Source organism: Squalius cephalus (assembly GCF_949319135.1).
Source record: "Squalius cephalus genome assembly, chromosome: 12".
Classification (NCBI taxonomy): Eukaryota; Metazoa; Chordata; class Actinopteri; order Cypriniformes; family Leuciscidae; genus Squalius; species Squalius cephalus.
The window spans coordinates 10,209,751-10,279,261 of NC_137133.1; the positions used below are offsets into that span (position 1 = coordinate 10,209,751).

At 36.9% G+C, this 69,511-nt stretch overlaps 1 long non-coding RNA gene across 1 annotated transcript; it reads right to left on the minus strand.

Annotated features, from left to right (window-relative positions):
• Window positions 1-48,270: 48,270 nt before the first annotated feature.
• LOC307168422 lies at window positions 48,271-60,577 on the minus strand. Its single transcript, XR_013822938.1, has 3 exons — window positions 60,449-60,577; window positions 52,495-52,634; window positions 48,271-50,837 (listed from the first exon to the last, which is right to left on the minus strand). It is a non-coding gene; the product is annotated as an uncharacterized lncRNA (long non-coding RNA).
• Window positions 60,578-69,511: the final 8,934 nt, after the last annotated feature.

The following is a 69,511-nucleotide window of genomic DNA, read 5'->3' on the forward strand; positions in this document are numbered from 1 at the left end:
TGAAGGTGAGATTCTGTAATGTGAGGGGAGTTCCAGGTGATATGTGACATCGTTGAGCTGCCTCTGCACCTTGAAGGGACCCATATAGCGGGGACTCAGCTTACGGCAAGGCAGACGGAGACGGATGTCACAGGTGGACAGCCACACCAACTGTCCAGGGTGATATTGGGGTGTGTTCCCTTGTTTGATGTCTGCCTGTTCCTTGTGTCTCCGCACTGCCTGCTGGAGATGGACATTGGCTGAGTCTCACACCTGCTGGAACCAGTAGTTGACAGCTGGAACCTCCGATGGTTCGCCGGACCAGGGTAAGAGAGGTGGTTGGTTGGCTCAACACGCACTGGAACGGAGTAAGGCCGGTTGTAGCCTGGCGAAGGGAGTTCTGGGCAAAACTAAAAACTCCTTGAGAGAAAGAACACATTATCTTGATGTTTTGAGAGGACTCTCCTGTTTATAGTTAGAGCCTAGCCAAATCCAACCTTGGAAAAGCTGTGTGTCGGTGTGTGTGTTAGTCTTCTTGGTTACAGGTTAAGGAACCACTGGCCTTATTGGAGATTGACTGAGTTGTTGTTCTGGACATGCTGGTGCCCAGCAACCCAAATCTGCGACCTGGAAGGTCACGACGTGCCTAACTTCAGGGTCCAAGCGTCAGCTGCATAATCGATGGAGATATGCTTCCGTTTATCTGTATATGTGTGGAAAATTACTATTTTTATCTATTTCTTAGCCAATCGGAAACTGCAACCTGAAGCAAGGACGTAGCTTAGACCTTGTTGAAGGGTATAATTGCTGTGATCTTTGTAACTGTAAGCGGGGCGGCCTAGGAACTCTTGTGTGAGTCTTGAAGCTGACTTCTGCTGATGAAACTGCAAACTATCTTCAGTAAAACTTTTCTTCAATTTATTATAATTCTGACTCCGGGTCTTCTTTCAAACATCTGGTCCTTGGGTCCTAAACTGTTACCCCCTAACAGAAGATGGGAGGTCTTCCTCGGTCATAAAATCGATGCCCAGGTGGGACCAGGGACGGTTGGGTATGGGTAATGGTGTGAGTTTACCTTCTGGGAGTCGACAGGGAGTGTTGCTGATAGCACAGACTGAGCATCCTCTGACTTATCGGGAGATATCCTGGGCCATAGAGGGCCACCAGTAGCATTGGCTGAGGAGCGAGAGGGTTCGCTACCTGGGTGTCCAGAGCGCGGAGAGGTGTGAGCTGAGTCAATGAGGGACAGACGATAGGTCAATGGTATAAAGATATGTCCCTCAGGACCTCCCGGTGGAGCAGGTTCGGTCAAAGTGGCTTGACGGATTTGGTCATCGAGTGCCCATTGGTTGGGGCTGACAATCATGGCTGGAGGGAGAATGGGTTCAGGTGTTGCGGGCTCAGGATCCGGATGATGAAGACGAGACAGTACGTCTGCCTTACAATTCTTGCTTCCAGGTCGGTAGGTGACTACAAAGTCAAATCTCGTGAAAAATAGAGCCCATCTGGCTTGACGAGGGTTGAGTCGTTTGGGGTTTGGATGGTGGAGGACTGGAGCGGAGACAAATGCTATCTTAAGGTCTTCGAAGGAGAGGAGGGCAAGAGGTGTCCAGGACAGAGACTTGGGCCGGTTTTTCAGGAGAGAGGTGAGAGGTGAACTGATTAAGCTGTAATTTTTGATGAAACAACGGTAAAAATTGGTGAGTTCTGGATGGAATCCACCTTCCTCTGGTCCATTTGGATGCCATGTTGGTTGATGATGTACCCCAGGAAGTGGACAGAGGAAGTGTGCAACTTACATTTCTCTAATTTGAGGTGGATTTGGTGATCCTGAAGACGCTGGAGAACTCGTTTTACATGTTGATGATGTTACGACAGGGTTTTGGATAAATCAGAATAGTTTTCACAAATTCACGTTTTTGCAAAACGTACACTTTGAAATCCGTTTTCAAAAGCTTGCGTTTATAGGCCCCCAAAACACAATTGCTGTGTAAATGAAAGGCCAAAACACATAAAAAGTCTTTTGGACCTCATATCTTTACATAAGCAGAATGTCACAGGACACTTTTGATATCCATAGAGCCATGTATGACTGTTCTCGCCTTGAAACTACATAACTCACTAGAGCAATTAGACTGCAGGAGAACTTAAATCATCTATTGAGCAAATTCAATTCATTTCCCTTTGTCATTTTCACTGCCTCACTGATTAAAACCATTCCTCATTAGCCATATGCTAAATGAGCTTTAATTAAAGACGACAAAGGGGTGACTGCTGTCTCTGAAAGCGACACAGAGTAGCTTGCCCTCCACAACGCCTCTCTCTTTTTCTGATTCCCTCTCTCTCTCTCTCTCTCTCTCTCTCTCTCTCTCTCTCTCTCTCTCATCTTATCCTTTAAAGTTTTTTTTTCTCCGGAAACAGCTTAAGGAATCTGGCATACAAAAGCAAAGAGTGAAACAGGCAGGTGAATGCAAGAGAGGGAAAGTTTTCTTACTCAGGATGAAATTGAATGCGGCAAGGGTTCAATATGTTTATTGTCATGGCAAATAAAATTTCTGAATTCCAATTTCACCTTGTGCTTACATGAAAGAGAAGGAGGGAGAGTTGGGGAGAAACAGAGAGAGATAGAGAGAAAGAGAAGGAAGGAGTGAGTGAAATCTTGAATAGGGATCTCTTTGCAGAGTTATTCCCCACTGATGTGTGATGAATGACTCTGTGGCAGATGTGAAATAGGCTCCATTAAAATGCCTCATTTCAGCAGTAGAGTGTGGCGACTGTCTAAACATCACCTGAGATATCAACACATCTCTCCTGCACTGTTAGACGCAACGCATGAGGAGAACACAAACAAACAAACAGTTATGAAATCACAAGCTCATTGGACTTGATTGATTTATGAAGGAGACGATGATGGGGAGTTTGTTTTAGAACCTTGACATAGGCATGGCATGAGTTTGAGACAGGGCTATCTGCTTTGCTGACTAGTGATAGAATGGAGGAATTCTCTGTAAACCTATCTTTTTTGTAGTATATGACTCAGTAGCTATGTTTAAATGCATACAGATTATCTAAAATTGGACTAATTGCTCAATCGAACTGAAAAGCCTTCATGTAAACACCTCAATCGATGTGATTGAAATTGTTCCAAATAGAATTTCGGATTGGAAGGGACCTGAAATATTCAAAAATACCTTGCACACACGCACAGTGCTGTGATGCTTAGCCTATGTTTAGGCTACATGTATAAACGCTTAATGTGTTTTTAAATATTTTTTACATTTAAAAAATATATATTTTTAGACTTCTTATATATCATGACGTATAGATAGGCATACTGGTCAGTGGAGGATACTGAATATTTAATAGATATTTTCTTAAAAAAACAAGCAAATTCTGCCGAATGTCAGCTTTCTTTTTGGATGTGAATTGGATTGCAAAGTTTAGGATTCATATAATCAGAACTTCTATTATCTGAAATCGAATTGAATTCATTCGTATCTACAAAAATGTGTGCATATAAACTAATTCTCTTGGGGGTGTCGTGGTATGTACGTGGTGTACGGAATAGGCTATACATTCAAATATACTGTGTTGATGACAAATGCGAGCACCGATGTCTGTATTAAAGAAAAAATGATTGATAAACACGTATTTGGAATGGAATTAAATAACAAGTAGTACTTTGGGTGTCTTGTTCATTATCATTAACGTTCAGTTACGATTGAATTAATTTTGGAATATGGCTAAAAAGTATAATTAAGAAATGTTATGTGTTTTTATATAAATAGCATAACAATGTAGGTCTAATAAAAAAAGGTTAGACTGATTCATTACACAGATCTTTAGGAACCACCAGTGTGCTGTAACTCAGCCAGTCATATTCTGTAATAAACACAAGCAGACAAGCACTCGCTCATTAATGATGAATATCCAGCATGTCCTGTGTGAGCCTAGTCTAGTGTGAGCCTGTTCAGTAAGCAATTTAGAGAGCGCAGGCACTCTGGAATGCTGGGTATAATTACCAGCATTGCCAAGAGACGTGCAGCTTGGGATGAGCCAGTTGCCATCAGATTCATAAACACAAAACACCCGCCCAATCTTCTGCACACATTCACAAAAACATCAACCAGATGCTTCAGAACACAGACACATACAGTCCCACGAGAGAATATCATATAGATTACAGCTTCCTCATTAATAAACTGCTCTACCCTTTAAGTAAGAGCTATGAACCCCGTTTACATGACACCGATTTCAGCAAAAAAACAGAAAACATTTTATGGGTTTTATGCATTTACACGACAACGGCATTCAGTCTGTTCAGTCTATAGGTGCATAATGTTTCTTTTCAGAGTGACATTGCCTGGAATGTAGGCTATAATACAGCGTTTTTAGTTGTTTTTGCAGGATTGTTTTGACAACATTGTCGTCTGTACGTGAAAAATGCATATGAAAAACGTTTCCATTTTTAGTACGTTGTTGTTGTGTAAATGTAGGCTACCCTAAGTGTCCAAACATTCAAAGATGGAAGCAACTGTCATTCTCCAGGTTATATAGGCCTCATCGAGACAGACGACCGATCTCACGGCAATTCGTAAGAAATTTTACGAGGTGGCTAAATCGTGTGAATTCATACGACCTCACTCACTCGTACGAATTAGTAAGATTTGTGCTAAATCGTACAAATTTTACGAGTTGCCCAATTCGTATGAATTCGTACAAAACTACGAATGACCTACCCCTGACCTATCCATCACATGGGTTTAGAGACAAATCGTACAAATTCGTACGAGTGAGGTCGCACGAATTCGTACGAATTAGCCACCTTTTAATCACTTGTACGAATTCGTACGAATTGGTCGCGAGATAGCGTTGGACACATGTAAGACATGTTCAGTTTAAAAATTTCTCTGGAAGGGTTTTTTTTTCAAACGAAAGCATTGCTCCAGGACATGATCGGAGGCAGAGCAGTGTCATTTGATCCCGCAGCCTTTTGGTGCATGATCAACGGCTTTTGATGCCTGCCGAGACACTTGTGTCCGACTCTCCATTCAGCACAAAAAAAAAAGGTTCTTAACCTTCATCAAAAGGAATAATTGTCAAACTAGCATTCTGTAATTTAACCCAGAGCAGCACCACGCAGGGGACAATGCTCTGATTAAATACATTATTCATGATACACTCATATCAGAGAAAGAGAGAGAGAGAGAGAGAGAGAGAGAGAGAGAGAGAGAGAGAGAGAGAGAGAGAGAGAGAGAGAGAGCGAGCATTGTCAAGGTCAGTGAACGTCCTATGCCTGTTGCTTTGAGGCTCATTGTTAAAGGCTCTTGAAACAAACCTCTGCACTGACTGGGTGGAGTGAGCACTTCTATAAGACAATGAGAACAGGTGTTGAGGTATTCACATGGGACAATATGCATTTAGACAGCTCTCTGACTAAGGGCAAGAATTACATCATCAACAGTCATTGCACAGGTGCGATCATTTTGAGTAATGCTTGAAGACATTTTGATTAGTTGGCTGATGGATTCACATAACTAAACTCATTTTGGCACTGTGAGCTATTCCAGCACGTTTAGGTAAGACTGGGTGATTTTAATTTTCCTATTTACCCCAGAAAGAGAGAGTAAAATATATTGAATAAATATACAATCAGGAGGTGATGCAGCGACAGACACAAATTGGTCTCAACTCAATGTAAAACGTTTTACATAGAAAACTTCAGTCCCATTCCTGGTGGGCCAAACACACAAGAACAAGCTAATCAGACAGGTGGGTTAAATCGGGATTGATATTAAAATCTGTAGGGCTTCCACAACTGGAGTTAGAGAGAATGTAGCTTACACTGTGACTGTTACGAAACTAACTATACAGGAAATAAACAGTATCACAAAAGTATCAAAGTTTTCACACTATATTAAGCAGCAGCACAACTATTTTCAATTATAATGATACTACGAAATGTTTCTGCACCACATATGCATTTAAGAGACTGGAGAAATGGCTGCTGAAACCATCAGCTTTGCCATCACAGGAATATATTACAATATATTTTAAAATTGTTGCAATTGTAATTGTGATAATATTATAATAATAATGAAATAATAATATTTCATAATACTACTGTTTTTGACTATCGATCACAAATCAGACTTGGTGAACATAAGAATCTTCTTTCAAAAACATCCAAACTATCCTAAACATTTGAATGTTAGATATAATGGTAATATAATGATTATATCAAATATTTATGAATTAAAATATTTATATTATTTATTAGTTTGAATAATTATTATAATAAATCCACCCCTGTGACATCAACATGCCTGTATAGTTTAAGAAACACATGTCAAAAGAGCCTCTGTGACTGATGACCTCTAGTCTAATGAGGATAATAAGAACATTCAGAAGCGTTGACCTTGCTCTAAACAAGACACTGCTTATATATAGATCATAGACCTTATATAAGCTCATCATGTATGTAAATGTGTAACAAATCAAAGAAAGCTTTTGTTTAATGATCGTGGCTGTTCTTTATCAGTTACATAAGCATGTCTCCAAGGATAGCAAGGTATGTGCAGAGTCTATATGGTTTCTCATAGCATTCTAGCCCTTTAAACTCTTTATGTGTCTGCTCAGTTACAGAGAGGTGCTGATTAGTTCTTTTATTTATTTTCCTTAAAACGATGCTGCTGCATAAATTATGCTATTTTTGTTTTGATGTTTATAGTGGGCTCTTTTATCTTTGTCAGATGGATGACTCAAAGAGGGAGAGGGAGAGAAGGAATAAGTGTGTCCCTGGGGGAGAAGGGATGTTTTTCCTTCCTTCCTCTTTCTGCCCCTCAATTACATTTTTCTTCGCTTCCCTGTTTTACTCCTTTCTTGCTCACTCCGAGGCTCGTATCACAACACACGTTAAAGCGGTGGATATTTATTTTCCCATCCAAAATAACAGGTTACAGGTCACACAGCCCCTATAAACAATGTGGTTCTAGCAGAAAGGTATGTCAGAGAAGAGTATGTCGTTTTGATTTGTGTAGCGTATATAAAATACAGCGAGCTGCGCTATGAACATATTGAATAACACAATATTTTGCAATATTTGCCTTTCTAAAGCAACATTAAATAATGGAGCATATTAATCACAGATTCTTCGAAAAAAGATATGATTAAATGGACAGTTCTTCCAAAAATGAAAATTCATTAAGAAAGAGGGTTTGGAACAACTTGAGGGTGAGTAATGATAACAGAATTTTCATTTTTGGGTGAACTATCCCTTTAAGGCTTGATGCAAGTCAAGATAACAGCTCCTCCTTTTCAGTAAATCTGACTTTTTGGCAAATTTTTGTAATATAAATTCGTTTTCACAAGTTTTTTCAAAATTTTACAATTTATTGCATTAATAAATTTTTAAAAGTAATTCTCAATGTAGTTTGACAAGCTACACCAAGTGTTGATAGAGGTGGCGGTAATGCACACTAAAATGTTGTTTGCCAACCAACATTAAAAGTCAGAAGAAGAAGTGTTGATAGATTAAATGTATTGATAGGTTTGTAGACCTTACCTTGTGGGGAAGTGATGGAATACAGGCAAAGTTGAGGGATACCTGAGGTCCTCGTAGCACCTGTTAGCGGTTTGGCTAGCTGTTTTAAGGTAGGCACATACTTTTCAGAGTGTTTTCACCTGAAGGATGTCATATAACGCCTAGATCAGTGGATCTCAATCTAACAAATATGAACATCTGGAAAACATTCTTAATGAAAATCAAAGAATCGTATAAGTATGCATAGGATAGCAAGATAAATAAGCCTACTAACTTTCAGGAAGGGAGTAGAATGCTAAACATATATTTTGAACATTTAAAATGAAAAATGTACTTTACCTTTGAACCTTTGTTCTGTGTTTTAAGGTAGACTAACATATTGGCAGTGATTTGCCGCCTTTACATTATTATTATTGAATCCTGGGGTGTCTGATGGTAGACAAATTGTGTTTTCTTAAATGCTTTATTCAGTATTTGTGTTGGTGCTGTTTAGTTGTGCTCTTCCAGCCTATGAAATTGCTTTATTGGCAACTATTTCAAATGGTTGGTATATTACCAAGTTGGTGTGCTAATACACTGCTTCAGCCTGGCACTACAGTGTTAAACAAGCCTTGCTTGTGTTTTATGTTGGTATCCTCTCATCTTGCCCTGTGTTCTCCAAGCTTTGTTATTATCTAATGTTTGCCTGCTTCTTGCTCTCTTTTATCGGATTTTATCTCTTCTTCGGGCATTGCCAGCTCCCTCTTTCTCAGTGTGTTTCCCATGTGATGTGTGGTAAAGGCTCTAGTATGTAGTGTAAATGTCAGGGACTGAAGGATACTGAAGAGACACCGAAAGGAACAGTGAGGGGGAGCGAATGACATTTTGGATGCGTCCCACGAGAGAACTCTGACGGACAGGAACATGTTCACTCAGCAACATTACGCAACACACACAGCCAATAAATAAATAAATATTTGAGCAACAGAGGAAATAAGGTAAAAGAAGGTAGGGAAGAAATAGCTTAAAAGAAAACATCGAAAGTTAAGAGAGATAATAAGACTGAGAGATAAGAGAAAACTTATCAGGAATGTGTTCAAATGGAATAGAGGGAGACAGAAAAAACAGAATAAACAGAGGAATACAGGAAATAGATAAAAAGGAGATGTTGAGAGAGAGAACAGACTGTTCAGAGGGATGGTTACTTATCTGATGGCAGACTTTCCCCCGGCCTGTGACTTCTTACAAAGCAAACAATTTTGTTTCAGTGGAGATTCATTGCTTTTAACTGTAGTGGTGCATTGATTTGATTCTGTTTTAAATTAGCATTTAAGTAGATTTTGATGATAATTTGATCATTTTGATAGTTAGAGTTCTAGGTTCATGTTCTTATAATCCAAATTATGGACATTTAAGTGGATAAACTCTTTCCCTGTTTCTATTCACTTCTATGTCGATTTAAGTAGTCTGAGGTGTTATTTAAGGTTGCAACTCATGCTCTTGCCCATATATATTGTATGAAAAGGTGTATGAATGTTGTGTACAAGATAGATGTTGTATGTAAATATGTAATGCATCAAACTTCTTACCAGCCAAGAGGGAGATCAATAATGTATTACAGTAAGCCATCTGGATGCACTGGTGTGTTAATGATAAACCTGATATTAGTCATATTTCACTTTGTCAGGAAAAAAATGCATTTGGCAGATTTATGTATTTTGCATAAAAAAGGATCTGCATAAAAAAGGATCAGTTCATGGGTTTATGTAGAAGATGGATGTCTCATATATACAGTAGCCTATAGTGTTTTGAGGTTAATGAGTCAGGTCTTTAAGTGGTGTCTGTACACTCTAAAAAGTTCTGGGTTGTTTAAACCCATGTTTGGGTCAGAAATAGACAGCACCCAACTGTAGGTTTAAATTTTGAAATATATATATTTTTTTAAACCCAACTGCATGTTGGGTTTGTCCATATTTGACCCAAACATGGGTTGAAACAACCCAGCATTTTTTGCAGAGTGTATGCTGTGATAAACTATATCTCTCACACACATGCACACTAAAAATGTTTTTTTCTTTTTTTTGTGTGCAAGAGGGTCTTCGTTTGACATGAAGGATTCCCCTTTATGCATGAAGTCTCTTCAAAGCTGTCAGAGAACAGGGTCAGTCTACATATGTGACCTTCGACACCAGCCCTCACCCTCATGAACCCCTCAGAGATGTGTGTGTGTGTGTGTGTGTGTGTGTGTGTGTGTGTGTGTGTGTGTGTGTGTGTGTGTGTGTGTGTTTGTGTGTGTGTGTGTGGGATCTTACTATTTGGAAAAGTGTGAAAAGATGTTCCTGTCTTTTTTCCCCTCTCTCAACTCTCTGATGTTGTTTGTCCAAATTCTTCTCCATTCCTACATCTCTCCACTGCCATATCCCAAGGTACAAAGACTTGCATATACCATTTCAGAATTAATTTTGATTTTAGCACATGTGTTGAGGAGCTATAATTTGAACCCAGAACAGCATGCATTAGTCATGAATCTGGATTACTTTTATCTGATAATTTTATAGAAACAAAATGGCTTGTGCGACATTGAGAGAAGCTCTTATCAGGTTATTTATAAAGCGCAACTACACAACAGGAAACAGATCAAGGGAGATCTGGTAGTTAGGTCCGCTAAAAGCTTTTTCCCATCTAGTGAACAACCATCTCTCTCTCTCTGTCCCATGTGGGGCCACTTTCAACCTCCTATTGGCTGCATCATCTCCTGCCCGCATGCAATCTCCTTCAAAAAATGCCATATCCAGAAATTAAACCATCAGCTCTGGTCCTTATGACGTACTTCCCTGTGTCTCATGGGTATCTAGTCTGGTTCAGATCTATGTCGCAAATATGATTGCTCACATGGTGATGTCAAAGTTGTAGATTGTGGTGTTCTGGAATGAGGATGGTTTGTAGAGGGGTCTATCTGTTTCAAGCATTGTTGTTTAATTGCCGTCTGTTTTCTATCATTGTGAGAGGTTGGAAAAGGTAAGTGTGTTGGTTAAAAAAAAATTTTTTTATGCAAAAAAACAGTTTAAAGTTCTAGGTTACTTTTAATCACTGGAGGCAAAAAAGATAAAATAATGGAATTTTTAGTTGCTACTGATAATTTATTTTAAAATAATTTATATATACATTTATAACCAATATATTGGCCAATGTTAGATATTCATCATATTAATATATATATTTTAAAAATGGGTACAGCTGAGGATGTTTCTAATCCCAAAATCATATATTTGTATGTTTTTAATACTATTAATATTATTATTAATAATATTATTTATTTGTATGTATAAATGATCAACTTAAATACACTCACCTAAAGGATTATTAGGAACACCATACTAAAACTGTGTTTGACCCCCTTTCGCCTTCAGAACTGCCTTAATTCTAAGTGGCATTGATTCAACAAGGTGCTGAAAGCATTCTTTAGAAATGTTGGCCCATATTGATAGGATAGCATCTTGCAGTTGATGGAGATTTGTGGGATGCACATCCAGGGCACGAAGCTCCCGTTCCACCACATCCCAAAGATGCTCTATTGGGTTAAGATCTGGTGACTGTGGGGGCCATTTTAGTACAGTTAACTCATTGTCATGTTCAAGAAACCAATTTGAAATGATTCGAGCTTTGTGACATGGTGCATTATCCTGCTGGAAGTAGCCATTAGAGGATGGGTACATGGTGGTCATAAAGGGATGGACATGGTCAGAAACAATGCTCAGGTAGGCCGTGGCATTTAAACCATGCCCAATTGGCACTAAGGGGCCTAAAGTGTGCCAAGAAAACATCCCCCACACCATTACACCACCACCACCAGCCTGCACAGTGGTAACAAGGCATGATGGATCCATGTTCTCATTCTGTTTACGCCAAATTCTGACTCTACCATCTGAATGTCTCAACAGAAATCGAGACTCATCAGACCAGGCAACATTTTTCCAGTCTTCAACTGTCCAATTTTGGTGAGCTTGTGCAAATTGTAGCCTCTTTTTGCTATTTGTAGTGGAGATGAGTGGTACCCGGTGGGGTCTTTTGCTGTTGTAGCCCATCCGCCTCAAGGTTGTGCGTGTTGTGGCTTCACAAATGCTTTGCTGCATACCTCGGTTGTAACGAGTGGTTATTTCAGTCAAAGTTGCTCTTCTATCAGCTTGAATCAGTCGGTCCATTCTCCTCTGACCTCTAGCATCAACAAGGCATTTTCGCCCACAGGACTGCCGCATACTGGATGTTTTCCCCTTTTCACACCATTCTTTGTAAACCCTAGAAATGGTTGTGTGTGAAAATCCCAGTAACTGAGCAGATTGTGAAATACTCAGACCGGCCCGTCTGGCACCAACAACCATGCCACGCTCAAAATTGCTTAAATCACCTTTCTTTCCCATTCTGACATTCAGTTTGGAGTTCAGGAGATTGTCTTGACCAGGACCACACCCCTAAATGCATTGTAGCAACTGCCATGTGATTGGTTGATTAGATAATTGCATTAATGAGAAATTGAACAGGTGTTCCTAATAATCCTTTAGGTGAGTGTATATTTACCTTTTTACTTATTAGATCTTAGGGCGTTGCAATAAAAGCTTAATGTTTTTTTCTAGCTTACGGTTTTCTTATGACACTCATTGATGAGAATGGTAAATGATCATGCCATTGTTACTGGTCAATTTGAAGAGCAAATAGTGAGATACAGTAGCAGATGGTGGTTTATTTACCGCAGGGGAGACATGGCACATTTGTCATTTGCTCCCTTAGTATTTAATCAAGAATCTTGATCTATGCTCAGCTAACTTTTTTGCTCTGATAGGACTGAATCCAGACAGCTCATTAACAGAGCCGCCTTCTTAATATGCTAAACCACCTACTTTGGGCTCTCGGCTTCCTCTCCCTGATTATCCGCACTCCCATTGAGAGATCTACAACCGCTCTCATGCTGATCAAGGGCTTATTGTGTGCCTTGATGTTGCAACCTTTCATATGAAGGTTATGTAACAGTGCAGATGTGCGTGTTTGTGTATATGTGTGTCTCAAAACTCAAAAACAGAAGGACATCTTTTTAGTGACAGAACTTACTTTGAAGATTAGGAACTGTGATGTTACGGATGCAGATTAGATATGCGCTGATTGGATAATGAGAGAGAAGTGGCAGCAGATTTATTCTTAGCATATTGTGCACCTGTGTTGTTTCAAACTCAGTGTCTGACATAAGTAGAAGTCGGAGGTAATTGTGAAGAAGACAATGTGAGTGGGCTCTTACAACATAGTTATTTAATGTTGTTTAGGCTGTCGAAACTGATTTTGTGAGTATAAGCCCATACACTCAGCCATACATTGTGAGCAAATCTTTTGCTCTCCATCCCAACACACCAAATTAGTTTAAACAAAACATAAATCTTTGCAATGCGCATTAAAAAAATGTAATGTTCTATTAGCATTCTGACATATGTGCATCCATTTTCCACTCAGCGGCTGATACATTTCAGCTCCAAAGTAGAGACGTAATGCATTTTGTGAAAATGCATCTGTGCTTTATTTTACAAAACAATTGTAGTATAATGGAAGTGAGATCGTGAAATCTATTCAGTTTATTTCAACAATCTAAACTCCTGTTTAGATTGAAGTTAGCTTGTTTGAGTGCATTAGGTGGAGTTCAGCAAATCTCCTCACAGATAAACAAATACAACAATGTTGAGAGTTATCAGTGAATTCATCTGCACAAGATTTCAATTTATATAGAGTTGAAACAGAAAGATGGACATGCATTCAAGCAGTAACATAGACACACAAATTCTTACTTGATACCCAGAGCGCATACACATCCAGACTGCCAGCCATAATGAGTCATCTAACCTGGCCATTATTGCTCAGTTTTACCTCTATCTTGTTGCTAAGCAATGGTTCCTTCTAAATCCAGGGTTTTGGACCTTGACATTCTCACATTTCCCTCTGTCTGGAGGATTTGGAAAACTACTCACACATACACAGAAATGCAAATGGCGAAGAATGAAGAATAAAATAGAATTTTGTTATTTGAAAAGGCCAATTTTATATTCTGCTAGACTGAACAAAAAGTAGATTAGCATATTGTAAGCCCTCAAATGTATCTTTTCTGAATGTCTCAAGAGTAGATGTCACATTTCTGCATTCATTAGCTTATTCATAGACACAGGAGCTGAACCCTTTTAAAGGATCATATATTAACCATAAGAGTCTGCAGTGTTCTTCTTATTAGTGAAATATTTGGTTACACTTTATTTCGATTGTCCACTACAGACAATCTACTAACCATGAATAACTTTGCAAGTACATGTCAACTAACTATCACTAGAGTATTAGTAGACTGTTAGGTTAGGGGTATGTTAAGTGTGTTTTAAAGAATTTAACACTTTTATTAACAAGGACACCTTGTGACAATTACATTAACCCTCGTGCCACTGGCCTCGCTCCGTTCCCCCAGCTCTTTACCCCCATAATAAAACAGTTATTTTAAATTGTAATACATTTTCACTACTGTTTTTCAAATTTAGCCTTGGATGGAATAAGTGACCTCTTTCCAAAAAACTTTTGACCAGTAAATGTATAGAACATTGTAAATATGCATATGCATTATATAAAACTGTACTTGTTACGTTTGCTTGCATGTATGAGGCAACATGCTGAGACATCATGCCAGTCAACCACAGCATGGCGCAAAGTCAGGGTCAGAGTTCAGAGGCTTTCCCACATCGCAGGCAGAGTGTGTGTTTCTGCTTGCTGTCACGTCGTCAACATGCGCATGACCCCTGACCTTCACAACCTTGTGCCTCATTCACACCATAAACTTTGGTGAAAGGATCAGCAGAAGCAAAGTTATAAACAAGATCCAGAAGGTAAACTAGATCTAAGAAGTCTGAATGCTTTTATATTTCAAGTTAATTGCTTTTTTGACAAGGAGCTCGCTGTATTTTTTCAGTCTTATGTACACTTCATGCTCAACAGTTTATTCAATATGATTTTAAGAAATCCTTGACACTTGTATACTTAGTGTTTTGCAAGGTTTCATAACTCCATTATGGATGGAGATTAAATAAACACATGGTGTAAGAGGACTCATTACTCTGAGTCTGTTCTCTTTATAAAGTAGCTCAGCATACTGGATTATATTATTGCTAATTAGCCACTAATCACAAGTAGCAAGGCTGAGTGATTTCAGAGCTCATCATCCTCTTCATAAGTGTTTGTGTCCTGCCCCCTCTCATTCAGAACCATTCTAAAGACCCCGGAGTGTTCCGCAATTTTACATGATTCACTGCAAAATGGTTTTGAGCAAAGGTTTGGTGCCAAAGCTTTAGCGTTTTATGTGTCTGCATGAGTCATTCTAATTGATGTGAGGCAGAGTGAAAGTAGCCATGTCTGAGGGTAGGCAGGGTGGCATTTAAGCTCTTGATGATTTTATAAAATCGCTGTTACTAAGGCAACTGAAGGTAGACCTCTCTGTTAAATGCATTCACTTTAGTGCAAATGTTTGACTTCGAATGATAGTTCACCCAAGAATGGCAATTCTAATTTTATTAGGTCTAGCGTTTACCTGTTTGACTTCAGTGGAATTCAAAAGGTAAAGTGTGTATATATATAAAGTGGTGGCCAAAATTATTAGAACGGTAAGATTTTTTTATGTTTTAAAAGAAGTCTCTTCTGATCACCAGGGCTTAATTTATTTTATCCAAAAAACAGCAAAAACAGTAATATTGTGATATTTTTCTGTTTTCTATTTGAATATATTTTAAAATGTAATTTATTCCTGTGATCAATACTCCAGTCTTCAGTGTCACATGATCCTTCAGAAATCATTGTAATATGCTGATTTGCTGCTCAAGAAACATTATTATCAATGTTGAAAGCAGTTGTGTACAATTTCTTTTCAGGATTCTTTGATGAATAGAAAGTTAAAAAGAACAGCATTTATCTCAAATAGAAAGCTTTTGCAACATAATAAATGTCTATACTGTCACTTTAGATCAATTTAATGCAGCCTTGCTGAATAAAATTATTGATTTATTTAATTTATTTAAAAAACAACAAAAAAACAACAACAATTTGGCCCTTGTCAAAGTCACTTAGATCTTTATTCCTTCCCATTTCTCCTGCATCCAACACATTGTTTGCTTCACCTGTGACTGATCATAATAGTTTGGCATACATTTCCATTCCACAAAAGGTTATTTTACAGTGAAAAAAGGTACTTCAGATTTTTAAAATGTTCTTCGCACAAAGAAAAAAAGTGGTTCTTTTAAGAACTGTTCACTGAAAGATTCTTTGAGGAAACCAAAATGGCTCTTCTATGCCATTTCTGCAAAACCCCTCTTTTGGAACCGCAATTTCTAAGAGTTTAAGTGAATAGAAAAGAGTGACCGGTGCAACAAGAGTGAAGTTAAGTGGAAGTATCCCATTAATTTTATGAGAAAATCTAATATTTAATTGCACAATTTTGTGAAATTCTTTTAGTGTCGTACATTTTCATTCCTCTAATGTTCATTTTATCTACTAGCACCTCGACTCTCGCTCTCTGTGTCCATTTTGATGTCAATTTCAGTGCAATATCAAGGGGCTCGGATCTATCAGTGGAGGAATCTCAGAGATGTGATTACTCCACTCTTACACATTTCCCCGCAGGCTATCAATGGCTGCTTCTCCATGATCTTTGCTTTTGTCTTCTTCAAAGAACTGGGAAGGGTGGGTGCAGGAGGGCAGACAGTTGGAGAGACATGGAACATTATGTGATGTTTCGCACCTTGGAGTGTCTAGTACTTAATCTTCTAGCTCTTGTCAGCAATCCAAACCCCAGGGCAAAGATCTTTTATAATAAAGAAATCTTTATTAAAGGGGGGGTGAAATTCTATTTCATGCATACTGAGTTTTTTTACACTGTTAAAGAGTTGGATTCCCATGCTAAACATTGACAAAGTTTCAAAAATTAAATTGTACGTTTGAAGGAGTATTTCTGTGCCAAAAATTGTCCTTCCGGTTTGTCACAAGTTTCGGAAAGTTTTTTTCGAGTATGGGTATGTGTGACGTCAGATGTAACGGAATTTCCTTATATGGGTCCTAAGGGCACTTCTCCGGTAAGATTGCGGGCGCACGCGCACTCGTAGACCAGAGCAAGAGAGCGAAAGCAGTTCGCCATCAAAGCGCCCTGCCCGGCTTTTGGGAAGCCAATGTCACCAAAGAAGTGTGTTTTTGGTTGCCAGGGCAAGACAACCCTGCACAGATTCCCAAAGAACCCGGCGTTAAGGCACCAGTGGATGGAGTTTGTTTTTCCTGAGCATAAACGGAGTTGTGTAGACTGTTTGTTCCCTGCATTTCGACGATGATTGTTTTATAAACAAAGCCCAGATCGACGGATTTGCAGATCGTCTAATGCTTAAGGATCGAGCAGTCACAATGATAAAGGTTCGGTGAGTAAAACTGCTTCTATTGTCTCTGTGTGTTGTTACTAGCTCGGCGCGTTAGCACAGCTTTAGCTTCGCCCACAGGGCCCGCCTCCAGCCGCTCGTTTTTTTCCGGAAAGACTCGGTACAGCCTATCTTTCTTTTATAAATATAATAAAACTAAAGACTTTTTGGAGATATGAAGGATGCAATACTACTCTATAGGTACTCAAGATTAACAGGAGATTGAGTGAAAATGAGCATTTCACCCCCCCTTTAAAGTTTCTAGTGGTTAAACGTAGATTTCATTAAAATTTGAGCTTGTGTTCGGCAGTAGCTTTGTTGTTTTGAATACCACGTCAACTAAAACAAATAAGTTTGCATTATTTACTTTTTGCATTAACTATGTGTCTAGCTTTTATGTGTATACCAATATGTCCAATGTGATTATTCACTGTCTACAATGGAATTCAATCACTGACCTGCATTAATAATTAGAGAGCCTGAAATAATGTTTAATGTGGAGGTGATAATATATATATATTTCCCCAACTTATCATCATCACTTGCTGTTTTTTTGTTGTTAATGTTTAGCATGAAATCAGTCGATAATTTCAAACATATGTTTAGCATGAACTTTCCTTAAAAGCTTAAAAGTTTTTACAGAATGGTGCAGAACATTTTTCTTAAACAAGAGCTTTAATTTTTACTTAGTTCTTTGCATGAAATGTCAGGATACACGTCTTTACGTCTGTAAGTCTCAACTGCAGATACTGTAGTAATTTGTAAGATTATGTAAGGTTTACACAAGCCTTTTCAATCAAAATGAAATTTCAAACAGATTTGGTCAGTTTATTCCAAATAATGTGATTGCATGACAACTTCTTATTCGGAATAGACTGCTATCTGATTAAAAAATGTATTTCAGGTCCATGTTAAAGGAAGAGTTCACTTCATAAGGAAAATGCTGTCATCATTTTTTCACACCCTCATGTTGTTTCAAACCTGTATGAATTTCTTTCTTCTGCTGAACACAAAAGAATACATTTTAAAGAATGTTGGTAACCAGACAGTTGATGGACCCCATTGACTTCCATAGTAGGAAAACAAAAAAATACTATGGAAGTCAATGGGGTCCATCAACTGGTTACAGACATTCTTCAAAATATCTTCTTTTGTGTTCAGCAGAAGAAATACATTCATACAGGTTTGAGACAACTTGAGGGTGAGTAAATGATGACAGAATTTTCGTTTTGAAGTGAACAATTACTTTAACACAGTCCTGTCTTCTACTTCTAAATTCATACTGGAAAAACGTGCACTTTGCACAAAAGTGCTTTTCTGTAGTTAGCTTGTTTGAAACTAGACAATCGTTTAATTTGTAATTTTTTGACAGTTAGGGATGATTGTCTGGGATAATGTTCCTGAAGGAAAATTGGATCAGATTAATTCTCTTCTCACAGCTTCTTCTTTTTTTAATGCTTGGAGCCTTCACTATCTGAGACAAATTGTTCTGCAGACCTGCCCTTTTAAACTTGTTGAATTATGTGAACCCATTTACTTCAAACCCTAGAATATGCTCATAAATTTAGTCTCATTAAGCTGTCAAGTACATGCAAGGTGGTTGACATAAATAATGTTTGTGTGTGAGATCACTTTCTGTCTTCTTCACCAACAGTCTGGTTCTGTTTTCTATGAAAGCCCCCATTGGCAGGCCTGAAGCCAGAGCATTTCCGGTTGCTCTCTGCTGACGGCACTGATGTGTCTGCAGGGAGCATGTTGTCATCATTCCCCATGCAAAGCATACATGACCATGAAGGCACATGACAGGACAGAGAGCATGTGTCCTCCCTGGAGGAGTTCAAAAGTGAAAATATCAGATTGCATGTTACCAAATTGCTAATATTTATTTAGAAAATAAGACATCGTGCAGACAATTACTGATCTCTTCTGTCATCATTGAAAATGGCACTGATCAATGATTGAAATGTCAGGTTAAAATGGCATTTGTGTTGTGTTGCATGAAAATATCAAATACTCAGTGTGTGTGAGAGAGAAGTGAGTGTTTCAGAGTGTGCTAAATGGCTACAAGTTCAAATCACCTGTCATAATAGCTCTGTCCCAAAGCCAAGTAAGCTGTTTTGCTGTCTACTGCTTTCTAATGCATCATTACAACTGACACTGAACTTCATAAATGACTGATTTGGAATAGTGTATACTGACTGCATGAAACACAAATCAAGGCATGGCTCAGACTTGCAATTGATTTTAAGTGAGACGTTGCTAAGCTAACAGCACAAAAACACATAGTAGACCCTATTGTCCAGAGCTCATGGTCTTGGTAATGCTGTACTTCTGTTCATAAGATTAGAGCACTTTTAATTTTTTTAGGACTTGTGTAAGTTTGTCATAATTCACATTTAATTAAATTAAATTCACATTGATTTATATAGCGCTTTTCACAATAAATATCAGCTTTACAGAAAATGCATGTGTCCACATTACAATTTAGAGTTATCTGTTATCAGAGGTGGCTGTGTCCAAGTAATGTATTTCAGAAATGTACATATACAATGCAGTTAGCTAACAACAATGTATAATTTAAGGCAGACATGATGAGATCATTGAAGTAATTACAAGTTTTGGACATAATGATTACAATATATTGTAATCAACAATTAGCATTGGTGCATGTTGATTCAGAGTTGCATCATCTGAAGTCCTCGCAGGATTTGGAGTCATCTCTTCACAGGTGTTGGATCATCTGAACTCTTCATAAGAGACTGGATCCAAATTGGAGCTGACGTACTCACTAGTTACCTCAGGATGAGCATCCAGAGATAAAACCGAAAAGCAAATGGAAAATAATTAGCTTAGCTCCTGATCATAACATTTCAAGCAAAGATAATTGTGTGCATTTGATCTGATATAACATGGAGTACAAGGTTATAAGATGCATTATGTGAATGCTTGGCTAAAGGGATGTGTCTTTAATCTAGATTTAAACTGGGAGAGTGAGTCTGAGTCTCGAACATTATCAGGAAGGCTATTCTAAAGTTTAGAAGCCAAATGTGAAAACACTCTCCCTCCTTTAGTGGACTAAAGTTCTAGATACTACCAGAAGTCCAGGGTTTTATGATCTTAAAGAGCGTGATGAATCGTAAGGCGATAGAAGATTGGTTTAAGGGATAAAATACCTTATAGGTAACAATACTTTGTAATCAATACGAAACTTAACAGGTAGGCAGTGTAGAGATGATAAAATTGGTCACCTATAGGTCAAGAAAATACAATCATACAACACCAATTTTATCATATTCTTATAAGAACTCTGGCAGCTGCAATTTGGACTAACTGTAGCTTGTTTATTGTGGATGCAGGACAATCAGCAAGTAATGCATTACAGTAATCTAGACTAGAGGTCATGAATGTATGAACTAACTAACTTGCCGAAAGACAAGTTGCTGTCTAATATAACACCCAGGTCTTTAACTGTAGAAGATGACACCTTAGTATCAGGTGAAACTAATTATTTTAATAATAAAAGAAAAATAGTGAAATAATTAGAATTCATTGTAAAGTTATGAGTTTGAAGTATTTGCAAATAATATTTTTTTATTTTACTGAATGCCAGATAAGCACATTTGTTAAATACATTCACAATAATATGCACGCATTCATTCTTAATCTTATGCCTAATATTCTGAAGATGTCCCTGTTTGTGTTTCTTGTCTCTTCACATTCACATGAATTACACTGTTTAACATTTCTATTGTGAAACAGATATTAAGAATACAAGAATATCAAATATTGTAGGGGGGCAATTTGGAAAATCTGATTATTGGTATCAATGTGTATGCTGGTAATGGCCCTGAATAACTCCATCCATGAACCATAAGGATTTGTCTTGGTCATCTGAGGGTCAAACTGAGATTTAGCATGAGCATTTGCTTTTATATGAGTGTTTGTTTACTGATACTCTAAATGTACCATTCTCATAACTTTAAGGTTGAAACTGCAATTGAGAGCGAATTTGGCCTGTGAATACTGTATGTACACGCAGATAAAATGACATATTAGATTCCCTTTGTGTACAGAGAGAACAGCCTGACACACTTTCAGTGACCTGCCTCTGTCGTTATGAGAAAAGGAGCTTGGAATCTCCCCTCTGGCATCTGCTCTGTAAACTGCTCGAATCAAACTGTTGCAGTGGGATTTGACCTCAGGGATAACTCATATACACAGCGGTAAAACGTAACTGATCTTTGAATGATCTCTAATGACCTGTATGCACATCATGCCTCATTAACTTCTTGTCTTGGATACGTATAATGTTGCATTTTCTACAGTCAGCTCTACTGTGTATCGTAAACGACTCTTTAGGGTTTTATTCATGCCCTGTTTAATGCAGCTAGGCTGTGATGACAGGCAGTCAGCATTATAACGAATACAAGACAGGCGCAAACAGCGAGTTCACTTGTTGCCATGGAATCTACAGTAGCTTCCCGAGCCTCTGTTTCAGTCTGGTGGGTTGTGCGGGATTCAGGATTAGCAATGCGCTAAGCATGGTGAGGCTTCGTGTGGGTGATAGTTGTATTACTTGGATAATGATGGCCTTAATTAGTGACACGCTGACTGCAAGGCACAGGCAGTCATCAAGAGAGTGCTAATTACAATCATGTAGTCTAGACACACATTCTTTTATGATTATGCTGCAAACACACACATATACATAAATGTTTCTTCAGCTATTGGCACTTTTGAGCCGGCGGACTTTCAGGAAATTTACTTAAACTCACAATCTCGCTAGTTTATTTAATTTTGCCCACGGACAATATCCCACATTATATATACAATGTTGAGAAAATCACAAGAGAAAACCGTGTCATTATAGTATAGTATAGTATAATATAGAATATTAATAGTCTAATTTCCACCACAATTAATTGTTTGTTTAATAGCATTAAATGGTAAAATGGTACTATATTTAAAAAAAATAAAAAATAAAAACTTTTTTAAGGCTTGCTAAGGCTATTTCCATAATACATTTTAAGTATCATTATTACACACAATTAAATAATATATCATTTCACACTTTTTGCATTTACCTTGATTCGATCTTTTTATTTACGACTATTGTATCTCAAGCTCTTGGTGTAAAAGTGAAGTGAAAAAGACACTACAACTGTGGGACTGTTTTTTCATTAATATATTTTAGTGATATTTTAGTGATCACTACCATTTAAAAGTTTGGGTTAAGAAAGATTTGAGAAAAAAATAATTATTTTATTCAAAAAGGATGTCTTTGTCACTTTTGGATGAAAAGTGACAAAAACATTTATAATGTTACAAAAGATTTCTGTTTCAAATAAATGCTGCTCTTTTGAACTTGCCATCCATCAAATAAATCAGTCCTGAAAAAAAATGCCTCACAATTTCCACCAAAATATTAAGCCACAAAAACAGTTTTCAACTTTGATAAATAATAAGATGTGTTTTTATGTTTTTTTTTTTTTTTTTTTTGGGCTCAAAATCAGCATATTAGAAGAATTTCTAAAGGATCATGTGACACTTAAAGGGATAGTTCATCCAAAAATGAAAATTCTGTCATTTACTCACCCTCAAGTTGTTCCAAACCTGGGGTGTGTTTCCCAAACAACGACGTAATTCGCTGCTTCACTACCATAGACGATGCATTGTTGAAGAAACTAGCTAGTCACGACAGTTTCCTGAAACTGTATTGTCACAAAGTGGTCGTTCAACCACGTTGGTTTATGACGTCACGCACGTGGTAGGGTAGTAACTTTAATTTGAATTCATCTGTTTGAGATCGAATTAACGCTAGATGTTTTGCTATAAATTACAGATGTGACATCTGAGGACTATTTCTCATTTTTCTAAGTTATTTTGCTTTATTTCCAGATTCAATCATAGGCTCGTTCTTACATAGTAGAGCACGTTCGCACATGCGCACTCTTCAAAAATAACGCTTTAAATCTCTTGACAAACTAAAAGTCGTAAATGACATTTGTATATATTCTAAATAAAAGAGGTTGTACTGAATGTCAGCTTGCTTATTTTGCTCCAGTTAAGGATTTATTAAGTCCACATGTCATGCAAACTAGAAACTCTGCTTCTAACCACAGCTCGAGAGCTATCGTTCCAACTACACAACTTTGCGATGCTGTTTGCGAATGTTCGTTAGAACGATGGTTTCGGGAAACACTGACTCGTTGAACTATGCTGATAACGACGGAACATAGTTGGCTAACGATGCTTTTGGGAAACGCACCCCTGTATGAGTTTCTTTCTTCTGATGAACACAAAATAAGGTATTTTAAAGATTGTTGGTGAACGGACAGGTGACGGTATTGACGTAGTAGAGAAAGTCACTAGTAGGCTATGGAAGACAATGGCTACTGTCACCTGTCTGTTCACCAACAATATTTAAAATATCTTATTTTGTGTTCATCGGAAGAAAGAAACTCATGCAGGTTTGAAACAACATGTGTGCGAGTAAATGATGACTTTTTGGTATAAATCTGTTAGTTTTAATGAAAATCAACCCCTGGGACATAAAAGTCCCCAGAAGAAACACCCATACAAACGACTGAAATCAGTAACTTTGGATTAGTAACAAAAATGTTCAAGTGCAAGTGTGCCAATGTGTTCTGTAATCTTTATCAGCATTGTCATACTGTGATTTGAAATGAGTACAGCAGGATTATGTGATCTCAGTGCATGTGTGGGTGTGTGTTGATGCACTCCAACACTGACCTCAGATGGGTTTACTTGTGCTGGCCAGCAGGACGCTGAGTCAAGAATGAAATCTCATAAGGCAATACACACACATACACAATAAATCATGATGTTAGAGGAAATTTTAGAACACTTGCAAACTGAGACGCAACATACAGACTTATTATACATGCATTGATAGTTTTTTTAACCTCTTTAAGGGCACAGTGTCCCTCTCTCCAACTCTTTGGCAACGCCAGGATGTGTAAAAAGGGTCAGTTGCTCCAGACAGCCAACAGGATTTATGTCCTCTGTCTGGCTATGGAGCACACACACACACACAAACAAGCCAGCGGAAAGATAACAGAATACAAAGCACACAGTTGATGTTTGTCAGATTAAATAGAGACTAAGTGACCTATATGTTAAATATACTCTGAATGTGAACATAAATCAACTCAATGTCTGTGTATATAGTCATTTCAGACAGGTGTTTTGTAATGTTTGATATGTGAAGTGTGCCGCAGTATAAGGTTTAAATAGTACAGAAATGTTGCAGTACTGGGGCATTTGTCATCTCTAGTCAAGCATCACTTTCAATTGCTAGATGAAAAACAACTGCTTATCTCCCAATAGCCAGGTGGAAGCGTCCATTCAACCGCAGAATTCAAACATGCACCTCTTATCGTGACTCCACTCCTGAACAATTCTGGCACTGCCTTTAGGCACTGCGATGTGTACCAAACTCACTTGCCCTTCAGGCACTGTATGCCTTGATTGATTTGACTGTTGTAAAAATTAATAGAAGTTTTTGCATGATAAATGGAACATACTGGACAGAAGCATCACATGGTTATTGAGGCTTATTCACAAGTTTGAGTTTTAGCTACATAAAATATGCAACAGAATTTTCGGAATGCACCGATATTAAGTTCTGGTAAATACAGATAAGTGAAAATTATTTTCATGTCATGGAAGATAACCGATAAATTACATAATATAAATAAATAAATAAATATAGTAATTCATTTTTAAGGTAGTCAAAATGCATGCATAAATAAATAACCAATATAGCACCAATTTAGTGTGCCTCCCTCCTAAATTTAAAAATTTCATATTCAAACAAGATACAGTAAATGCATCTTTAGTTTAAATAGTCTGAAACATCATATTTTGATCATCTGTACTTTTTGCTGTTCAAATTATTTACAAATTTGTTGAATGACCTTGCTGCATAAAGTACATATGTTTATGCCTGTACCAGCATAAATCTACATAACATGCTGTTGCAGTGCATTGTGGGAGTAATAAACACTAAAGAACATGCATAGCTCCTGTTTACCCCTCAGGGACACTTGAAAAATATGTTTTTCTCTTCAAACTTTCTCTAGTTCATCCTGATTTAGAGCTGAGATGTTCAGACAGTGCAAGCTTCATAAGATGAAGATTTAATGTCTCTTTTTATAGACGTTATATATTAAAAGTTTGAGGTCTCAGATATGTTTTAATAGCCCTGTGGTGATAAAGCGTGTTTGATTCAGGGTAGATGGAGCAGTAGTTTACATGATTGATTTAGATTCTGTGAATGGGAAAGAAAAGAGAAAAGGAATAGAGGAAGAGATATGGTTGGCACTCTGGGTGAGTCTATTAAGCTCAGCTTAAGAGATGTGGAGTCGTTCATTGACGTCAGTCCAGTCAAACGAAGATGTGTTGTATGCCTCTGCATTAGTTGGCTCGTGTTTGAGATAAAAATTGCACATTGCAAGGACACGAGTTACGTAATCAGAATACTTTTTTCAAGTAACTAAAGTAACACATTACTTTTAAATTTACAAGAAAATATTTAAGTAACTTTAAATAATGCAAGTTACTTTGTTTTCCCATATATTGACTGACACCCCTGTTGAGGTTGAAATCATGTTGAGAGAAATCAGGAGTAAGTGCAGAGGCGTTGTGTTCACTGTGAAAGCATGATGGTTAATGTAGTTCTAGACTAAATGTGAGCAGGCATTTACTCATCTCACTTGCACAAAAACAGATTCAGTATTCCTCCAAATGAATAAAAACAGTGAAATGCAAACTCAGACTATTATGCAAACCTGCAATAATTAAATGTTAAATGACGCATACTTTATTTAAATAAATAAATACTGTATTTAATCTCACTTTATTAACCAATGTCTATGCTGATGCTTATTCATGTTATTTTTGGTGAGAAAGGGCTTTTATTTGCCAAAAATATAACTACTTTTTTTTATTTTATTTTTTTTTATTTGGTTATTTAAAAACAAACAAGCAAGCTCATCCCAGATGAGAAAAAGTTACTCAAAAGTAACGTAATGTTACTTTTCATAAAAAGTAACTAAGGAGCATAATTAGTTATTTTTTAGGGAGTAATGCAATATTGTACTGCATTACTTTTAAAAGTAACTTTCCCCTACACTGTATCTTAGTAACTATTGATGGTTCTGAGTTAATACACAAATGTATGTACTTTCTAGAATATAGGCTATTTCTAAAGACTGGAAATCATGAGATTATCACAATTATTATATTGTATTGACATTCACAGTTTTATTCATCTTCAGGTTTATGCATGTAACTACTCTGAAATTATGTAGAAAAAAATCCACTTAATAGAAAGTTTTTTCACCTTTTTTTTTTTTTCTAGATAGAAATATACAGCTGCTTTTATATTTTAGGGGGTATTTGGAGGTCATCATGTTCAGGACAAGGTTGTTTTAATGGGCAGGTTGTCACATTTTTATTGTTGTCAAGTTTAAAAGTCGCTATATTGGAAGAATCAACAGATATTTTCTTTAATTTGTGACATACATCCACATGAAACAGATTGTTGTTTATAGTTATATTTTGAGTAAAAATGTGAGCTCATTAAAATTCATAATCAAATCAGTATGCATTTAGAAATAGATTTAAGTTCCATTTCTGCCAAATTGAAATATTAAAAATGTGTACAATATATTAATTAGAAGATTTGTTGGAAATTAGAATGATTTTATTTTGTACAATAATTATTTTACTGTTTAATTTTTTTGAAAATCCTATTTTTCTACTGTAACTTACCCAATACAGTGCGACAGCAAATTGTTTCAAAAGGTCAAACTGTTCTATAAACCCAATATCTTTTCCTAGGAAAGAATAGTGGATGTTTTTAATAGTTTTTATAGCCTTGGCTTCATGGTATAGAAATTGACTTAAATATAAACCTAGCCTGATAAATATTCACTGAGTAAAAACAGACTCTAGTCCTGCACTACGTGTACTTGTTTAGACTGAAAACTGTTTGTGTGTGTCATGGAGACGTCAGTGGAGAATAACGCCCTTTCCTGAATTCTATGAAAGTTCTCATTCCTCATATCCACTTATAGAGGAAAACAGCGCAAGATGACTGATCCCTCTTTCACATTCTCCACCTTGCTTGCTCTCTCTCTCTCTGTCTTTTAGAGTGCACCATGCAAAGTTCACATCTGACAGCTAAAAGCCTGATGTCTGGTCAATAATTGATCCTTTCTGAGTGTTCCTCATGCTCTGGAGAGAAAGAAACCTCTGGCCATCTCTCTCTTATCTATCCATCCACTAACTTCCATATCGCTCCTTTCCCATATCCCTCTTTTTCTTGACATTTCTCTCCATACCACTCTTTTTCTCCCTGTCTCATTCACTTCTTTCCCCTTCCCACACACATCCACCCCCCCCCCCCCCCCCCCCCCGTCTCCGTGATGTGTAAGAAAGTGCGTCACTGATGGCAGTTTATTCCCGGCATTCCCTCAGGCGGCCAGTGACTCTTCAGCGGTGCTTTAATTAATGATCCATTTCTGACAAACTGTCAACAAGCACTCGAACCTGCATGCACACTCACAAGCAGACAGTACTTTCATGTTCATGCCATTCCCACAAAATCACACACAAACACAATCATGTGCTTGAAGCCCATCTTGAGCATGAGAACATGAACAAGTGCATGGTCATTCACATGGGTGCTGAAATCTATTTTCTCATTTAAAGTATTAGCACACACACACTTGCATGCAATTAGGTATGCATGCAAGCCCTCACACAGACATGAGTATTTATTACATTCATTAAACATGACCTGTCTACAGAGACAAACAATAATGTTAACAGAAAAAGAGTTAAAAATACTACAGCAAAAACATGTTACTGTAACTATTACCATATGATGTCAAAAACAAATAAATCGAACATTGCAAATCATTTCATTTTACTGTGAAATGTTGTAAAACTTGTTTTAAATATGTTGTAAAAATTGTTGTAAAATATTTTTAAAATTGTGTTTTTGTAGTAAAAAAAAAAAAAGTATGATCACCTCATATAATTTCCTGATGTTAGTCTATATTTCTAGGTACAACACAATTTAATTCATTTATTATTATTATTATTATTATATTATTATCATTTTATATATATATATATATATATATATTTATTTATTTATTTTTTTTATATATTTTTTTTATTTATTTATATATATTTATTTATTTATTTATTTTTTAAAAGAAATAATTTCAGAATGGATGCATTAAACTGATCAAAATTTATAGTAAATTATTTAATATCATTATACAAATAATTTCAAAGAAATGCCTCTTTTGTTAAAAAAAAAAAAAAGTTTCCACAAAAATATTAGGTAGCAGAACTGTCTCTTGAGCAGCAAATCAGCATATTAGAACAGTTTCTGAAGGATCATGTGACACTGAAGACTGGCGTAATGGCTGCTATAAAAATTCAGCTTTTCTATCACAGGAATAAATTCAGTAATTGTTAAAATAGAAAACAGTTATTTTAAATTGTAGTAATATTTTATAAATATTACTGTTTTTACTGCATTTTCTATCAAATAAATATAGCCTTGATGAACATAAAAGACCTCTTTCAAAAATATCTTACTGACCCCAAACCTTTAAACAGTATGGTTATATACCCAAATGCATAGTGCATCATCATATTTTTTACTGAATAATTTTTTACCAGAATTTTGTTTTAGTGTATCTATCTGGGAGCCATGTGTGGTCTTTTTTACTTACTGTTATCCTTTTTTCCCAGGTGATAGGTGTCATTTGAGCCCCCTGTGCAGGCTAATAGATGTGCCCCATGCTGACCTCATCAGGCCCTTTAACCTCTGTCTCTAAAAAGCAAATCGACAAACTGCCAGCTCTCATTTAATGGCCACTGATCTTTACATGGTTTCATTTATACAAACCCTCCCCTCACAGTTTGTTACCTACAAGAAAGTTCTCAATTGAACATTGAACATTTCACAGAAAAGGGTTTTAAATATGAAATGCTTACAGTGTCGGTGACTCACCGATGCTCACAGGGAGAGAATGTCATTTCAACCCTCAGACCCATCAATTATTTAACATATTTTATAATCTTACTTGGTCCGTGGCATTTAATGTATATGCATGCATTCCTTAATACCGTTACATCAGAAGTGAATCTCTGTGACCGATTACATAATGCACATAAAATTTGGCTTTCCCTAAAGAAGGTTGCAGGTTTGATTGTTTTCCAATTGTTGCATAATCACAGCAGGGACATGAAAAACAACCACACAATAGATTATGTGTTTACGGTAATAAATGTCACTATGTGCGTAATCATAATGCATTAACTAAGGATTTTCTCAACCTGTTTGCGCATGACCTCATCAGAGGAAGTGGAAAGAACACCATGTACAAAAAACTGTTATGATCACAATGAGGGGATGACAGATATTCTGAGATAAAATTATACATTGTTTATTGTGTAAACAAAATTGTTAAATTTCAGTCTTTTAAAATTGTATTTTTAAGTAAATGTATTAGGCATACTTTCCATTTTTATTTGGTCATGTACACACTGCAGCTAAATTCTGTTGTCAAATCTCTTTTTACTGTGTAATCCTCTTCTGTACACACAGAGTTAAAGGGATAGTTCACCCCAAAATGAAAATGCTGTCCTCATTTACTCACCCTCATGTTGTTCCAAACCTGTATGACTTTCTTTCTTCTGCTGAACACAAAAGAAGATATTTTGAACAAAGTCGGTAACCAAACGACTGATGGACCTCATTGACTAGGGAAAAAAAATACTATGGAAGTCAATGGGGACCAGCAACTGTTTAATTACCAACCTTCTTTAAAATATCTTCTTTTGTGTTCAGCAGAAGAAAGGAAATCATACAGGTTTGGAACAACATGAGGGTGAGTAAATGATGACAGCATTTTCATTTTTGGGTGAACGATCCCTTTAAGTCATTTACGGAAGTGAAAACCACATTCTACAACCGAATTAATTCAGGTAGTGGCAACCGCATTTACAAAACATTCAGTGTACGGATTAGTACGGAACCGAACTGAACAACTAGTTGTTAATGACTATTCAAACATGCATCAGAGATGTCTTTTTTTGTATGTGCAAGAAAAACACAGGTAAAAAGGTACTAGCTTTAATTTGTGTTGCCAGATCTTGCTAGAAAAAAAACAAGTTCAAGTTCACATGAACTTGAGCACATTTAAAAACAACGATAGTTGACCAAAGTGCTTAACAATGTCAGAAATAAACAAAAACAACAAACAGCAATAAGCCCATAATAAACCTAAATAAATCCAAGTGCTTTTTACTGTAAAATAAGACCATATCATGACCCACACCTGCCCGCTTTAAAAGCTCCATAAACTTGACTGCTTTATATGAGCCAAGCTCAAACAAGCCAAAACACTTAATGGCAACACTAAAGCTAAGCGAAGCCTTCCTTACTTGCTCAAAAGACCTTATTCTGAGATGTGGAAACAGTGGTATTTGATACGTGATGACTTAACATGTGAAATGTGAAATGGAAAAATAATGCAGGGTCTCGAGAAGCGTCTTCTTGCAACTTGACATGACATTTTAAAAACATGGTGCTAATGTGCGAGAGGCTGAAAAAGCAGAGAAACGTCGTGCAACAGTCAAAGACGTCCGTCTAGGATGTTTAAACAAGACACGATTGAAAAGCAGTGCAGTGAAATGATAAAATCCCTTTCTGTGTGAACCGACCCTTAGAGGGAGGTTGTGTAACACTGGCGATATCTCCTTGAGTTCTCAAGCTGCTATTAGTCACGGGAATCAATGAGCTGTGACGTAAACTTAAGTGTGTGTGTGTGTGTGTGTGTGTGTGTGTGTGTGTGTGTGCGCTTGCTTGCTTGTGCTTGTAAGAAAGACAGTAGGCTAGTGCTGGTCCTTTTCTGACATCAATTTTTGCTAATACATTTTATACTGTATATTTAAGTCCATCATAAACATTCAATCACACAGTTAAAAAAAACAAACAAATAAACTCCAATCTTCAAATTACATTCTCACATATTCTCCTTCCTCAACTGATCTCTAGTTTGTGTGATGTAACGTGTCTCTTCGTACATATCCATAACCGCAGCCCACTGTCAAATGAATAAATAAATACCGTCCTCTCCAAACAAAGCATAAATATTAATTCATTGATGCAGCTTACATAAGACTATCTAAACCACCCGACACTCGTAGACACGTGTGTTTGGGCGCGTGCATGCGATGAGGAGAGACGTTTGATGTCTTTGAGTTTCCCTCTCTCTCTCTCTCTCTCTCTCTCTCTCTCTCTCTCTCTCTCTCTCTCTCTCTCTCTTTCTCAAGTGAGTCATAGAGATATTCTGCCGCAGGGCTCACTAAGGGACAGCAGGTGGCCTTAAGCACCTCTCTCTCTCTCTCTCTCTCTCTCTCTCTCTCTCTCTCTCTCTCTCTCTCTCTCTCTCTCTCTCTCTCTCTCTCTCTCTCTCCATCAGTCCAGATGTCCTCCTGTTCACCCTTTTGTCATCCCTCTCTTTCTTCTGTTTGTCTCTGTAATCTCTCAGTTCTTTGCGTCTGTTTCCGTAGTCTAATTCATCCTAATATTTCCAAATGACCAAAGAGGTCAGTCACTCTAAAAGCTTTGGAGCTCCAGCAACCTTGACTGTCACATTTAATAGAGCTTGTGGATGGACGAATTTTCTGATATCACTCACAGACTGTAATTCGGAAGAGAAAGTCATTTTTAACTCTATTTATTTGTCCATATGGAAGGTTTTATTTCGGTTTAGTGCACGGATCAGATATAACACTAAATGCAATTCATCATCATAAGGGCAATATCTTATTCTCCTTGTGCTTTTTCAAGGACAGGATATGTGAAAGCATTTTATTAATCCAAAAGAAAGTTTTCAGAGAAAATAAAAATCAAAAGTGTAAGGCAGTTCAACTTTAATAGTATTTTCTTTAATCTTGCCATCTTTTTGAATTGACTCGTTCTGAGGCAAATTAAAGAGTTCTTGACTGAGAGTTTAATTTCTAAAAACGTTTTAGATTAAAGAGTTCCTGAACAATAAAAGCCTCAAGAACAAATGAAGACTTCCCAAACTCCTGACATTGAGAAATGTATTGCAGAGTGCTGTTTGAAATTGCAGACGGATTCTAAATGATGCCTTTGCTCTTGAGTGCATGACACCAGTGAAAGGTCATTACAGTATTTTATTCTTGTTTGGATGTAGAGGTGTACAAGCCAGCAGAAAGAGTTGAGGCAGAAGGCTTATCGCAGGAAGCGCTAAATCATCTTTCCGACAGAAACGGCTCTGCTGGATTTACAGAGAGTCAAATATTTACACAAGGTATGCTCTGACCCCCTGTCTTCGCTTAGTTTATTGCCTTTTTTAAACTTTCTTCGTTTTTTTCTTTCTTTTGGTGGCCTGAAATGTTTTAGATCCTTCCTGTGTAAGAGACAGGGGAAGCATTATAAACCTTTTTATTAGATATTTTTAGAGGAAGCCAAAATATTTATCTGAGGCTCCAGAGATATTCGAGGGGGATGACACTTTTAGGACAGTTTCCATTCAGAAAGATCTTTTTCATTTTCTCATTCTCTGATTCATTGGCTTGTTTGTCTATGGAGGGCATAAACATGATTGTTGTGATGGGGTTAGAATGCATGACAGGTTGAGCCGTGGATCCTGGTGAAGGTGAAGGATAAAGTCTGGTGATGTATCCCAGTCATATTCACACTCTATTTTGTAATTAAAAACATTGTAAAAATATACAGTAAAGGAAGTAAATGAAGGGGGTAAACAAGGGTGTAAACAAGATCCAGAGGGAAGAAACATTAGAAATGAAGGTAAAGGTGAAGAAGATAAAAATAACATATAGGCTACAGTTGTAATGAAAATTATTCAGTCAAATGTGACACTCAACAAACATAGCCAGTTTAGATATGTCATGTGTTCTAGCTCAAGCACACCTGGTGCAAATAATTAAGCCCTTGATTAGTTGCATCAGGTGTGCTTGAGACAACACCTGTTTTACAGATTTGTGCTGTTGTTGAGGAAGTTGTTGTGAGACTCTACTCAGGGAGTTGAGTAGTTTTGAGACCGCAGAAGTCATTAAAAGTTGCATTTTCAGTTGAATTTGGGGAAACCACTTGAGACATTTGTTGTGTTGAGCTATTTCAATTACTTTTGTTTGATTTGTCCATTGCAAACTGCTGAAAGTCTGTATTTTTGCCAATAAACCTGATTTGCAATGGGGGTTGAATAATTTTGATTGCAACTGTATATATTATCAATGTTGAAAATGGTTGTGCTGCTTATTATTTTTGTGGAAACCATATGTTTTTAAGAATTATTTGATAAATAAATATTTTTTTTTTTTACATTTGAAATAGAAATCTTATGTAACATTATAAGTGTCTTTACTGTCACTAGGTTATTTATTTATTATTATTTTTTTTTTTAAACTGGCTTTCTGGATACACGATGACTAGGCTACATAAGAGGACTAAAGGAACATTGCTGAACAATCCTGTAATACAAGGAGACACATTCTCCACCCCAAAACACACACAGCCTGACATGAAATATGCATTTATAATTCCCAAAGTATAGCAAGAAAACCACAGAAAGCAGAGAGTATCAATGTAGCCTATTTGTTATAGATAAATACATTGTCTTCTGTTGAGATTTATGCTGAGATACTGATTTGTTTTTGGATGACTGTGTGCAGTAAAAAATAATTCAAGAATGTCATTTGTGAGCCTAATGCAGAAAATGACATCAGGCAGGTAATGTCACAGCCTGCTCTCGTGTCTAACAATTTATGCTTGGCAGGCCAGAATCTACTCCCATGAATAATGAAACAGCGTGTTTGCATGTGTTTATGTGGTGTGCTGAATAATCCTCACTGTAATTAACAGCTTATTTCTTGTATATATATTTTTCCTGTTATAAGTGCATAATTATTATCACTATCAGTTTTCTTATGTATTTTATTTGTTTCTGCTAAGGGATTGTTTACAGACTTACATTCGATTTATATAATTATTATCATCATTGTTTTCATCTAAATGCTTGTTACTAATAAGCACTATTGCTTCTAATTACGAATTCAATATTTCTAATTATTCAATACATTAGTACAGTTAAAGATGGATGTGTGTGATATGTGTGCGTGTGCGCGAATCGCGATACGATTCAATTACGATAAAGCAATAGTGATGAAGCATCGTTTGGACGTGTGAATTAATAGCATCCTTTACAGGTATTAAATGTATAAAATGCACACCATCATTGTTCTTATAGCTTCATAAGAAGGACTGTTCACTTTATTAATTGTTTTCGGGTGTATATGAGAGTGTTATGTCTGTAAACTGTTTAGTGTTAACGATCGGTGCTGCGCACATGGTTAGCAAATGTGCCGCGATTAGCACGCGCACACGAGGGATGCGGAGATAAAGTATAGGCCTAGAGTACGTAACGTTAGTGTTATGTTTCATGTTTTCCTTTATTCATTAATTTTGTGTTATGAGTTTATTTCGTGCTGTTTCACTGATAGTGTGAGTATGTATATGACGTCATGAGTATGTAGTCGAGTGAACTTGGATGTACATCCATGATAGGAATTTGAGTGTTTACATGACCAGCGACTATGAAACTATGCACTATGTTGAACACTATAAACTATGTTGATATACATAATTTGTATTTCATTCACAATAAAGCAACGCTTAAGCGTAGCTTGGACTTATGATAATTAATATCATCCTTTACAGGAGTATTACATTTACATAATGGAGATTGTGAATGTACAAGTTTGGAAAAAGACTGTTATTCTGTGAATTCTGAAGTATTGCATTGAGAACAGAAAAACTCTGCCAAAAGAGTTCTGTCCTTCATGTTTCTCTTCCTTCATTACTCTCTGTCTCATTTCCAGTGTGTGTTTATCAATTTTGTTAAACTAATATTTGTCATTCGACCACGTGTACACACCCACACACATCTGGAGGCTCATTATACAGACTCAAACCTCCTCTGCTGCACTGCATGTTGTTCTAATAGTTACACAAAGATCTCTTGAAGTAAACTGTTGACAGCTATTAGTCCAGTTTATGCGGGACGTGCAGATTGTGTGTCCCAAAAGGACAGGTTAAAAGCTCCATGTTCGTTCATTAATTCATTCACTTACTCACTCACTCACTCACTCACTCACACAGTCTAGGTCAATACAGTTTATTTCTATAATGCTTTTCGCAAACCATACTTTTCCAAAGCAGCTTTACAAGGAAAAAAGCCTCCTGTGAGCAAGATGGACAACTTTGGAATGGAACAATCTCTAAATGTTTTGGAAGTAACTTTTGCAAGGAAGACTCGCTTATTCATTTGCTATTTTCAAAAAAAAACAAAAAAAACATAGTCCAAATAGTCCTTTCACACTGAACTTTTGACAAATTCTTTTACCATGCTTAGCTTTCAGTTTTAAGTTCAGAAAATGCAGTTCTAGATATCCTAAAAATGTCAGCTTCATTTTTTTTGTCTCTCTATCTCTCCTCTGAATGCTGAAAGCCTCCTGTAGTTCTGAGGTACCTTGGTTTCGTTTGTAATCTACTACTGAGGTATGGAAATCGAGAGAAAGACACAGACAGACAGAAGTGTCAGAGAGACAGACCAAGACCGCAAATGAAAAGATTTTCCTTCATTTTTTTTTTACTTGGTGCTTTTTTACTTAAATGTCTGTATGTGTGGCTGAATATGAGACTTTTAGAAAGGGATTCTAAAGGATGTTACCTGTAAAAACAAGGAAAACAGAAGTCTGAAAACAAAAGTTCATAGAATTCTACAAAGGGATGGAAGCCTTTATTTCTCATAATTTTTCTTCATATTTCATTTCATAATAGTGAATTTACCTCATGGCTTATGTGACTTTATATCTCCCTGTTGTGTTTTTGTATCTCACTATCGGACTTAATTTATCATAATGTGACTTTAAATCCCAATTGTGACTGTTTGTGGCTATATAGTATACAGAGGTGGACAGTAACAAAGTACATTTACTTGAGTACTGTACTTAAGTACACTTTTTGATTGAATGATTCTGTACTTTACTTGAGTATTATTTTTTCTGGAAACGTTTTACTTTAACTTCACTACGTTCAGATTGACGTCAGAAACATTTTCAACCACACTACAACGTCTGTCCAACGTTGGAGATTAACGTCAATCTGACGTTTGATTCTTACATCATCCTGATTTTCATTTTCAACGTTGGGTTTGGTCTTCTAAATGCGAATTTTGTCATTGTTTTGGAGCACACTAGCTTATAGATAACAGTAAGGCTAACATTCATACTAAAAGCCAAAAAACTTATAGGGCACTATTTGAGGGAACAGCCATTGGTGTCCGAAACCATTGTGGACGTTATTGAGTGCACTTATTCAATCTCACATTCAATCCCACTATTGGAACTGTGTTCTAGAAATAAATTGGATATTGATATGAGGGTAGGAAGGCAGGCATAAATTCAGAGGCATAAGGTACTGTAAGTAGGCTATTACAACAATGCAACAATAATAAAACAATGCATTGACATTTACTTTTTACTTCTGATACTTAAGTACTTTTAAAAATGAGTACTTCTGTACTTTTACTAAGTAAAAATCAGTCTTTACAACTTTTACTTGTAACAGAGTAATATTTAGTATCTATACTTTCACTCAAGTAAGGAAGTTGTGTACTTTGACCACCTCTGATGACTTTTTTTTTTTTTTGAAACTCAAGTCATCATCTAATCCCACTATGTTTTTTATGGAATATTTTAGTGTTTATTATAAATTGTTATCCATGCAGATCAATATTAAAAAAAAATTATAATAAAAAAATCTTCGCTTGCAGCGAAATCTTTTCTTTTCTGATGACGTGTTTACTGGTGACCTGTCATTCAAATGAGATCACAACAATAGCAACCACAACAATCCAATGATTCAATCAATTCCCTAGACAAATTCCTACACTTTTTTAGCAATTCTACAAAGCCCCACAATTTTTCTTGTTCGAGAAGCCGTTTCACTTGGATTTGCATCATAATATAGAAGAAAGGACTATTGCAACATCTGTTTTATGCTGACTTTAACTGTTTGGCTGTCAATTGAGAGGAATGCCCACTATGATGGCGTAGTAGCACCTTCCAGCAGGGACCAACCGAACCATGTTAAGCAGCCAAACCCTGGCCTGTTGATTCATGCATGCTTTAAAACCGACCCTCCTGATAAGGGATGGCCTGGCTTAGAAGATCCTTTTTTTCCCAGTGAAAAATGCCATGCATTCCCCAAATATCTGTTTACAACAATTTACTTTGATCTTGCTTGCACACACACACAAATACGCTCAAGCCATATCCATAATATTCTGATTTGTTTCAATTAACCAGTGTCATCTGTGCCCGTGGTAAACTCGCATAATCTAATTTGCATGACAGTGGTAGTCAGTATGTGTGTCAGAGAGAGAGAGAAAGCAGTTTCCTTATCTCAGTATGGACATGAGACACAGACTGCAGACTTTTGCTGTGATCCTCTCTAATGAGAGTACAAATCATCTCCCTTATCCAAATACTTCAATGGCAGCTGAGGGAAGAGCTGTAAATGGAGAAAAATAATTAAACAGATTTGTTTGTTGTTGTTGTTTTATCATTACAATGGATGTCAATTGGGTCCAAACCAATATAACAAAATTAAAAAAAAATTTGGAATGGAATATAATAGTGGTGTTCTTAAAATGTGTCCTCAAGTCCACAATAGTCTTTGGAATAGGTTTGGAAAGAACTTTCATTTCAAATAAAGTAAATACTGTTTAACAGTGTGTTGACATTGATTTGGTTACGTTCATCACCATGTGCGCTGTAAGTGTGTGTTTTGTCGACAGTGAGTCTCACTGGGCCCCTGATATGGGTTATGACTCAGACGCTGGTCAGTTCTGTCACTGGAGACCCATCATTCACAACACTGAACTGCTTAGACCTCACCATCTGGAGCCTGTTAAAACACACTCCACCTTTCTCTTCCCATCGGTCGACCACTTCGCCTCTCTCCAACCCCTTTCATTTCTCTCTTTTACGCCATCCCATGCTGTCTTTCCATGTCCGTCTGCTGTTTGCCTTTTAGCCTGTCTGTCTCTCATTCTGTGTGTTTCAGCCGGACCACATGTATAAACATTCTCCAGTGTCCATTATGCAAACGAAATGGCCTGAAAATGCCTGTAAGAAAGGAATAATGTAAATGTGCAAATTTAATAAAAAAAAAAGGCACTATTGCACATGCACTACAAGTTTAATAAAGCAATAACTCGAATGGTGATTGTCTAATCAGATATACTGGGTAAATGAACCATTACCATGAAACACTGACATTTAGCCATAACCTGCATTTACAGGGACATTGCACACATGATTAATCAAATAAGCATTCACTGCCTAACTGAACTTATCTGCATATTTTCCTTAAGAGAAAACACAAACCAAGCATGAAATATCCATCAAAGCGTCCACACCCCAACCCCACAGAGCCAGACTGGTTTTAACTGGTTAGTCTTCCCTAAATTAGCACTATTGTGACACCATAAATCTGATATTACAGGCTAAATGGCTAACATTACATCTGAACATGTTAAAGTTTAATATGAGAAACTGGAGTATGAAGTAATAAATTCTTTCTGAGAGGTTCAGTTGCTCCATAACTGTTTTGTGGAGTCTTATGGTGAAATACTTAATAAAAACTGGAAGTGCTGAGCACAATCCCTGAGGCCAGATTTACAAACAATATCATGACAATGGTTTCCCCTCTTTCCTCCAGCTAAAACACTTCTAGTTATTTCTCAACGTTGGCAGCAGTTCCTGACTACATGGTCCACAGCATGTAGGGTAAAGGCTCACGGTTAAGATCTCTGGAACAGACACATGGGATACCTAAAGATCGTTTATGCTCAGAGTATTATTCTTTCACGGGTGACTGCAAAACTGTTAGATACGTGTGTTAGATATGTGTGGATGTTGGCTTTAGTTTAGTGATCAGTAACCATTCAGACCTCCATGACTTCATAGCATGCTGAACTCAGTTACAGTAGATCACGGCAGCTGATGGTAAGAATTAGGGAGGGGGCGTCACATAAAGTTGTCAATGAGGGTGAGGGGTCAACTTTGTTACAGACAGAGAAAGGAGACGTAACAGCATGTTATTACTACTCTGCCACCTATACAAACAGATCACATAGACAGTAAACAAGCAGCATGTCAGCAAATAAACAGTGGACACAGTACAAGTGAAGACATTTACATGTGTTTAATACAGTTAGTAAATGTTTAGTCTTTACAGAAAAACAAGGTTACACTTTATTTCCACTGTAGAAATTCGAATAACTACTGTAAGTAACTATGTCAACTAACTCTCATTGGAGAATTAGTAGACTGTTCGGGTTAGTAGAATAAGCTGACATGTAGTTGCAAAATTACTTATAGTCTGTAGATTGATTTGATGTCTGTTGGGGAGCATCAGAATAAAGTATTAGCAGATATTAAGCAGAAAATCTACTAATACTCTAATGAGAGTTAGTTGACATGTAGTTGTCTCAAGTGGACCATAGAAATAAAAAGTATTTTTAATCAGTATTTCTTGACTTGTTTTCCAGTAAAAATATCTAAACATCCTTAACCCAAGAAAAATCTTATTTAATCTTTAATTTACATTTATTTTATTTTTATTAAGCCTAAATCTAAAAAAAAAAAAAAAAAAAATTTTTTTTTAAAAAGATAGTGTTTATAATTTGAGAAATGAAAGATAAATCTTAATATTTTCCCTCTAAAGTGATCTAGTTTTAGGGATGTGTAGATATTTTTACTGGAAAGCAAGACCAATTTACAGATTAAGAAAATCACTTTTTGCATCTTAAAATATACTCTTCTGTTGAGGGGATGAGTAAGTGTGAATATGAATGTGATAAGAGTGCATGTACAGTATGGATCCTGTGCGTGTTCTTGAGTTAGTTCATATGTCATCATTGTTTGCTGAAAGATTTCCCGTATCTGTTTGTTCCAGAGGAATACTGTCAAGCTGACACCTCTGTTAAAGTGTTCAGTATCAGTGTGAGTGAGATACGGAGAGAGTGAGTGTTGTGTATGTATGGTTCTGTGGTGACAGATCTGCACACTGGTCATTCACCAACTGAGGTAAACACCCCATTAATCTTGGGTTGTCAGTGTAATGACCCTGATGACCTCCCAGGGCTGTTGCCGAGTTGTCCCACATGGGTGTAATTGAACATCAGCCTGCTGCTACAGGATGAGAGTTGAACTCTGGGTAAAATAGCCATTAGCCAATTAGAGCCTGAGAAAATCTAGAGCAAGATGATAATAGTTCACTGACTATTACTATGAGCTTAATTGGAAGAAAATTGCAATGACAAGAAGGCAATTTATAAATGAAAAGGCCAGCATTGTATATGATTATGAGACACAATTGTTTGTCATTTCATAAACTGGCCATTTATGTTTTCGTTGAGCTATGCGTGTTTGTGGACACACTCACACTTAGCCCAGTTTTGGCTGTTCTTTTGTGTTAATACATTTATGGACCTTCAGGAATTTGTTTTAGGCTCCAAGTCTGAAAGGTAACTTGTGTATACAAGGAATATGTTTTATCATTTAGAGAAATTTCCTGAAAAGTAACCCCAGATGTTAGCTAAATCAAAACCTCCTGAAAAAACTATTAAAAAAAACTTCCATACTGGCTTTGTCAAGCCAAAATTTAAGTTTGTCTTGACAAATGTTGCTTTTCTAGTTAATATTTACCATTTAAATTTATTTTAATTCTACTTCCTTACATTTAAGTTTGAATTGCAATAATGATTTCTGATTGCTACACCCAAATTCAAATGGACTTTAATCAAGGTATTTTTGATTCAGATCTGACTGGCACACAACTTTAGTGTGTACAGTTTTGTCTCACTGATACAGTGAAGTACACTTTAGCATACTTAAAAAAAAAAAAACTAAAAAAAATACAAAATTGTGAACTGAATGTAATGTTTTCAGACACTAAAAACATGTTAATTGCAATGAAATAGAGAGTAAACAAAAGTCGGCACACTGCCACTGCTACTTCCAAGGAATCAATTTATTGTACTGTACAACGTTTCGACCCAAAGGTCTTCGTCAGGTATAAAGTTTTATATACTTTATAGATTTGAAGTGCGTATTCAATACACTTAAGCACATTTCTTTTTCAGAATGGTTGACGTGCCTCATAAATCAGTCAAATGATGTTTCACCTTACCGAGTAACATGTTTGCAAGAAAGTTACGTTTCACGGTTTAGCAAATATCATCTCCTTCCTTAAAAAAACCATTGTGTCTATCAAATGTCCTCACTAATGCAACGAAACCAAATGTTTGTCTGTGTGTATCCTGCCCTCTGTGTGGTGTGAATGAAGGTCATAGTATTAGGGTTTAGCTTTGCTTTCTCCTCATGTCTCTCTTGTGTAATGATAAAACATCTCAGAGCTTGTCAGTTATAAACATTGACTTTAGCAGACTCTCCAGCCCCCTCTGTCTCTGATCCAGGACAGTGGACTGCCAGCACATTCATTAAAACGCTGTGTTTGGAATGCTGAACACGGAACAGGCTGCTTCCAAATGAATCGCAGAGCTTACGCATCCCTCTGAGGGATACGGATATAGCCGATAACTCAGCCTTTTCAAATCCTGCTGGGCGGTTCCACCACTTCTAGAGTCTTTGGGGAATAGAGATGGTTCCATCATGAAGTGTGTCATATTCAGTTCTGACCAGCAGGATGTGAAGCGATGGGTGTTCCAGCTCAGCTGTCATGGGATGCCGTATGATTGATGGGCCGGTCCGCCTGTTTACGCTGTATTGACCTCTGACCTTTAAGGGTTAGGGTAAGGTTAGTTTATGGAGTACCAAGATGCTGACCATAAGACTCAACAATGTCAGAGACAACTAACAGACCAACCAGAAAAGCAAGAGATAAAGGGAGAGTGCAAAAATGAGGATGAACTAAATAAGGTGTGTGTTCTGGGAGAAAATGGATTATGTTGTGGGAACGTAAAGAGAGAGAGGGAGACAGGATCGGGAAAGTGTCCCAAGCTGGGACTCAAACTCAGGTCCCTAGAAGCGCAATTGCACATGGATTGCTGCCCACTATGCCATCAGCTCCAATGTAAATAGAAATTTGAGGGGGAAAAAAATGAATGACAGATTCGTTATGCATGCGGGCCTAAATAATAAATGGCTTTTTACACTGTAAAAAAACAAATATATTTTATTCAGCATATGAGAGGAATATGAACGTGTTATTTTAGTATTATTTGTATAATATTATAGTATTAATGTGAATAGCTTCTATTTTTATAAGTTTTAGTAATTTGACATGAGCTGTTATTATTTTATTTTATTTTTTTCTAGCTTTAATTTATTTTTAAGTTTGAGTAATATTACTACTTTGAATTTAACCTATTTGACTTCATTCTATTTTTTTTTTAAAAAAACTTTGTTTTACGTTTTCATCTAATATTATATAAGATTTTTAAAAATGTTTTTGAAAGAAGCCTCTCCATGGCTGCATTTATTTGATAAAAAAAATGTTAAAACGTTCATATCATGATATATTATTACAATTTAAAAGAACTGTTTTCAGCATCATTACTCCAGTCTTCAGTGTCACATGAAATCATTCTAATATGCTGATTTGATGCTCAAGAAACATTTCTTATTATTATCAATATTCATAACAGTTGTGCTGCTTAAAATTATTGTGGATTTTTTTAGGATTTTTGACGTACAGAAATTTAACATCAATATTTTTTATAATAATTCTTATATAGAAATATTTAATATATGTATTATAGCCATATATGCAAAAATAAAATGAGTAACTACTGACAAACTGTTTTGCTAAATGATAATTTGCCAAGCTACAATTCTAGTTGATTTGACAAGAATACATTGATTCAGTGAGATGTTTTGAATGACCAAATTAAAATTGTGTTCCTCAGGACATTTATTGATTATTTTGAGAGAACGCAATCCTTTGTGTAAATGCAGAAGGTGTTCTGGCAACATTTTTGCCTGTTTGGTCGTAATGTTGCAGGTTAAGCTCAGGGCAGGAAGTGCTGATCATAAATCAGTGGGATATCACAGACTGGAGTCGGTTACTCTAGTTCGGGCCAGCCAACGACTCCGACCCCCCAGCATGGGCATCAGACGCAACACACGTTTCATCTCAACAAGACTGAGAAAGAGAGAATAATAAGGAAAGAGCATGAAATAAACTCACATGGTCGAATTAATCAAATCAGAACAGAGATGTGATTCTGAAAGAGAAGGATTTAAAAAGAATTGTGAGGCAACCGGATAAAAAAGGAGGAAACAAAAAATAATTATGGGGACCTGTCACAACTTAAATGCATGGCTGCAAGTTAAAAAATTCGAATTTATTGATTTAATTAAACCTTTTAAGTTGCAAACATTATTTTGTGGAGTTCTGTTGATATAATAATGTTGATCTTTTTCGAAGTAGTGATTTCATTGTGATGGTAGAAAACGTTGTTTTTGTTTGCATGTGTAAATATATAATTCACATAATAATGCTTATGATCAGCAAGCAAGCAAGCGTGGACATTATCCTCACGTCTTGAATGTGCCAATGTGTTTATTTGTGCGAGTAAGAAAGAGCATGTTAATGAGCGGTCATCTCTTATCTTCTCTCTTGGCTGTGTTGTTTGTAGCTGTTGTACGTCACCCATCCTTGGCACTTCAGACCAGAACATCTCTCACTGTCTCTTCGTCTCCACAGCGACCAGACGGCTGTGAGGGCAGTAGATGGAGGGAGTGCAATGAGCTGTCTTTTTTTCTAATGAATAGTGCTGCTATCCTGTGAGTGACCTGTCAGATGTGACAGGCGAGACGTGAGGGATTGTTCAAAGGTAAAGTTTTAAATGGCATGCAGAAATGTATCTAGGGAGATAGAGACCAGAGAGCCATGGCTATCTTGGGATAGTGGGACAGTATAAACTTATCTCTGTAATGAGAAAAGAGAAAGAAAGAGGGGGTGGAATCCCAAAGGGTTTCTCTGGTCAAGAAGATAAGGGACATCAATGTTGTTGTGCATGTGAATTTTACAGCAATGCCCAGACGTATATAAGGTTTATTGCTCAGATGTTTCTCTTTCATCATGCGATTTCTAATCAGAGTTTGAATTAATATAAACTTTATCTCAGGTGTTTCTCCAAAAATTCTTGAAAATGAATGAAAATAGACACAAATGAGATCATTTTCTTAATTTTAGAGAGCTGTGAATTGGAGGTGGATGGCATAGACCATTTCATTTGAAAAAAAATGAATGAGAAATATTTACTGGGAATGCTTACAACTAGCAGCATGGGCAGAAAAAAATGCTCACAAAAACAAATAATTAAAACTGAGTAAAGTTTTAAAGACAAGGGAAGTAATACTTATGGAAGGTTGTTTCTTCCTCAGATAACAAAATAAACGGTTACACTTTATTTCGATGTTCCACTGACACTCTACTAACTATAACTTTGCAACTACATGTCATTAGAGTATTAGTAGACTGTTAGGTTAGGGTTCTTATTAGAGTTAGGGTTAGTAGAATAGTCGACAAGTAGTTGCAAAGTTATAGTAGAATGTCTGTTGTGGAGCATCAAAATAAAGTGTTAGCAATCAATCAGACAGTCTACTAATACTCTAATGAGAGTAAGTTTACATGTAGTTGCAAACCATTGAAATGAAGTGTTACCAATTTAAAAGGTAATTAAGTTTAAAGAAAAAAGAAAATAGTCACATTGTAAGAGAGTTGAAATTATGACAAACAATTTTGAGATATAGGCTGTATCCGAAATGGCCTGAGTAGGTAGCCTACTTTTGAAAAAGTAATTACAACCATTAAAAAAGTGTGATGTGTAGTATGAATGTAATCTGACAATCGTCATGTTGTCATTGTCATTGTCTCCGTCCATCAGATTCACGGAAGTGAGCATAGCCAGAACATGACCATTAATTACTTCCTTGAAGTGACTATTGCATGTTCCTTTCTCTAACAGATGTGGAAGGGTCCTTCGTGAAGGGATTCATTTGTTCATTTTGTTGTAACACTCCAATGGCGTCCCCTTCCCGAAGTGCCCTTCATGGGTGCTAAAACACCATTTGGAATTCGTCCAAAATCTCGCCGGAAGTAGGTGATAGGCAACTTACTCGCCTACTGTTTTATGAATACTGTGAATTTGGACATGCTCCTCTTTTCACATGTTTACACCTACTATAGGCTATCTGCATATTCAGATCACCTTATATTCTGAAGCAGGAAATGGGCTTGGCTTCCATAAATAGGCCTACTCAACAGCACAGAAATTTCCATTCAACATCAGAGTACATTCACAAGCTCCCACAGAAATCTTGTAAATACCCAAACATGAGATTTTCATTTCTGTTCTTGATGCCATCATTTTATCTCAGAAACACAATTAATTGCGTTTGGTTGAATGTATTTTTTTGAAGTGTAGGCTACTTTAGCATTTTTAGGCATTCCACAGTGGAAGCGTCTGTTTTTCTCACTCATCGCGCTGTACAATATTGATCACACACAAACTACTGCTACTTCGTACATTTTTATACCCCAAAAATACGCTGTTCTTAAACCTGCCTATTTCAACAGTATCCTATTTGGGGAGAGTTCATTTGAGATGCTACGCGAAAACAAAGGTAGGCCTATGTTATAGCTATACAATGCGCATTCATTTTAGGAAACTGAAAGAGGATTGTTTTTGAGGTGACAAAAGCTGCATTGTGGCCGCGGCAGGTCGTCTCTGTAGGTTACATCCTCCACGGCTCATCTTTCCGACACTATGAGCCTCACAATAGGTCTATAGCTTAAAACACAACTTCGTGTGATGTGTTAACTATACAGATGTTGAATGGGCTGAATAGTTTTTCTTTACTGCCATTAGCCTATACTTTACAATGTCATGAGATTTTAATTATGTAGCCTAAATTGTAGGCTACAAAATGTGACTCTGAAAATGACAGTAGAGGTTTGTGAAATCAAAATAGACGACGTAGTCTCCTGGCTCAGTATGGCGAGAAAGCTGGACTCAGTATGTGTAGTTCATTAGCCAGTAGAAGAACCGACGCTTCTCTACTTACTTACCATGCACTTAGCCCATTACTTCATTTAATTCCAGTGTTCATTACTCATATGCACCGATAGGGGGCAGTATGTGCCACACAATGAACTTACTCCAGTGGGAAGTAGATGATACTGCGCACTAAACTGAGTCCCTTCATTGTCATCATCTGCCTTTAAATTTAACTGTGAATAAAAATATAATGTATGCTAGGGATAGAGGACTATATTTAAGGAACCATTCGTCACATTTAATTGTTTTGTGGGGGAAAAAAAAACTCTTGAGGCAATAATTAATGGACTTGTAGACTTTATGAGCAGAGTGCACTATAATGCTTTTCTGAGTCTCTCTTTTTTCTTTTCTTTCTGTTTAATTAGGCCTACCCTCCAACACCCCCCACGTCAGGGTCAAGAGTCTCTCCCTTTCTCTTTCTCTCTTCACCTTGTAATCCGTTCATCAATTGTAGTATTTTTTGGCAGGCCTCTCCCAGTTTAAAGTAATCTAATGTTGCGAACGGTCTCAATTATGTCCGTGACACAGCAGTCTACATTGTGTCTGGGAAGACCGCATGCGTTTGCAGTCTCACTCTCTTTTCCATAATGATCCTTCCTTTCTCTTTAATTTCTTTTGCCTGAAATTATGCACATTATTGTCTCTCTGGGTGTGAGAACGGATAGATAAATGGGATGTGAACTATTTACAGTATAGTGTTGTTGTAATTAGATATCAAGCCTCTAATTTTAATATAACAGAAGCCCTGAATACAAAAAGCCCACAGTCAACACGTTATCAGTGAGTCAGAAACATATCAAAGGGCCTGGTGTCTGCGAAATGGGAACGTGTCCCTTTGCTGTAGTGGGTTGTCATTGAATTCAAATTTGGATTTTGAGTATGATTTGTTTCACAGCACATGGGGAAAAGGGGAATGGAGCCGTGGGATCAAACAGTTCAGACAATGAGCCTCACATGTTGCTTTTGTATGTGGTCTACTGGCATGTTTTTTGGTGTAGGGTAAATGGAGATTTAACGTTTGTCTGGGTGAACGAGCAGAGGCCATAAGACTCACCTCTCCGCCACACACCACAGACACACACACACATGCTTCAGCAGATTATGACCGCTAATCTCACTTTATGGCACGCTGCCTCAGGCCGAACACTCACACATTCACTTTCTCTCTGATCTCTCGTTCTTCTTCTGTTGCTGCTACACACACATACAGCTGGAGGTTGGCCAGGAATCAGATCACTGTCAGTTCAACTGAAAAGGGTGAATTAATTCAAGATGAGAATTATGTGGGCGTGGCCGACTGGCCGCACTCATATTGATGAAAATGGCAATTGACACTTTTGTGGTACAGTGGCTCCAAAAGTATTCAGACGGTTAAAAGTAACACTTAACTGTATGAATGCCATTGCATAATATAAAATAATATTTGTTGGGAAGAAATCACACATCATCAAAAAAGTAAATAATTCAGGTTGAATGGGACACTTTTTCCAAGTCAATGGCAAGTGTGTGTGTGTGTGTGTGTGTGTGTATATATATATATATATATATATATATATATATATATATATATATATATATATATATATATATATATATATATATATTAGGGCTGTCAAACGATTAATCGCGATTAATCGCATCCAAAATAAAAGTTTGTTTTTACATAATATATGTGTGTGTACGGTGTATAATTATTTTCTATATATAAATACACACACATGCATGTATATAATTAAGAAATATTTGCATGTATATACTGTGTATATATATTTATATTATATATAATTTATATTATATATAAATAACACATTTTTCTTAAATATATATGCATGTGTGTGTATTTATATATAGAAAATAATTATACTCCATACACACACATATATATTATGTAAACACAAACTTTTATTTTGGATGCGATTAATCGCAATTAATCGTTTGACAGCCCTAATATATATACATATATAGTACATACGCATGTATATATAAGTACAACTGATCAAACTGTACGCATTGAGTCATATTGGTCATACCACAAATTGCTGATTGTCACTGTTTATTCTCACAGTGATAAGAGAAGCATAAATCGTCTTAATTGTGGACTGAGACTTTTTTCTTTTTACTGTGGTTCTAGTTTTTTCACCTCTGAAGTGGCTTTAAAGAGGGTTTGCCTCTTGTGTCAGCCAAGTGAATCCAATTTTATTCTTCTTCAAATGCTCAGACACTAAAAAAGCTACAACACAAAGGCCTGAGCTTCAAGAGAATCTCAGACCACAACAAAACAGCAGTGAGTACACACACATTTAAAACGTAAATGCTGACACATACATTGAGACTGCACACCCTCATCTTTACTATAGAGCGACAAACTTCTAATGCACACATGCCAGAACTAATGATTTGGGACACATCACACAAGCCCACACACTAATTTCAAACACACTGATCAGAAACAGTCCTTTCTCACGCAGACATATAGACGCATGGACACACATGAACACATATCAGGCCTCCTTCTGCATACCCTTAATGTGAATCAGCATCAAAGAATTTAACCACAAGACTGTTAGATTGAACAGTGAGAACAGATATCAAAGACATTAATCAAGAAAACTTGAATGAATCATGACACAATTATCAACATTTTTACAGATGCTCAATATATCAGTACCATGTCAGTCGATATTGTGAATTAAATCGTTATGTAGATAATCTGTCGTAATCTAACGCTCTCTCTCTTAGATTTATTCAACGCCTTTTGCCATTATTCAGATAGTGCCATTTGAGAGAGGACAGTAAGTGAAGTTGGAGAGTCTTCCGGGTCAGGAAAGGACCTCGAGCCGGGACTCGAACTTGGGTCGCCCGAAGCACAATTCCGCTGTCAGATTGTTTTCTTAAAGTTAATTTTTATAAACGGTAAAGATCTCTAAATTAATGCACACTAGGCATGCACACTATATTGATACCATTATTGCCTTTCTCATTTAGATTCTGTCATTAATTACACACCCTCATGTCGTTCCAAACCCGTAAGACCTTCGCTCATATTCGGAACACAAATTAAGATATTTTTGATGAAATCCGAGAACTTTCTGTCCCTTCAGCAATTTGATTACCATTTTCAAGGCCCAGAAAGGTAGTAAAGACATCGTTAAAATAGTCCATGTGCTCCTTATTGGCCAGCTCCTGCATCAGCATCACATGCTTGTGTTGTGTTGCTCACGTGAACAGCGTTGGCCAACAATGAGCCGGCGTTCTGACGTATAACCTGGAAGCACTGCGCTGTGTTTACAACGTGAACGGCGTCAGAGACTGACACGGAAGAGATTCTTGAATAAAGCCGTAATTTTTGGGGTTATTCTTGTCGCTTTATAAAATTAAGGTTGAATCACTGTAGTCACATGGACTATTTAACAATGTCATACCTTTCTGGGCCTTGAAACTGGTCATTAAATTGCTGTCTATGGAGGGACAGAAAGCTCTCCGATTGTGTTCCGAAGATGAACGAAGGTCTTACGGGTTTGGGACAACATGAGGGTAATTAATGACAGAAATTTCATTTTGCCCTTTAACCTTGCTGTGATCTAACACTCACATAAAGTTAATCTTTAAAAACACTAATAATTCAATATCACTGTTAAATGTAATCTTTAGCAAATCTCAAAATGCCTATCCACTTTTCATACTCTAGCTACATAATAATGCTGTGACGCTTAAATTCACTTGTAGCATTTAAAATGATTGATTTGAGTTTTTAGCGTTTTATTTTGAGGGTAGTTGTTCATTTAATTTATTAATTAATACATTATTTATTTATTTAGTCAAAATTGTAATATCGTCCATTTATCGATTACCGACCACAACATGAAAATAATTATCATATCGGTCATACTTTTAGGATTGATGCACCTCTAAGTGGTGGACCAGTCAATATCTAATTTTATACAGATTTCTTTTTTTACATAAACCATATCTAAAGTCATTTTTTCACACTTCACTTTCTTGTGCCTGTAAAAATATGTCTGCACCACTGCTTTTCTTCATCTTTAGTAGCGCATCTCTCTTCTAAAGCAGAGCTCACTGTAAAGGCAGCCTGGGGGAGCGTTTACACAGCACTAATGTGCATGAAATAGAGGATTAGGTTTCGAGGTGGGAGGGGAACGGACATCTTAGGGCCCAGTGGCTGCTGTGCCATGTTCATGTTCCTCATGGGAAGGCTTATCCTAATCGCCCCACTGTCGCACCGGCCCCCCCAGGGCCCATACACAACACCCAGAGGCCCCAAGTCTTTAATAAAACAGGGTTATGAATGTATTTGTCTTAATGCTCTACTACTGGTGGTGTGTGTGGGTGGCAGAGAGGAGGGAGAGGGTAGACAAGAGGAAAGAGAGGGGGAATGGTGCCGCCTTTGAATGGCAAAACTGTGTCCAGTTTAACGGAGCCACTTTAAGCCGATTTTTTCGGGTCACATCGGCACCAATGAGGGATTAACTTTTTTCACATCAACGCCCGACTGAGATCTCAGCCCTGCTGCATCCTACATCTCGCTCTGAAGAGAAAAGGTCCACAGTTGCCCAATTTGTACCAGCCAGGGAGAAGAAAGAATGGGCCATCCTATGAGGGACAAAAAGAAAAATTAGCTCAGTTTTACGGCTTTTTTGTTGTTGTTGTTGTTCAGTCCCTGGTTTTTCCCACAAGGGATCAAATAGATGATGAATGCTATAGTGTCTCTGATTCTCTTTTTCTGTCCATCAAACAAAGGAGCTTGTTCTCACAGGCATCGACGTTTGAGTGCTCTCTAACAAACAGGTGGTATCAGTGAGTACGAGTGTGTTTGTAAGAAATTTCCAACATATATTCAACAGTAAACAGGTGTGAGTCTGACGGTCTTTACGTGTGTCAATAACAATAATGGCTTTTCCATCATTTTCCCACAGTGATGCAGCTTCAGCCCTGAGGTGGTTCGCACAGAATTGACGCCATTTTTATTTGTAAAACACAATTAATCATAAAAGCCATTGTGATTGTGCAGAATCTCTGAGGCAATTCCAATTGAGTTCTGTATGTTGGCTAGTTTTCTCCTGGCTCATTCTCACAATGTTATTATCTATTATCGTATGAGTAAACAAACTCTCCGAAAGCTGCATAATTAATGCTGGCCTTGTCAGCTCCTCTGAGCCTCTCTCTAATCTATTTTTCTAACACACTCTCATTATAAACATAAAAGACTGAATCAGAAATGTGTCGGGAGTAGAGTACATGAACAGACTCGTATGCACAGTCATGCTGTTAAAAAAAGAGGAGGAGAAATAGTCAGACTAAAATATGTTTACTCTAACTCAGTAATGTAAACAACAAACCTTAATGGTATTTACATGCAGTAAACATGATTATTCAAACAGTATTTGCACAGAAAACGTGAGAAATGGGTGGAAATTCCAGAGTTCACTTTAAATTTGTCACACAGTTTTTGAATACCTTTTGCACTGAAGTAAGAGTATGTGGATCAGTGATCAAATATTTTTTGACTATCTTTTAATTTATTTAAAACAACCAAAAATTTTTAAAAAAAATCATGCATACTAGAGAGGGCCCTGCAGACTCTCATGACTGTGTGCCAAGATCAGTTCGCCTCTTATCAGATAATTTGACCTTTTTAAGACAAATTAAGGTTAGTTTAGTTTGTAAAATGTCATGTGGTGCAACTCCCCGAAAATTAATATTAATGAATTAATGATTCATGATTGTTATATAAAAAAAATAAAGGTATTTTGAAAATGGTTGCAACCAAAATGATTTCAATGAGTACAGTACATCTCAATGAACTTTGCACATATATAACCTACAATTTTTATGTTTTTTCCCCCCCTTTCTTTATTGGGGACAGTCTTAATCAACTGTAAGTGGAACAAATGTTCAGAATTAGTCACTTTTTTTTTTTTTTTAAATGTTATGTTTCTGTGCAATATGACTTGCTGGTGACTTTAGTAGAGTTGGACATGCATAAATCAGAGTTCTAGATTTATCTATGCCCTCTAGACAAAGCCATTGCAATGATTGTCAGCTGTAAAAATGGTCTAGCAGTACTTGTTCTCTTGTTTTTGGGTTAATGATGCAAGGTCATGTGTGGCCCCACTGCTCTGGTAACATTTATACAGCGGCAGTGACTGATCAAACCTGAACACACACAAGATGAGCAGAAACTTCCCTCCTGCATTCTAAATGTGGAGATTTTGGAGATCTCATCATATAAAATCAGACATGTCATGACCTCTGACTTTAGGGTGGCTGCAGCTGGAGTGGGCGTCGGCATCTCTAGTTCCTGCCAGTTCCTTATTTAGCTGCTCTCTGATTGGCTGATTAAGAAGGAGACTCCACAAAGTGGCTTCAAGATTCAAATCTTCTGCACATCTGGGAAGAGAAGAACATTTCAGTGTTTGTGGCAGACAGGAAGGAAGGCAGAGACAGAAACATGTATACAAAAAAAACAAAAAAAACAAAAAATAAACAGAGGACATAATTCATGTCACACTAAGGGAAACTAGAAAACCACTGAGGTCACCATTCACACCATAACTGCAACCAAAAATTACAGAGTAACTGACAATGGAGGGGACAAAAACAAGGACAGCAGAGAGATGTGTGCTGAAAAGATGCCAGGAACATGTAATTGTAATTCAAGCTTTTTTGAAGGGATAGTTCACCCAAAAATGAAAAGTCATCCTTTACTCACCCTCAAGTTGTTCCAAACCTGAATAAATGTCTTTGTTCTGTTAAACACAAAAGAATATATTTTGAATAATGTCAGTAACTGAACAGTTACTGAGTTACTTTCTTCTGTTCAGCAGAAGAAAGAAATTCATACAGGTTTGGAACAACAATTTTCATTTTTGGGTGAACTATCCCTTTAAGTTATAGCATTCACTTCATGCATATGTAATTTGTGAATGGTTTATTGGCAGCTAATCCCATTTAGGCTAATTTAGTGATCTAATTCAACTGATAAAGGGATGATTTTGTACATCCAGGGGCATGTTAAGGGGTAATGCACATTTAGCCAATTATTATCGTAAAATAAGCCTTGACAGGGCGTTGTATCCCTCTGTGGGGTTTATAATGATATGACTGTTATGCTACTCATAACATTATAGCTTACCAAAAAAAGAAATAGATATTGTTCTAAATGAATAATTTTATTAAGTGAGAAGAAAAAGCCTGCAGAATGATTCAGTGTTGGCAAAGCAGGTAATCGGCTGTCTGGGACAACAGTCAGTTGTACAATTTAATAGCCATTATGTAAAAACATTTGACCACTGATTTGTCTGCTTGATTCTGATTGGTCAATGACAGAATTCTGAGAACAATGAGAATGACCAATCAGATTTAAGAAGAAATGTCACACCCATTTAAACTGAGGATGTGGCCCCTCAGATGTTTGACCCAAGTGGATTTTTCAAACCCATTTTTTAAAACATTTTTCAAGATGTATTGTAGATAAAATGATGCTGTAAATTTGTGATGAATTTTGCTGCTTTGAATCCAAAATATGTCATGTGTCATACATGCACAAGCATGCCGTTCTTGTGCACATTTTACAAAATAATTGTTAATACAACTCCACCAACGAGTGTTAGCATTTATATGCCAACATGAGATATTTATCATTTTATTTATTATCCATTTAAATATCAGCTTTAAACTCCTTTTACAGTCATAGGGGAAAATTGCCTGTCTCCGGCGATCACAAAAAAAAAAACAACAACAAAAAAAAAAAAACACGGTTCATGATGACCCTGGTATCGAGTGTTAATGAACTTTAATTTGTCACTTTAATGTGAGAATTTCTTTCCTTTCATTTTCAGGGCAGCAAGTGGAGCTGACAGATCCCCTGAAGAGTGATGGGTATGTCCACATACAGTGTTACTGGCACGAGCGAGGAGAATAGCAGCTCTCGCAAGTCCACCTGTGAGTGTTTTCTGAAGAGAGGATAGAAAATACAAGAGGAGTGGGTGGTCACCGTGCTACTCGGTTTGTGTGGGTGAGCGTGTGTGTGCGTCTCAGTGAGCCAGCTCCCATGCTTGGTAAAAATCACCTAATTTTTCACTTGAGTGGCTCTCTTTGGGCAGTTCCCCCCTTCATCGACCCCTTCAGAGTAAAATTCCTCTAGTGAGTGTGAAGACTGCACTCGCAGTGCCCCCCACTCCCCCAGCACACACCGAGGGGCATTGAAAATGCATTAACACCAAATCAATGGAAAACAGTGGAAAAAAAGCAAAAAGAGAGAGGGCGAAAAAAAATCTCCTTAGCAACATAATCTAGATGGCCTCACGAAAGGAGAGGGGAGTGTGAAAAGAAAGGGGAAAAGAGGGAAAGAGAAAGGGGAGGGGGTAGCTGAGCGTTTAGTGCAGAATAAGAGACTGAACACTGAGAGGTCTTGCACACAGACAGCGACAAAATGGAGAATTAACACAAGAGAAACTGTTCCTATTTAACACCAGGGGAAAAGCGACTATATTAACACCCTCCCATTAGGGGGTAAGGGGGGAGGACAGGATAGACCCCTGAAACTCTCTCCCAAGGGAAAAGAGAAAGTCAGCAATAATTGTTCTCTTTTTTGTTTTGGTCTAAATAATATAAAGTAATTTTACTATACAATTATATTTTTTATCTTACTGTTAACTTTTCAGTATATAACTTTTCTTATATACTGTAATAAGTCTTGTATACAAGAAACCATTCATATTATTTCCATTTTTTTATGTTTTGTATATATTATATTATATCATATCATATATTATTATTCCCCTACAGTGGAAAAAAAAACCTATACCAAAATGTATTTAAAATACATTTATTTCACATTTACTGACATTGACTTGAGACTTACTTCTATAAATATAATTAAACTTTATTTGGAGTACTACTTTATTGCACAATGCATATTTCTTAATATTAAGCCTTAAAATGTGTTTTAATACAACTATTAGTAAGGATAGTATGATCTCTGTATAATATCAGTCTTTAAATGCAAGAGATTTAAAAGTGAACCTAAAGTATACTTGCAATAGTTCCACTTTAGCGCAATCAAATTAAGTATATCTTCAGCTATACTATTTCCGGAAAACTAAAGTGTACAAAATTATTTGATCCACCTGATATTATATTATATTATATTATATACATAATAATTTTTCCCATATATTTTGCCTTTTTTTGATCACTTTAAATTTCACTATAAATTAGGAACCATTCTGAGTATTAGTCACATCAGTTATAAGTCAGGAAGTTCAGTTCAGTTCAGCAAATGTCCTGTAGTCAAGGCAAGTCACCTACAACAGCGCTTTATACAATACAGATTGTTTCAATGCAGCTGCAAAGTGATAACAGTAAAAATTATGCATTTCGGCTGTTATTCAGCAGTTCAGTGTTGCTCAAGACAGAATGCAGATCCATTATTTTGATTGGAGATTGATTAAAAAAAATACTCTGTGGAAAGAAAAGAAAGGATATATTCTGTTATTCCCAATTCAATTAGTTTGGTGGTGGACACTGGTTACCAGTCTCTATGTAAATGACCTTTAACCTCCACTACATGATCTGGTCAATGGTGGGAGGGTTAGACTTAATTAGAAGGTCATTAAAACCTGCCCCCTGCAAGCCATTAGCTTTATAACTGCCCACACACATACCCATAGCTGACCCTCGGCTGTAATGAGCCCGTTCAGGCAACTTCATCAAGAAACACGTTGGATTCTTTCTGTTCCACTGCATCTGCACAGATCAGATCCCAGATCTAATGTCAATAAGTGAAGATTAATTTGATGATATTATTTCACTTCAATCGCTTGAATCATGTTGTTAAATGATGAACTAACATGTCATTGATTGATGAAGTGGAATCATGTGAACTGAAATGTTGAACTAGAATCATATTTTTAAAAGGGAAAAACACATATTTTCCAGCTGAGCGTTTCTGGAGCGTTCGGGCCATTATTTTCTAGGCTGCATTAAATTACTGTAGCAAAATGTGTTCCCATGCTCTCTGCCAAGCTGAAGTTAAATAATATGAAAAATAAATTTGCACGTTAAGCGTACAGGTAGTGTATAGACTTTAGCTTTATAAACGTGCACATTTGTAGATAAAAGTTGGGCAACAAAATGTAGGTTAATGGGAAAAGTGGTGGCGTTCAGGTGAAGATTTCCTGGCGTCACTCTTGTCCAATGGAATCTGGTGCTAAGAAGGCCTATCTAAAGACTGAAAGATTAAGATAAAACAAGGGAGACTGAATGAGAAAGAGAGAATAAGTGAGAGCCGACAACTTCATCTACAGAGGCATTAACAAAGACAGTACAAAGGCGAAAGGAGAGAAAAAGGGAGAGAGAAAAGGGCCAGAGGTTAGCCAAGACAGAGAGAGATGGAAAAACAGCGAGAGAGAGACAAGGCGTAAAAGAGGGAGAAAAGAGAACGACTGATGTAGATAAACAGTGAAGAAAAGGAGAGAAAGAGAGATTAATAAAGAGGCAGAAGTGGAGAAAAATAGAAACTGAGGGAGAAAGAAGGGACTCCAGCGACTCTCTTTGTCCCAATCGCCGATTTCACACCGACACAAAGGGCTCGGTGGACGTTTCATCCTTTCATTAACGTTTCTCTGGCGTTTATTCAGCGTTAGTCTGTGACGTTATGAAGTCAGTCCCATTCAGGCCACATTATAAATCACCTCCGCCGCTGCAGAGCGTGGCCAATCGGCCAATTACGCAGTGTGGCCGCCCCTGAACACGCAGGACAATGGCATCACAAGGCCAATAAACAAGCCTCTAATAGGGCGGCGGGGAAAACGCGCCCAAAACAGGCCCCAACCGCCCGCCGCACGCACGTATTCCATCATCCCCATGCCCTCGCATTTCCTCCCGCTAACGCCAGCGCACACACACAGCTGTGGAGGGAGCGAGGAAGGGGCAGAAGGGTAGTACTGGCACACCGAGAGAAAAATGACCCAGCGATAGTGCGCCATGCAAACCCCCCCATAGCCCTTTTCAGGCTGGGAGCCAGAACAAAAGCATACTGTTGCCATACTGTGACGTTCATTCTAGCCAGTTAGCACAGCTGCAAGAGCTCACCTTGCGCTAGCGACTATTGTTGGCCTGTTTTAGAGCCTCTTCCATCCATCTTCTGGACTGGATGAGACAAATACAGACAGAGAGAGAGAGAGAGAGAGAGAGAGTTCGACTGAGAGAAAGTGCTCGGGTGATGCAGCTGCAAAGTGAATGAATGCGAGCGTAAAGGTGAAAAGGGGAAGACTGGAGAGACGGAGAGAGAGGTGTCAATGTAACAGACCGCAGGGTGGTCCCACCCACTCACTTACAGAGCAGCTGCCTAGCAGTTAAAAAGTAACCTCAGAGATCAACCGACCAATGATATTTGCCACCTTTTTAGCTATTTTTGAGCTATTTTAGCATCATGAAAAGCTGAAGTTGGATTTAAAGGAATAATCTGGGTGCAAAACAGCTCAATTGACAGCATATTTTACATATTGTTGATTACCACAACAAAAAGTCACTCATCCCTAATATATATATATATCTTTTTTTCTTTCTTTTTTTTTTGAAGCGCTGACAATGGAAGTGAGTGGGGCCAATTTTTGGACTATTTAAAAGCAAAAATGTGACGAATCATTTTATAAAAGCACTTACATACTTTTTTTTTGTTCACATAAAGAATGATACAGTAACTATAAAGATAACTATGACAATAATATTAGTGTCCACACCAAATGTTAACATTATGTTTATTATAAGAATGTGCTACAGTTATATCTTCTGCCGCTTTAAATGCTCAAGCTCTTTATAGTGATCCCAACCATGTTGTTATTGTTATAGCTGTGGTGTGGAGTTCACTATTCTCATAGAATTAGAACGATTATTAAAACTGTATAATCATTGTATTTGTACAGGATTATTGCCGTATGTTTAACAAGAAACTGCTATTTCAGTCTTTTTACTTCGAAATGTCATGTTTAATTCAGTGTTTCTTGCCATTTCTTTGTAATTATTTGTGAAATTTACTAGCATTTCTGTGTAAAAATTATATCCTAGCTTTTTTTTCCCAAATAAATCCCAAATTTCTTTTTTTATTATTACAGTTGGTTTAGTGTTTATAGTGCTTTGTTTTCATGGCAACAAAGTTGTAAAGTTTAATGTAACTTTATAGAGAGCACACAGGTTAGTAAAAAATTTTTTTACAACAAAGTCATGTTAACAGACATTATTTACATATTGAGGCCATACACTGCAAAAAAAAAAAATGTTTTTCTTACTTAGTATTTTTGTCTTGTTTCCTGTCCAAATCTACAAATTCTTAAACCAAGATTAATTTACTAGACAAGTAAAAATACATAGCTATTATGGCTTATTTTCTGGAGAGAAAAATAAATACAAATAAAATTATCATTTAAATTAAATTAAATGTCAAATCATGTCAAATTATAAATTAAAACAAGCAAAATGATCTGCTATTGAAGTAAGAAAAATGATCTTGCTTCCATTTGAATTTAAATAATTATTCTTACCCTACTGGCAAATCATTTTGCTTGCTTTAAGCAAAAACTCACTTCATTTAATATTTTCCCCCCAGAAAACAATGCATAATATATCTTGTGCCATTTTACTTAGCCTATATAGTAAATGCATCTTGTTTTGATCATTTTGAGATATTTAGACTGGAAACAAGACAAAAAATGTTCAGTGTAAGACTGAAACAGTAAGTATTTTAATGTTTACTGTTTTCTCATTTCCATTGTAAATACCTTACTGTAACCCAGATTTTTGCTTTTTGTTGTTGTTGTAATCAACAGTATTCCGCTAATAACTTGTCTCGAACCTGGAATATTTCATTAAATAAGAATGAAAGCGCAGAGGTGCCCGACGTCGGCCCAGCTGCAAGTGTAGAAATGAGAGACGAAGGTCACCGGCACTACAAACCATCCTCATGACATGAACCCTCCCCATGTACCAACAACTCTCGCAGAAAAAACCCACCGTCACAAATCGGCAGTGTCCCGTCCTCTTTCGCTCATACAAACTTCATCAACGGCCTGCGTACCTCCGTGAATGCTCCCTCTCTAGGATGCTCTCGCTGAAGTGTCTGCAGCTGCTAAGAGAGTGTTAGTGTCATCTATTGGTTGAGTGAGACTAATAGCACTTGGTACTATGACACTAAATACCCCTCGCACAATTCTAACTTATTCATTAAAAAGACCCCAGGCACGTTACTAACCGACTAAATATCTCCACCACAATGCCACTTGTGCACGAAATTTCCACGATACAAAAACACTTGTGCACAAAATCTTTCCAATACATTTCTAAAATGCCCACTCGAACAAATCACCCTGTAGGCAATACCAATCAAACAATACAACTTCATGCTCTTAGATCTCAAGGCACCAGTCCTCCATTGTGTCTGTTCCAACATTTAACTGCTTTTCTTGCAAAACAGAGGCATTTGTGAAGCTAAAGTAGCCTATAGCTGACAATTGTGCAAGCGCTTGAATGAACTTAAAGGTTTAACTGATTAAAATTAACAAATTAATTAACAAATTAGTATTTTTTCATATCATGACCGCCAACCAATAAATTTGCGATATAAATAAAATTACTAAAGATTTAATAAAACTTTTATCAAAAAAAAAATTGCTTTACTTAATCTTTTAATTATTTTATGTAACTTTTAGTCAATGTATATTTCTTTGAATGATGTCCCAACGTACGCTATGTTAATCTGCCTTTTTCCGTTAAGTGCTATAATCGGGTCACTGGTGCATCTACCAACCCAGAAAAGTGACAACCCAGTAACTTTGTTTTGGTAAGCCTTTCTCTGCAAGCATGACGATCAGATTTCGCTCCCCTTCTGACGTAGGAAGGGGATCTTTTTATAATATTACCGCCCCTAAATCTGCATGTTTCCACCCATGGCGCCGCCATTTTGTTTTCGCAAGCAATAACAGTGTAACCAGTTCTAATTCAATGGCAAAAGTTTGAGCAAAGCATGCAAACTGTTCTGTTGTTGCTGCACAGACCAGCACAGAACACTATTTGACCAACAAATCTCACAGCTGTCTTATAAAGACCTCAGGGAATTGTGCCAACTTGTGTAAAAGCTAAACATGGCAAGTCGATCAGATGAATCAATGTAACTCCACAACAACTCCACAAATTTATCCACTAACCATTCAGAAACGTCCAGGTGCAGTAAGGCTGCACTCCGCTACTGGTTATTTCTTAAATTTGACTGAGATTCGCGTGTTTTGTTATTGCTGGTGTATTCCAAGCTCGTGTAAAGGATCGTCCATCTTCTGAACGGGGGCGGGGAGTAGCAGCTCATTTGCATTTAAAGGGACACACACAAAAACGGAGCAAAAAGCTATAATAAATGATCTGGGAGGTATTTTGAGCTGAAATTCCACAGACACATTCTGGGGACATCATATATTTATATTACATCTTGTGAAAAGGGGTATAATGTCACCTTTAACTAATAAATAAACAAGAAAAAAAACATGGATACATGGATATCCTTTTTGAGATTTGCTAAAGATTATATTTATTAAATTATTGTTGTTTTCAAAGATTCACTGTAAGTGAGCATTAGATGATGGCAACGGTAATCTAAATGTAAAAATAGTGGAAATGAGCAGCAAGATAAAATATACAGTATTGACCGATACATAAAAAAACTCAAATATCAACCAATAAATATGGTATCGGTATATTGTGCATCCCTAAACAAAACTTTAACAATCATTGTCAGACCATTTGCTGATTACAGATATGGAATTCTGGACACAATCCAGTAGAAATTACCAGCATTTCACAACTCTGAGTCGGTCTCTGTCTTTTTTTCTTTCTTTTTAACTAACCCATGTCCCATTTACAAACACATTTCAGCGGGGCAACTTGATTACCATTCAGGTGGACGTCTGGCTGCAGCTTGTACTTGTTGGAAGAGCTCTTCGGAGTTGCTTAGAGAAGTGTGTGTGTGTGTGTGCGTGTGGTTGGAGGGGGTGGTGGTGCTGAGGGATCGATTTGATTCTAATCGGACCATGAAAAGAACATGATCTAACTGCTTTCAGCTGGGAGTACATTTAGGCCCTCTCCACTATTTGCTCTCCCTCTCTACTCCCCTTTTCCTTTCTTTGACGCGCTCTCTCGCTCTGTCTCTCGCTCTTTGACACACAATGTCTCTGGCCGATTCAAAAAGCCTTGAATGTCTCATTAATGACTTTGTGAATACTGGGGTAGAGAGATTTGAGGATGGACGTGGGGTGGGAGGGAGAAAAAAACAGGGGTGGAAAGAAAAGGGTGGAGAAAGCGTAAAAAATTCCAGGATTGTTTAAAAGGCTTTGCCGTGGATTATCATGACAGCGTTTTAGAGGCTCAATGGGGTTGACCCCTTTGAATGCCTGTGTATTCGGCCCGAGACACTCGTTGGCTCTAACCAGGACTCTCGCTGACTCTGAAAGTTTGTCTTCTTTCTGCATTTTCCTCCTGTGTCCCGTCCCAGCATTTGTAGTCTTCTCTGTGTGTCTGTCTTTCAAATTTTATATCCCCATTTCCATCTTCCATTGTCACTCTCTCTCTTTCTCCCTGTCTGTGATATAATTTATCCATATTTCACTCCCGTTCTTCCATCCACTTGTCGTTGGGTGAAAAATATTTCCTCACTGGGTGATTTTCTCTCTCTCAGGATAAATCTGTTAAAGTTCCCTCTGCTTTTCAGCCGCTCCTGTCATCAGGATAGTTAACACAACACTGAGGGCCATAAGTCAGAAGCCAAAGGTCAAAGGTCAAGGTGGTCATGAGGCTCTCTTTTTCTGGATTTCTATTTTATTTGACTTTTTTTCCATGAATACTTCACACATGATTTATAGTCAAGACAAATGGTAAGAAGTAAATTATTTTTCATTCCCCGAGTCATTTAAGTCTCTCCACATAATACACATACTTCTAATAAATTATAGAAATAAAAAGCCAGTCTGAAGGATACATAAATAGGAAAATGTTGTTGTTATTATTATTATTATTATTATTACCTGATTTCGCTGTTTCTGGCTTTTTGTTTCCGTCTCCTGAAATATTCAAAGCTTGGCGGTGTAAGTTTCTTGTACTTCCACCATTAGAAAGTGTTTTTTAATTGATAGAAAAAAATATGTATTTATTGTAGTAATAATAATAATAACAATAAAAGAAGTTATCCTATTTCATTATTAGTTATTATTAATTACATGATTTTGATGTTTCTGGCTTTTTGATTGTCTCGTGAAATGTAGTAAGTTTAGAAAATGTATTTATTTATTTCCAGTAGTAATTTTAATATTAATAGGAAGTTGTATCTTATATAAAATATCATCTACATATCATATATGTTTATATACATCTTATATGCATGTTAAAATGTATTTTTATTGTATTTAGTAGAAACAAATTCTATAATAATCCTCATGGTACAAAAATATATTTGCGCATAATCTAATAAACACGCCACTCTCACAGAGGATGAAAATGTCAGTAGACAAACATCAGAGACAGAGGAATCTGTTATAGAGACCTTAAAGAGAGCAATATGAAGGAGATAGAGAGATGGAGGAGACTTCGGCAGGTGCTGCGAACCCTTCACACATTCATCCACATCATTCTGCTTGACTTGAACTAGAGTCGCTGCAACGAGCAGGTGAGGGGATACAAATTCTAGTGGGAATGAGGGGGACTACAGCTCTGTTGCTTGCATACAAATTTCATCCCCCTACCCCCAAAACACTCACACATGCACACAGACAGACACAAATGGACTAAGGCAACACAAAGACGTAGCCACACTTGAAAGTCTCTTCAGCTCTAGTTAAACAGGACAGAGTGCGAGAGAGAGGAGCACAGCACAGCCCTTTCAGATCGGCCCACTCCTCTCTGTACATGCACAACATTAAGGTCCTCTGGGCTATTTATGACACAAGGAAGCACACAACTGCCACAATTAATGAGACACAGGGAAAACACCTTATCCCAAGGTGGCTGAAACAGTGCTGGAAGCTTTCCATACAGCATTAAAAGGCTTCCTTATCCTCAAGCTCGTATTTGAGACCCAAAAGAGTTGTGATAATTCAATTAGTCCTTTTTTTCATCCAGCTACGTGAAGTGCACCCCAGATTGTAGAGTGCTTTACCCTACACAAATTAATTGGGCCACCACAACAATCACAACTTTTATAGTAGTATTCAGATTGTTTAGTGCTAGATGTTCTTACGATTTTAGCGTGGCTTGAATGGATGCTTGTAGCGCAGTGTGGTTGCGTGTATTGAGTGTGGGTGAATGTTGCAGTGGAAAAAGACAGAGTGGGAGATGAAAGTGTTTTCTAAATATTAGTCTTTTGGCAATTTGTGCATTGCTAACAGTTTATACATCGTTCAAAAGATTAATGGTTTTTGCCTTATAGGGAAGGTAAAAGTAAACCATTAAACACTGGAATGAGGAACATCCAATCAAAATACGGTAAATTGTAAATCCTGTACATTGAATCTTTAAAGTCGCGATGCAATGGACGTAGCGACAGATTTTTTTGATGATTAGCTGGAGGCAGATGAACAAGAGATGTACAGAAAGGGGTGTGGTTTAAGCAGACTAAATGATTGGACAAGTCTTGCATACATCGCCAGAGAGAACCAACTGCACCAACATTACATATTTTTTAAATTAAAAACGTATCTCTTCACTGTAGCCTATAACTTGTAATGTCCCTTGATGTCTGTTTTTTTTTTTTTTTTTTTTTTCATTGTTTTTGGTTTTAGAACATTGTACAGCACATTGGTCAACTGTGGTTGTTTTTAATTGTGCTTTATAAATAAATTGAGATTGAGATTGAGAAGTCTGGCATTTTACTGGAAGATTGAGTAAAGACATTTTGACTTAAAATTAAAATGCTTAAAAAAGGGAAACATGCATGAATTAATAATTAATGCATTTAGAAAATAATTCTTTGATGGCAGCTGTCTGGCTCTGAGATGGCAAATGGGAACATGGTTTGTGTAACATTAGCAACACATTATTAGCTCTTTGATAACACAGTAAAGCCAAAGGCTGATCATAGTAATTACCGTTATGTGTCTGATGTTGTAGAGAGCAATACATAAAACGCATTACCATTCTGATAAATCAATTTGTAGACGAGCCTATATAATTCGCTCTTCCTCTTCTGAATCAGTTTCTGGTTCAAACATATACGGCTGAATTAAGCCAGTATTTCCACTTGGCATTGTGTAGTGTTTACTACAGTAAAGTTGACCGAGTGGATCAAGTAGTCCAAGCTGGTGTGATTTAGTGGAGGCGAGCACTAATTTACATACATTCATGGTTCCTCGCTCTTATAGGCTATACTATGAAGCAAGGGTGTAGTTACATTCAAGCTATTTTAAGGCATGAAAAAAATATTTTCACAGGAAAGATGTCAAAGATGTGTTTTAAGGGATAAAATTATTGACTGAAGGGGGACTATTATTTGAGCTGTATCAACAAAGTTGTAAAATTATACGTAACAGAAAATGTTAGTAAGCTGTTTTTTCCACACTAAAAACATTACCATGCATATTCTTTGTCTTGTGGGTATACTTCCGAAGAAGTGAGTATTTTAATGTTTATGGATTTGCCCCATTTACTTCTGTTGTAAATGCTTGACTGCAACCTAAAAATTTGCTTATTTTAAAGAAAACAAGGGACGAGCTGAAATTATTTTTTGATGTTATCAACATTATGCTACAAATGCTTTTGACTGACCTTAACTTGTATTGAACCCACAATATTTCTAGTTTAAATGAAGGAAAATTCCAAACCAAACTTGTTTTTTCGTTGTTAAGTCAGGTGTTTCAACCAAATGCCATACAATTATGCCTCTGTTGTTTAAAGGCTCCATTAAAGTTATAAAAGTTGCTTTTGGTATCTAACAATCTCCAAAATGTGCATCTATTCCTATTTGTGAACCTTATGTAACCATGTGTTTTGGAAAATCAGGAACAAGAATGCATCAAATGAATAAACCAACAGCTCTGGGATAAAATCTCTAATCTATGTGGCATTAAGATGTCTGCCTTAGAGTAATTGTTTCTGTATTGAGCACACATGCTAAAAACACAAGCACTTTAGTGACTTACCATGGATTTGGCACATTATCCTGCACAGCTCAATTCATTCCAGAACTACTTATCCTGGCTTCAAAGGGACGCCTATAGAACACACAGGTTACTAGTGTAGGCTGATGTTTATGTAAACACAGAGAACCTCAAATGACTCAATAAGCAGTGCGACCCACTGACGCATGATATAGGCCCGACTAACCTTGGGAACTGGATTAGACGTACAAACAGAGCAGAACTTTGCTTGTAAAGAAAAACAGTGCAGGGGGGTTATTAGAAAAGATGTCTGAGATATAATCTTGCAAGGTGTAGTGAGAGTACAAAGAGATTTTAGGTTAATCATTTATTTTTTATTTTTTTAGTAAAAGAGGTTCCCCAGCACACTCTCAGAAAAAAGGCTATAGCTGTCACTAGGGCGGCACCCTTTCAAAAGGTACCTATAAATGACACATATTAGAAGATTTTGAAAGGGTATCGTCCCAGTGACAGCTTTAGTACCTTTTTTTTTCTGAGAGTGCATGTAAAACTTGATGCCAGTTTCCTAAGATTATTTATCATATGATTGGCAAACTTTTGTCTTAGTCAATCAATTTTTCAGTTTAGACAACTGCAGAGATTACATAACTTTTGTGTATTTTGCTTATTTAAAAAATGTAGGATGCACCAACATTACAATTCTGGCTGGCACCTCTAAGCCAATAATTATTGTATTTTGTTATGGTTTTTAACTGATAAATATTCAGTATTAAAATTCTACACTATTTTGTCATAAGTAACACACACATGCGCGCGCGCGCGCACACACACGCACAAATCAGTTGTATTTAATGCTACAAGTGAATTTCATGCATTTTAAGTAAGGAATAGGCTTATTGACAACGGGCTGTTGAATTATTAGAAAAATGCACACATGTGTTACCGTTACATTTTTCCATAATTTAACGGCCCAGAGAGTCAATTTTTCCACATATACTGTACTACGGTTACCACACCTCAAATCATTGTTCAGATGATGTATTTTAAGACATTTGTCAGGTTTTTGTCCTTAAAACGCTCTTGTGTGTAGGACTAATTTCAGATTTATCTAATCCCAACCCTCTGTTGCTAGTTGCAACGCTTTCTCACGACCAAATCACGATCTCACGAGTGATTAAAATGTGGCTAATTCGTACGAATTCATACATTTTTCTAAACCCACGTGATGGTTAGGTTTAGGGGCGGGGTAAGGGGTAGGTCATTCCTGTGAATTCCTACGAATTGGGCAAATGAGTGAGGTCGTATGAATTCGTACGAATTAGACACCTTGTAAAATTTGTGTGAGAGAGAGAGAATGAATTATAGAGTCAGTGCATCTCTCAACAACAGTGTTCGGCACGAATCGGCAGCAATATCTCTAATAACAGCGCAACTGTAAGTTTATCTACTCCAAGAACAGTGCCTTTATTAGTACATCGCTAGTGAGAAATGGCATGTAGCTTTTAAGTTGTTAAAATATTTTACTGATTAAATCTTCAGAGCAGCCTGACAACACGTTTCTGAGCCAGTGTAGCCTATGTGCATTTGAAAGAGCGGGAGAAAGAGAATGTGCTGTCCATACATAACAAAATGTAATTTTGTGGCACAAAAAAAAATCATGAAAATGATTTGTTGTTTTTATCATTTAATATTTATTTGTTTGGTCAGTGTCGTTGTTGGTTTTGGTTCTTTTTCTGTTGCAGTCTGTAAAGACCTGAAAATCATTTGGCGAAGTGATATGGAACTGTAATGCGGTCAAGACCTGCCTGGAACTACTTTAGCCATGTCTTTCTCTGAAAATAATTGCACACCTTAGAACTTTTGTCAACCAATCATATTCAAGCTTTCAACAGCCCCGTAGTATAATGTAGGCTACATTATGAAGATGAGATTTGCCCAATATTACCTTTAACATTTTGCATGTTATTAAATATTAAAAACACTGAAGTATTTGTTTTGCATGTACATTCCAGGAATGGCAGTGGCTGGAATAGAGGTTTTTCAAAGCACATTTTAAAAAGATTGAGGGGTTTTGATGGTGCTGGCAATACAAATTTTGGCACTGTTATCATATAACAGTGCCAAAAATAACACAAACAAGCAAGAAAGTAATGACAATCAGAGATTGACTAAACGAAATGATGCTCCTACTTTGACCAAATAGGCTCTGAATGGCCTGATCTCAATTTATGGCAATATCATGACATAGATGCTCTCTACTCTCAAACCAATCTCTGAAAATCATCCTCATCACTTACACAGTAAGAGAACAGCATATTATATCAGAAAATGGCAGCATAAACTCATTTATAACATGTGTGTCCTGTTCATCCAGAAAGAAAGTGATGGGGGAAAGAGTGTGTGAGAGAGGGAAGGGTTGACGGTAGTCATTAAAGTCAACTAGTGTTCCCTAGTAGAGGGCAATCTTGGAAGAGTGGTGTTTATTTGTGAGTGTAAAAATGCGTAACAATGTGCGGTAATGAGCCATGATAAACATTACTGTAATTGACAGAAAAACACCACTTTTACACTCAAGCCAATCAATAAATTGTGCATCTGCTCACAAGAGAGTGAACAGAGGAACCCCTCATCAGAATAGGCAACACAAATGAACATCAGTGTCTTCTGAATCTGTTCTGCTAACTTTCTATTTTTTTTTTTCTGACAATAGAAGGACTGTCCTTCCTATCTTTTCATGTGGTATTGTGAGCTTACACTGTTCTGTTTTGTACATTTTCATGTTATTCATTTTTGCATTTTATATGTATGCATTTATGTAATGATTATTATTGAATTTACTAAACTAAACTAAACTAAAGAAAGTTGTGTTATACAGATATATTAACAGGACCAATTACTTACTCATATAGTTAGGATGTAATTTCCATGTGAACGCTTCAGTGTAACTTAACTTAAAACTTAAACTCCAGAAAAGACCATGAAAAACATCATTTCATAACAATACTAATGAATGTGCTAATGATGAGATAAAATGTCATTTTTAAGAGTTGAGGTAAACTGAATTGGTAATTTAATTTATTAAACTTTCAAACAGTAAACACATAATATGTTAAAAACTGTGTCAATGTCTTGCAATATTCTGATATCATTCATTTTTATAATTCCTATAATTATATTCTTTCAGGTGCATGACAAACGGAAAACAAATTTGACACATTTTTAATAATTGATTCTAAATTGCATCATATAAATAAATTATTTTGACTAAGATTTATTAAGATATAGCCTACATGAAGTCACTGCATAAAAAAGGATTTCAACTATGCTTGTACGATTTGACTGATGAAAAGAACACTTAAAATCTTAAATGCGAATCACATTTACATTGGAATTCAATTGGAAAAACATGGAAAAAATGTGATGTATTATAATGTGGTCCTATTTATCTCGGACCAGTAAAGGTCTAGGCCTATTATAAACTACATCCCACGTACATATTTTAAAAGAGTGTCTTGGATCTAACTCTGCAGAACTCAATGGCCCTTTGAGTAAGGCCTTTATACATATTTACAAGATTTTATTTCAGCATGTCAAGCGAAACGCAATCGGCATAAGGGCTATTTGATCCTGCGTCTCGCCCGTTGTGGTTTAGTCATGAATATTTGTCTAGTCGTTCGGAAAGAACTGTTGGCTATTAGGAAGAGTTGTGCTCTCTAATAAGGTGATGAGAGAGGGGATTTTTTTAATGAGGTTAGTGGAGGTTCTGTGGGTAACGTTGAGTTCAGCATCGCCGAATCTGTCGGCATTTATCTTGTTTTTCTGGCCTCTCCTAATTGCGCGTTGTTTACGAGGCCTCTCTTTCAGTCTCACCCATTCTTTGTGTGTTTATTGAAAGATAAACTCTCTTAATAAATATACCCTGTCGTTTAGTCGTGAAGAAAAACGTTGAGAATAAGCAACAGTTGCAGATTGCTGTAGAAATTCCTATGTGTGTGGCTCCGACTCCTTTTCATAAAAATCGTATCCGTCATTAAGACATAAATTAGATTTTGACACACACAGGCAATTGAATTTAAGCCCCCCCACTCAGCCCCCCAAACGATGAAATGAAGAGCAGGCCCTGCAGCTGCTATTCAG